This window comes from Apaloderma vittatum, unplaced genomic scaffold, assembly GCF_000703405.1.
Source record: "Apaloderma vittatum isolate BGI_N311 unplaced genomic scaffold, ASM70340v1 scaffold3404, whole genome shotgun sequence".
Classification (NCBI taxonomy): domain Eukaryota; kingdom Metazoa; phylum Chordata; class Aves; order Trogoniformes; family Trogonidae; genus Apaloderma; species Apaloderma vittatum.
Genome location: NW_009710773.1, coordinates 13,835 through 77,445, shown reverse-complemented (window position 1 = coordinate 77,445; position 63,611 = coordinate 13,835). Strand labels below are relative to the sequence as shown.

Sequence of the window (63,611 nt, the reverse complement as noted above, 5' to 3'; positions counted from 1 at the left end):
AGCGCGGCGGGTGCGGGAGGCGGTTCTTCCTCTCGCAGTCTGGAATCGCGTTTTTACGCGGGTTAGCAGCGGGGTTGGTTTCGCTCTTTTCGCCCTCGGATTTGGTTGATGCAGTTTGAAACCACACCAGCCGTGTGCTTCCCGGTCGTCCCGTGCTAAAGGGTGTAGACTCCCTCTGCAGCAGTAGTTAGCATCGAGTTTCTTTTTCAGAATACATTAACTCTGATTTCCAGGGTTTTTTAACTGTGCCAGCCAGGCACAGTTATATAGGTTACTACATATACTACAGGTTATGTAGTTTCTGTGGTTGTGTCTTTGGGACAGCCTCACTGTACACCAGCTTTTCTCTCTTTTAAAAATAACTGCATTTAAAACAGCTGACTGAACGTATGTTACAAGTTAAACAACTTTTGTGACCTAGCTTCAAGAGAAACCTGGGCTTCGGATCAGTTTGTCAGAAGGTGTGTTAAATCTGAAATTGTCTATGGTACCAGTTGAACAAGGGCACAAAGAGTCCATCTGCAATTTCGGTTGTGTTTTAAATGAGTGCCAAGCTCCTACAGTTCTCCTCTAGCCAGTTTGAGGAGAATTAAGAAGTTTTGAAGGAAAGTTTGGAGAAGAAAAACTTGATGGGGTTCTAGTTTTGTAAAGCTGGCAAAACTCATGCTTATAGTTTCTATAAAGAGCACTTAAAAGTTGGACTAGTTCATCCTCACGTAGTAGAGTTATGCTGTCTAGTTAATTTTCACTAAACTGATGTTGTTAAAGAACAAATTATTAAAATGAGGTTCTAACCAGGAGTTGATCGTGGACTGTCACTGTCAGAAACCATTTTGCCACAGGCTCAGAACTTCTGTAGGTCCAGGAGTGGATGCTGACTTAACAATAACTGGCAGACAGAGACGATCATGCCTAGGAAAGGGGCACATATATTTTTTTTTGTCTAATTACGGTTCAGTGATGACTTTTTGAACTTCTGTTCTTCAACTGTTAAGCGTTAACTTCTCTTCAGGGAAGTGGGTGCTGTTACTAATTGTTTCTGGAAGTGAAATCAAACACCTCCAAATCAATATATACCAGCTTCTGGAAGAATTGATATCCTGTCCAAGTAGTTAAGACTTGTATTGACTGTTCAGGCTCTCAGTTGTTCCTTTCTGCAGTAGTTTATAGATCCTGTCGAGCGAGATGGAACAGAGTAGATACTATCAAGAGCAACCTCCTTTGTTTCACGTATCTAAAAAGAATGTAGAAAACAAAGGGGCTACCAGTGACCTTGAAATCAAAGCAGAAGCCTATCACCTTAACTGTTAGTAACAGTGAGTTTCAAATGGTAGCTATACCATTTAGCTAAATTGCTAAATTTAGATTTTATCCCGCCCTCTGGATCTAAGAAGAAGGCTTTCTGCTTTTATTCTGCAGTCTTTATAAGACTTGACTAAAGCCTTCAAATCATTTTGTACATGAAGTTTTTAATGCTCAGTGTTCTTTGGTGTTAGTGGTGATTTATTCAAGCGCTTCTGCTGCCATCATCCTTCTGATTTGTTCACTACTCGTGCAGTCCTCTTTCCTGCAAAATTCCTAGTTCCTGCTGTAAATATCACTGCTTTCTAAAACCTGCCAAGTCAGCCACATCCAAATATGCTTAAGTTTACTGAGTTGTTGATGTCATCTCTGAGTGACCACTGTTGACCTCAAATAACTGCTGTTCCACGGGGCACGCGTCCATGTAATCCTTACGGTTTCTGCTGCCCCCATGTTACTGCCGCACTGTTGTGGGATCCCTCACCCCATGTTTTGTACAGAAACAAAATAGTCAAACTTAGAGGAGCACTTTTTATCAGTGCCAATGGAGCAGCAAGTCCTGTAAATATGACGTGAAGAAATGAACTTGTCTTTAAAGTGAGCCGTAGAAATGTTTATTCTTCAGAGCAGTGCAGGAAGCATGAGAATTTTTAGAGAGTGAAAAAACTTCAGAAAATTTTGGGAAAGGTGACCTTTTTTGTTCTCCATTAGGATCTCATAATTATGAGAAGCAGCCTGATTTCTATGTAGAGCCACTGGTGTATCACAGAGGAAAGCTAGTCCTGGTTTGATACTTAGGACTTCCAGAACTGGCAGCAGGTTGCTTTTCTTCCTTCTAGTGTTTTGCTTCCTTTTACCCTCGTTCCCCTAATGCTAGATATCTTTTTTTTTTCTCTCTGTTTTTTTCTTAGCCTCTTCTAGAAATTAGGCTGGAAAACCAGTGCAACTCATGAATGGGGAGAGGTTGAAACAACAAGCTCTGGCTGTGTTTGAAGTTTTTTGGTAAAGTCTTTCCTTTGACAGAACTAAGGTGTGATAAATACAAAGCACCAAGCAGAACTGTTCTCTATTCATTCTCAATTCTTTCATCTGGAGCTGGGACAAACTGTCAAAGCCAGTCTTCTAGACCAAAAGGACACCTTTTTTTTCAGTTCTGTGCGTATCACTGACTTGGCAAGGAATTGAAAGTGAAATTCTTTCCTGTTAAAAGCACTTAGCTATAAGTATATAGCTGTAATTCTTCCTGTCTCTTAATTAACTTGTGACCTGCTAACTGGGTTAGGCAGGTTCAGAAACAAATAATGTCTATAGAAAAGGTAAGGTGGTGCTATGTTTTAGGCAGCAGATGTTTATCTCTGTTTCAGCTGTAAACCATTATAGTTCTTTAGGGATTTTTTTAAAATGGCAGCTGCAAGTATTCAAACCACTTTCTCTGTGATATACCTTCTAAAACAAGGGACAAAAAAATATGTTGGAGCCTAGAAGTCTCTTAAAATACTCTGCTGTTTTACTGCCAGAGCAAAAGCACCATTAAAACAATACTCCTTCAGTAAGTTGGATTCTAGAGGGCAGAAGATAAGACAATTGCTTGAATTTTCATAGACAAGAAAACTGAATTAAACTATTACATTCTTATATTCACAGAGATTTGAACACTTATGTTTCAGGGCAGGAGAAACTTGACATGGGGAAAAACACCATGAGGCTTCTCTGTACTTCGCTTTCTCTTACCATGATTTGCTGGTTAGCTGAAGGTACCCTGTCAAAAACAGATGCTAAGAAAGGTGCTACAAAAAAACTGGAAGAAAAGGTAAGAGAAATAACAGAAATGCTCATCTCATCTAATGTGTGCAGTGAGTTAATTGAACTTGGGTAAATGGACTCTCGTTCTGTCAAAAACAGTGTTAAAAGCAACCGTGTATTTCTGTGGAAGCTTATGTTCACAGATAAGACTGCGTGAAATTGTCCTTCCTGTCAGCTTTTATGAGTGCCAGAAATGCTTCACCTCCTGAACCAATATGGTGTAGACTTCTGGAGCTTTATCTCCCATGAGGTGGCACAAGCAGAAAGTTTTCGTCCCCGCTTGCATAGCTAAAGGAGACATACTTTTTGGAAATGGGGGGCAGGAAGCAGTACTTTAGGCCAAGAGCGTTTGGTCATTTCCCGGTGGAAGGGGAGGTGTTCTCAGCCTTGCCGGTGGGAAGGCTGTATCCTGAGAGAAGAGTTTGAAGGGCCTCCTAACCAGCAGTTCCTCTACAGGCAGAAATGATCCAGAGTACCTTTGCAATCTGAGCAAACCAAGCCAACAGGCCAAATTCTCTCTTGACTTGCTAAGTATGTTCTTATTTCCTGCCTGTTTTCTTTCAAAACTGCAAGAAGGCACAGCGGTGCAGGAGAGGAAGTATATTTACCAGTCCATATGCCAACTGTGCACACTTAGTGCTGCTAAGCACGTAAGGTGAAGAAGTAGACATGTTCAAAACCCTCTCTTTTAATTACAGTTAATCCTCTATTACGCAGATACATCTCTCACTGTTTGTATTGCTTGCTCAACGTCCGCCAGGAAGAAAATCTAGTCTGGAGGTGGTGAGGATAGTACGAAGTGTTATGACAGGCCTTATCCCTAAAGTCCTTACTCTGTGTCCACAGGTCGTTTCTGTCTACTTGCTGTGCACACTTAACTAGGCCTCCTCACTCTGTTTCTGTCTGCTAAAACTATTTGTGCTGTTTTAGTTGAAGCAGATCTTCCTTAAATAAAGGTCTTCAGAACCTTGGCCTTCAGTAACCACAGTGCAGTGAACTCAGTCGAAAATATACCCAGTTCAAAAGTCGTCTTCAAGTTCTTGGTTAAGAAGTCCTAACCCCTTTTTGTTATTTTGGGGATACCGTGCCAGATAGCACTGACGAGAGAGCAGAGCACCATCAGCTGTGGTGAATGATGTTTTTGAGCCTTATCACCTTTTTTTTTAAATGCTTCTTACCTTGCAAACAGGAAGTTTCCTAATGATGACAAATCATTTCTGAGCACTTTCCTCTTTCAGCTTTAAATCAAACTGCTCTGCATCATTTAAAAGGAGTGCTCAGAGTTTAAACTTTTTCTTTGTTTTTGAAGCGGTTGCTTTGCATCACTGGTTCTAAAAACTGTCTTTTCCCCCCAGACACTGCGTTCTGATAAAAATGTGCATGACCGGGGACTGGTAGTTGTGGATCCAAAGGCAAAGGATATTATACTGGAACACAGAAGTTACTGCTCCAAAAAGATGAAGGAAAGACATTTTTCAGGAGATGTTCTGGGATATATTACTCCTGTAAGTTAATACAATTAATAAAATGGGTGCTTTGAATGAATATGCAGTAAACTGTGCTGATATGCAGTCTTGCATCCCTGCGTTAAAAACATTTTTATAATAATGGAACTTCTGGTCAAATGGGCAGAGGATTTCTTGAGAGCTGGCTTGGGATTCAGGTAGTCTCAAACCTTTGTTCTCCCATCCGTCTCTTGGAGAATGTGTAGGCCATATTGTTTTTCTTTTCGCTGATAAGACAGAGATGGTAGGATTTTCTTGTTCTTGATGAGCCATGTGGAGTTGCTCTGAAGTCGGAACAGGAGAGCTACTAAGTGTCCTCGTACCATGCAGCTACCAACTTGAACCTTCTAAATATACAATGAAAATTTTATGCTGCTGTCAAACTGATCTTTTTTGCTATCCAGTCGTACTATTATTCAAAGCATCCTTTCTTCAATAATAAATGTTTCTTCCTTTTGTTCAGAGGGTGCTTTTCACTTGTTTCAGTCTTACACTGCTCAAAAGAGAAATAGGTGCCCTAGGAATTCTCACCTTGTCACGTTGACAAGCCTCTAGTTGTCTGGGACCTCCCCTCTTAACCGGGAAGGTTTCCTCCAGCTAGTAAATGGGGATCTAGCAAAGGATTACATTTGTATTGAGGAACTTGTATGGATCAAAAGTAATATGAACACTCTTGCTTTTGAGGCTCTCACGTTGGTTTTTCTCCTTTCTTTTGCAAGTGGAACAGCCATGGCTATGACATTGCTAAAATATTTGGAAACAAATTTACACTAATCTCACCGGTCTGGTTACAAGTGAGAAGGAGAGGGAAGGAGATGTTCCAGTTCACTGGGCTCCATGATGCTGATCAAGGTGTTAATTTCTTTTTATTTGAATATGCATTTCAACATTGCAAGTAAGATTACAGTCTTGTGGACTAGATAGCTTTGGCAATGCATGCATGTGGCGTTGTTGTTTTTTTTTGCTTTTCCTCATGGTGAAGTACTTTAATCCGTTCCATTTTGGGGGGAGTTTTCTTCAGAGTGAACTTTTTTCCCACCCCGCCTACTTCCACATGTGTACATAGTATATCTGTCCAGAGAAGAAGTAGAAAGATTGGATCTTCCACTGGGCTGAAAGAAGGAAAGGGGTAAGGAATCTGTACAGGCAGAAATAGTCTTTGATGTTCACACTGTGCAGTTTTTTTACCTGTTTGTGCTTTTGTTTCCCATTGCAAAAATCTTTGGGTAAATTTGTTTTAGGAATGGAAGATAAATTTAATCTGAAAAGAATTATTTACCTCACTGCTGACAAACTGCCAGGAAGTGCAAATTTTGGCTAGTGTGTTCTTAAATAATACCAGGCAATTTAGCGTTTTGAACTTAACTGAGTGTGGAATCTCATTTGAAACAGCTTTAACTCCTTCCATGTTGATGCCTACAAACAAATTCATTCTAGTGCAATGACTGCCCAGAGGAGTGGATGGGAAGTACCATCTTGAAAAATAATAAAAAATTCCTCTCTATGGTCTTAGAAAAGTAATAAAAATTCCTCCCAGGTGATACTTGGTGACAACAGTTGTTCGGAGTAGACAGTAAGGTAGTTTGTATGATGAGGCAGAGCTCAGGGGAAGAGTTAAGTAGAGACTGTTGTAAGATTGTGGTAAATGCTAGTTACACTGTGGCGGAGTTGAATACTTCAGATTCTATGAGGATGTTTTGTGCATGTTAGTTGTGCCTCTAGTCTGTGGCAGGAACATAGATATAATGAAACTGTGCTATATTACTTGAAGAATTCTTGAAACTATGTTGTCATTGTCAACATCATTTATATTTTAACAGTTGTTCTCTTACTTGTTACTCTTTGACAGGCTGGATGAAAGATGTCAGAAAAAACTCCAAAAACATCAAAATAGGTGAGTCTCAGTTTTATGTTGGTTCATTTATCTGCTAGCAGAGTGAAAGAAGACTTTGTTCCATGTGTCTGTGGGAGAGAGGAAAGTTATCTTAGCATAGTTGTGTGAAAGAAGTCTGAGAAAAAATATAAAAGCAGTCGACTATGAACAGTAAAGTAACTGAAGTGTTAATCTTGGTGTCTTAATGTTTTGCCTCAACTTCTTGTCTCTGGGTAAAGCCTGGCTCAGAGGGCCCTATCTGCAGGGTTACTTTGCCTCTAGCACTACATGCTTACCCTGGGGACCAGTCTTCAAACTTGTTGCTCAGGGCTTCTGCTTCGTTAAAAGAAAAAAAAAAAATCCAAATCCAAGGCAGTCAAACTTTCCTGCATGATAGTAGAAAAGTTGTCGTTTGGTTCTCCAACCCTTGAAGTTGGGAGCTCAAGGGATGTGCCACGAGGCGTGCCTTTAGGGAAAATGGCAAGCATTGCCACAGAGTGAATACTGGGGTAGGGTTCTTACATTTGTCTGTAGCAAGAATTCTGTGGAACTAAATGCTTTATGAAAATTGAATACTTGGTCAAATATTTTAAATTACTTCAGCTGCCAGTTGATACAGCCTTTGAAATGTCTCTAGACTCTTCTCAAATACTTTTCTACATCCTTGATAGTTAGGGCTAAGACATAGCTCAGTATGAGTTGTTGGCTTTTCCAGCGTGCATGATTGTTGACTGTTCCAACAGCGGTTATAATTCTTGTCTACATATTTAATATTTTATGTTGTTAGAAGAAGTGGTGTGAACTCAAGTGCCTACGTTTTCTAAAATAAAAATTTGTCATAGGGCCTTGAGATAAATAGAATAGTGAAATAATATAGGGCAGTGTATGAAAGAGTGAATTAGAGTTTGCGGTGAACTTTTCTATCTTAGTCTTATAGTAGCAGAGATTCACGACTTACAGAAAGATTGCTGTTTCATGTTGGTGATCATTTCAGAATGTACTTGGGCCCCTAAGTGACATTTCAATTAAGATAGTTCAATCAAGTGAAGCTATCCTTTCTTAAAAGTTGCATCAGTTCTGACCTTTGAATGTAAAATGAAGAAAAATGTTCTATAGTGTCAATTTGTCTGTGCTGCTAAGGTTGGTGAGAGTAAAAGGGCAGTATTTTAGTCATGGTATATATGCTTTAGTGGCATCTCTGCTTGTATCTGCTCTTTTGTTTCTGCAGAAATACTTGAGTCTGGATAATAAATTTATTAATTTTCACTACTGATTGATGACTTTGCTTGATAGTGCCAAGAATTTTGTTTGATGGCTGGACTTACCAGGATTTCGAGAGTGTCTTTGGCAGTGAGGATGAGATAGAGGAGCTTTCTAAGAACATGGTCCTCCTAGCCAAGGTAAAAAAACCCCAACTTTCTGCTAACGCTTGTGAAATGGTGTGAGATGATGTTTGATTCCTTCTGTAATGGGTATTTTCTCATTTCTGGTAGTTACTGTTTACTAAGGTTTTCTGGGCAGCCCCTTAGCTGCTGGCTTCAGAGCTGTGCATCTGTAGGACTAGACAAGTTACACCCAAAGGTCCTACAAGTTTAGTGGTTGATTTGTGACAGCCTGCTAAAATACTGCCAGAAGAAGTTTTCTCACATTTTAAGGTGCTCTAGAGGACGATGGCTGTAAACTGAATGTATTGTTTTGTCAAATCTGCAACTAATACATCGATTTCAGGTCCTCGGTAGCAGTTAACCATTAGGGAGAAGGGACTTGTGCCAAGCAAATTATCACAAGTGAGATTAATTGTGGGAGATTTTGCCTTTGAATTTGGAATCATGCCTATGACAAATCAACATTTGCATCTTTAGACTGGAGTTTTTTCCCAATATACCTGTAACTGTGTGTCAAATGATTTGCTTAAAAGCCATCTTTCATTAATGGCTGGATTTTCCAATCCGGTACTGGTTTATCCTGTAAGAACAGAGGTTGTAGATAACTAATGGAGATTTTCAACCTTTGCATGTTTGTTAAATAATTTGTGGTTCTCTTTGACTTCTTCATGAAATGCTGCATTAAAGGTGAAGCAGATACAAGAATATAAAGCATGTTCAGTCTGTAATAGTACAAGAAAAACTACAATAATTGTGTGCTTGGATACGTATTATCATCTCTGATACAAGCATAATGAATATGCATGGTGATTAACTGTATATTATTATGAATTCCTTCCTTTAGAATGAAAATTTTGATGGTTTTGTAGTCGAAGTTTGGAGTCAGCTGGGAAATCAAAAGCAAACGTGAGTATAAAGCTCTAGGATGCAATTCCTAGAAATCAGCTCTTTTAAGGCTTCTTAATTTGTCCACGTTGATTTGAATTTCTTGTTTTAAATAAAACCACTTCAGTCTAGGACAACTGAAGATCGTTCCACTTATCTTAGAATGAAGTAAAAGAGTCTACTCCACTATACATGAGCCCAAACATTACATAATGGTCTTCATAGTGGAACTAGCAGTGAAGTTCTGCAAAATGTTCCTGTTGTACAAGGGCGAAGATGATGCCTCAGCTGCGTGTTTACTCAGATGTTGGCACTGACTAATTATAACGTTGGTTCGTTTGGGTTCCTGGATGAAGCTCGGAAGTGTGGGATGCTTTCAAGGCCACCAAATTGGAGTTGATTAGGAAACCTTCCAAACCTTTATATAGAGATCTTTTAGAGATACTGAAACCAAAATCCGCAACCTGTAGCAAATCTAGGGAGAAGCTGTCTTCCAGTTCCTGCAAGCACGGTATACTTTAAACTTTGGAGTAGTTGATCTACCTTTTTGGGAGCTCCGCTATGAAGTTTCAGTGAATCTGTATTTACTGCAGCTGCTGAAACTAGAGGCCTTGTCCATTTAAGCTGTTTTCCCGGAGCGAAAGCTCCTTGGCTGTCTTACTGCTTTGGACAGAGTCGAGGTAAGGTGAGCTCCGAACTGCTGCTTTAGCAGGGAAAAGGCAAAATGTGTGGTGAAATGAATCATTCAGTGCAGCAGTCTGAAGATTTTCTGCCAGTTCCCTCAGGAAATTCAGGCATCCATTCCCTAAATCACAGTATTCCTATAAACTCTCTATTGCCTAAAATGTCTGGGGGAAAATAGCTTAAAAGAAAGAATGAAGCCTTCATTATGGAAGACTTTCACTTTTCAGAGATGGTTACTTCAGGTTATTCCGTTGAGGGCAAATGTTACTGACTGAGACCATATAATGGTTACTTCTAGACCCAAGTGTGCTCTTAATAGAGTCCTACCTTTTCCCTATAAAATCGCCACTTGGGAACAAAGATGGAAACTACAGAATCTTTTTAGCCTTGTCAGGGGCTCCACCATTTCCACTGGTATGAATAATCCTTAAACTAGATGCACTTGCTCATTTTCAAGTGATTTGCCAGGTTGTTGATCTCTATACCGAGCTCTGAACTTATTGCGGTGTCTTAATAAGACAGCCAACAAGGTGATTTAAGCAATTAGTAACCGCCAGCCAGGAGCCTGGTGTAGTGGCCAGTTTTTCTGCTGTGCCTACTGTATTTTGGTGAAATTGATGCTCTTCCTATTTGTTACCTTAACAGGAGCATGAGACAGACTACTACTGTAATTTTAAGACTCACTTAAGACGAATTTAAGCACACTAGCATCTAAGTACTGTATGGCAAATGACACGTGTGAACAAAGCATACTTTTTTATTAGCTCCAGGATGAGTTTACTTGTGGCACAGTAAAAACATGACTCTTTGCCAGGAGTAATGCAATGTTTTGTCATGTGTGGCCACCTGTGAGCAAGACTTCAGGATTATCCTAATGAAAAATGTGAAGGCTGCTTAGACAGAAAAACTCTAGTAGAAGCTGAAGTCGTAAACTGTGAATTTTCTTCTTCAAGACTGGTTTTAAATGCTTCGTTGTAAACTCATCTGTGGCTTGTTTGGTTTTTTTCCCTCCTTTTGTTGCCACTGCCCTAGAAACGATTAAGGTGTTTAACTTGCAAAATACCTTGTGTTGGGCTTGACTCCTCAAAGAGGAGCTTTTGAATAAGGCTCATCTAGGCGGCAAGCTGAAGCCCGGCTTGTGTGTGGAATAACGGTCGTTTTGTGAAAGCAAAAGTGCACCGGTATGTTAAAATTTTATCTCATTGATGCTTGCGAATTATGAGACCAGCGTCTTCGTTTTGAGTTTAAGTCAGTTTGTCTGTTAATTTCCTTTTGAATAGCAGAGCAGGGTTCTTCTCGATACAAGAAAGGACGGGCTTTTACTTTGCTTGGCCCTGCCAGAAAAGCACTGGAGCAGCCCATGACGGCTTCACCCCACAGCGTGGCAGCAGTGTAACGTGATTCAGACCTGATCTTCCTTTGCAAGAGAGGAACACCAGTAGTAAAGCTATTCTTAACCCTGGAAGCGTGGGGAATTAGTTGATGTGGAGGTGCCAACACAGAACTGACCCCAAATCCTCTGGAGATACGAAGGGTTCATAGTGCAGCAGTTGTGTGTGCTCTGTGTAAAGCATCTGTGTTAACTGGTAGGTACACAGTGTAGGCTGTCCTCATCCAGATCCTTCAAGGTCAAACACCTGAAAGTAGCTTAACCTACTTTTAGCCCCGGGAGTAAAAGGATCATCGTGATGCTTTTAGGAGCAGATAGCATGCCTTCCAATTACTTGGAGCTATCTGACAGTACAGGGAGACCTGCCCAGCTAATATGATTTATTCCTATTTTTTAGTGTGAATGTGTTTTAGTTGTAAAGGAAAATTAAAAAGTGGTTGGTTTCATTTTTGAAATACGAGAAATAGTCTCACATAAGCAGTTAGCAACAGGTAATTGAGACTCAAGGCATGTAAAAATAGCGGGGGGATGCGGTGCCACTGCCAGCTTGCCTTATGAAATGACAGAGTGGTGATATGGGTCTGAGTTAAAATATTTCACTTAGAGTCATTATGGTTTTCATGTTTCAAACCTCAAGTAGGTGGATACTTGGATATTAAATTAATAAGTTATAAAATGACACTCGTTTGGTGCATCCTTTTGTGTAGCTGTGTTGAGGGGAAAGCTGTAGAAGTTATTCCTGATGATTTTTTAAAAGCATTAGGGACAAGATCCACGATCCCACCCAGTGCAATACCTTTGAATGCTTAATATAGCACAGCTTTCTTTATCAGACTTAAAACTACCCGAGGCTGGGATTTGCTTGTATAATGTATGTGCTTGATAAGGTGTTTCAGCTATGAAATCAGCACTCTCTGTAGACAATGTCTGATGATACTTTTTTAGCAGGGTCCAGCAGTGTTTCTTGAGGCAGGTGAGTCTGCCAAACAATCTGAGAACCTACAAACTAGTGTTGTGAGCCTCTAATAAATTGGATTATGAGTTAAGCAGTTCTTGATCTATCAGAAAGCTGGATTAATTGCAGCTGAAGCTCTCTTCTCAGTAGCTCTCAGCAAGTGTCCCCATGGGAGCCCCTTTTTCCTATAGCTGAACATGAATTTCGCTTGCATTGAAGAGGCATGATGACGTCTTCGTAACATGTGCACTTGAAACACTGAATTGCCTAAAGAGCTCATGACAATTAAACTTTGTAAGTACGTCCACATAGCAGGAGAGCAGCGTTAGCTCTGTGCAGTGCTTCTGTAACCAGTAAATCCCCTGACCAGCCTCTTTAAGAACGTGTGGTCACTGTGGCCAGTTTAGACACTTCTCTGTCAGCCATTTGCATGTTTCTAGAAAGTCTTTATTTTTGGGGTACTCATTTCAACACAAGAGGCAAATGAAAATTCTTCCTACAAAGAGCTTTTGGTTTCCTGTTCATCCTAGCTGGCATTGCAGATTAGGTGAAGTGTTACTAAGAAGTTATGTTGCTGGCATCCACTAAGACATGAAATTCTGTGGTTTCAGGCTCACCACATATCTTCTCTTTTACATCATCTTAAGCAGAACTAACTTATTCGGATTTTGTTTGTTTTCAGGAACAAAAAAAAGTTCTAATCCTTCTGGTTTGGGGTTAGAATTACTCTGTAATGCTCGGCAGGCTAAAGTCTTAAGTTATATCAATCCTTTGTGCTGCTTTCTTTTGCATATTCATTTAAATGTTGATTTTACCAACAGTATAATTTATATAAGACAATTATGTGCCTAAATATAGCTGCCTGGTTTCACGTTAGATATCCTAAACAGCCTGTTCTCTGGCTGTTCATGTAGGGTACTAAATATATTGAGTCTTACAAAACCGTCCTATATGCATGCTTTGTATAGCTTTTGCTGTATAAAGTGGTGTTGGGTTCTTATATTTAGAGGCCAAAATACCACCTGTTCTCCCCAAAGAACTTGAATTATCTTACAATGTGTGTGGACCTAAGTTTTAGCGGGTTTATACTGACCAGTTCAAACTCTTGTAGATGTCTACTAGAGATACTTGGAGGTATCCTCTGCAGGACTGGTACCTACTGCTTTCCTGGGGTTTCTGGGGATAGAATTACTGACATACAAATCATAGGGAGGTCGTGTTTATTGTGAGATGAAAGACTGCGTCTAACTGATGCTGCCTCCTATCATGCTGACAGTCTTTGTGCAGTGAACAAGTATTTATCTTCTTATCTTGTATTTTATCACATAAGAAATTAGTTCCCTAAGAAAAACTTAAATCAACTGAGATATCCTATGCAGATGAAACCTGAATTTTTGTGTCTCACTGCTTTTACAGTTTAAGCCTGCTTCTTACCTAAATTACTGTCCTTTATCTAAAGCTTTCTTGACTGATTTTGCAATAAAATACTCCATGTTATTCATCCTGTGACACCTAAGTACAGAAATAGAGATGGCATAGGTATTTATATAACTGAGTAAGCAAAGGTTCTCCTACTTATTTAGTTAACAGTGAGACAGGACAATTTCTGTCGTACTAATCTTACTTGTGGGTTTGCTGGGTGGGTTTTTTTTTCTTCAGAGACCTGGGTTATGTTGTGAAAAAGGCAGGAATGTACCTATCAGAATCCCACAGCGTACATAAAAGCGTGCACATTATTCTGATCAGTCTGGTATTAGCTGACAGATGGCACTGTTATCACACAAAATCAATCTGAAGAATAGATTTTTTTTTTTTGTCACCATGTGCCGCAGGCACTTGGTATCATGCAGAAGATGACCTTCAGACATCTTGTTTAATGTTGGTAGGAGTATAGGAGCAAAAAGTCCTTCTGGCAGTTCTATCCTTCATGTTAGTCCCTGAAAAATTAATCTATTAATCAAAGATTTGTCATAATTTACTCCAGTTTCTTGGTATTAACTAGGCAATGAAATGGCACAAAAGGGCAATTTCTTCTTGAAGCAGACAGCTTTACTCTGTCCAATTTTCTTGACAAGGCATAAATTTTCAGGAGTACTGACTACCAACTTGTGCAAAAAAAGTGGCTGAAATTGTAAAGTTGCAGAGTTCTAAAGGGTTGTGTACCTGAAGCAAAGGATGTAACAGCCTTGCAGGCCTTCTGCAAGGCCTTTCAAATACACCTACAGGCCACTATTGTGCGCTGAGGTAAACTGTGCCACAAGGTGTCCCGAACATAGCAGACCAGCAATGCCAGAAAAAGGGAGTTCTGAAAAAATAAGCCTCCCTCAAACTTGGGGTGATGAAAATTTGGAGGCTTCCATACTTTATAGGGGACAGGATACTCTGAAATTATGAACACTTGGAAAATTGACCAACCGAATGGTGGTGATAATAGAAGGCATGAAATGGTAGGAATGAAGTAGATGTTAATTAGCTGGAGATAGTCTTAAAGCTGCCAGTGTTTTAGTAGCTACTCTGAAGTTAAATTTGACAATGGTGGAGTCTCTGGTAAATATTTGATGAAGCCTTTTCAGGAAGACTAATTCCACTCCTACTTTCCTGCACCTCATTAGAGTATTTAAAATGTCAGTAGCTTTTCTTTCCAAATTGCAAGTGGTAATATAGGAGAATATTTTCTTTAAAACACCGGAAAGCACTGTTGGGACACAGTAGAGTTTTAATTTCTAGCGCACAGTAAGTGAGCGTTCTGCTATTGCTATTTGGGGGAGAGACGTAATCTGTCTTGGCTGGCAAATGGAAGTGAGCCTACAGTAAATCTTTAACTATTCATTGTATCTGATTTGCTAGGAAGTGTTTTAGGGCTCAGAGACCTGGCTTGACAGGTTGGTGAGTAGATGTTAAGCTGGGTTTCTTCAGCAAGAATCTGCAGCTGTCTAGCTACCCCTTCTCTTCCTGACCTCCTAAGTTGGAGTTAATTATTTTTTTGGCTCGAGCTATGCTTTGTGGATTTGGCGGCAGGAGGAGAGGAAGTGGCTGTTTTGAAGGAGCCATTTTTAGAGTCCTGCCTAGTAGCTACAAAACTAGCAATCCGAACTTCACTCCTCCTGTATCAGGCCACAGATCTCCATCCTTCACTTCCAGTTGTAAGTTGTGGTTCTACACTGTTTGCCTTTCTAGTTTTAAAATATGATGGGCTTTGTGCAGTTGCTGTTTTTGTGGGTGCATCACTGCTTTTGTGGATACATTTTTACCTCTCCTGGTGAACCACCAGTGTCTGACATTGTGGAGGAAAGGGGAGACCTTGAATTTAATATTCACTTTTTTTTTTTCCTCTACATCTGGCTCGGAATAATCGTAACTGCTTTTCTTCTTACACTTCAAAGCATTCCTATCAGGACAGCCAAATTTTAGGAGCTGAGGCAGATATGTAAAGATGCAAAGTTGAAGCAAGGGGTTTAGGCACATTTCTAAACGAAAAAGATGTTACCTTGCTCAGCACGTTAGGTTCTTTTGTCCTGTTCTGCCCATCTTTGTGTCCTCTTACCTTCTAAATAATTAACTTTCAAGGCAGCAAATATGATGGAGAGGTCTCAAAGTTCCCACAGCTAACAAAGGCAGCCAGGCAGAGAAGAGAGATCCCTGCGATGAACAGTATGGAATAATCTCAATGCTAGAGGAGTTGTTTCTTTGGCCAGATTTATCTTACATGTAGTGTTTCTGACAGCTAATAAAGTGTGCACTCATACTGCAGTTTGGGCATAGTTGGTTAAAAAGGTCACTGTAGCCAGGAGACACAAATCGGAGAGAAAGAAGGCAGAGCTAGTCGTGGTACCGATTATGGTTTTTGATGAGATTGTCCTGTGGGATCTGTGATGTCTGTGTTGTAGTCAATATATGTCTGGTTGGTTCACTGTTGTAATTTTTTAATGCGTCCTATGGAACAGGAGGATTCTTTGCTATAACTGATTTGTCAGAAAAGCGACACTCTTAATGTGGAGGCTATAGGGTAAGGAAACCGGCGGGAAAGCTGTTACTTTCCCAGAGCAAGAGTGGTGGAAGTACGTGCTGCAGACAGACCAAAAGCTGATTCCTGTAATCTCATGTCTCCCCCCCTGGAAAAGAAATACAGGTGTCAAGAGCTGTTCAGCGCAACCAGCTCTCAAGATTGTAAACTCTGAATACTGATGGTGTTGGGAAAGTGATAAAACTCACTTTGTTTGCCAAGATTTGAAGAGCTTTTGTAGCATCCTTAGGAAGTTTTCATCAGGCATCATGATCTAGTCGAGAGGTAGCGTCTGTGGCGACAGGGAGGCTGGATTAAATGATCTCTAAGGTCCCTTCCAGCCTAGACCAGTCTATGATTCTATGATCCAAACATTTTGGGGAAAATCAAAATACTTGGTTGCCTTTGGATAGTGTCTACATTGGGCAAGTCAAGCATCATTACTGTGATTGATAATTTTGTTGGAAGATCAGTTATTTCAGAAAAGTATTTCTAGGATGATACTGCCTTGAAAGGTGTGTCAGTGTCAAAAGTTGTTTCTGAGAATTCAGATCTAATCTAGTTTTAGTGGGGCAACTTAGATGGTTGTGTATATATATACTGAAGGTGATACCTCCAGATATGACACTGTCAAACATTTATGTTGTGGCTGTACAGTGATGTGTAGAAATGACAGGGTTATTTATACATAAAAAAAATTAGCAGCTGAAATGTTTCTTAATACAAGTCTCAAATATCACTTGGAGATGGCATGTCTGGTTGTGAAAGCATCTTTGTAAATTCTCAGACCTCATGGGTAGTAGTGCAGTGGCAGCTTGAATCTATTCAACAGTTGCTTGTCTCAGAGCAGTGTTTGGTTCTTCTATTGATCTAATTTTTTTCCCTGAATGTGGCCTCAAGAGGTGACCTGCTCTAGTAAGATACGCTGGATTTACAATGCTAACAATGCATAGTTAGATTAAAATAAAACTAGGAAACATTTTAGCCCCAAGATGGTCATCAGTTCCAATAGTGTCTTAAGCAGTTGAGTGTTCTTAGTCCTGGAAGAGGGTAAGCCTCTGATCATTCTTTTTCATTTTTTTTTTTTCTGTGGGCATTCACTACAACCTGTGTTGGGCTCTCTTGCCAGCTACACCTTTTCAATTATTTCTGCTGTTCTGTGTTAACTTGCTCTTGCCAATATAGAGCACCAGCTTTACTGCCTTTCCCTCTAACAATGTATTTCTGTTTCAGGGAGTTGATTCACTTGCTCATTCACCTTTCTGAAGCTCTGCGTGAAGCACAACTTAAGCTCATACTGGTCATCCCTCCTGCAGTTGCAGCAGGGTGAGTATTTCTGTATAGCTGGCAGGCACCAGATGAGAAATACTTTCCTGGCTCACATACAGTACATTCAAAGCTCTCTTTCTAGCTATGCAGCTTAAATGAATAAGAAATTATTTGAGTTTGATTGGTAGTCCTGTCTTCACGCCTATTGCAATGAATAGTCTTAATAATTATGTGCATTCACATATACCTCATAACTTTTGGTGTCAAAACAACTTGCAGCAGGACCTCCTACTGTGACGTTAACCCAAAACGTCTGGTAAGAACTTTCAGGAGAAGAGTGGGAAGAGTTGTGGAGCTTTGTGTCTTGTTGCCAAGGAGTGAAAAGGTTGTCGTAACAGTAGCATATGAAAGAACTTTATGAGCTTCTGGGCACAATTTCAGTTATGGTAGATGATTGTTATTCTTTAAGTAAGAAAAACAGAGCTACAGGAGAGAATTTTATCTGTAATCAGGCCGTGGGTTTTTAAAATGTATTTTGAGTGCATAGTTCATATGTGCAGAAATCACGTTTAGTGAGAAGATAATATTTAGAATTGTTCATGACTCTGTTTGATGCAATGATGTGAATCTGTCAGATGTACCAGTTTATATGCTGCAGTAAGCAGTTTTATCTTTCAGAGTTCATGGCAGAGATAAATTTACTTCCTAAGATTGTTGAAAAACCCAAACCTATTTGGAAAAGAGCAATGTCATTTCATTACATGTGGAGGGATTTTGAATCCTCTTCAAGTTTTTACATGTGCTCTGACTAAGTCAAAAATAATGAGAAATTAGCAGTAAAAGTCTTCTGTCTGTCATTTATTCCAATCTTTCATGCTTCCCTCTTATGATCTACATTTCATCCCTATTGACAGTTCCTTTTTAGAGCAATTTTCTCTTACTATTAATTGTAGTCCTTTACAGTTAAAGCAAAGGAGAACACTTTAAAACATTTTCCTAAAATACTTTTTCAGTCACTTTACCACACAGATGCTTTTAAAAATGCTAATGCATGTTCTGGTAGAATTTAAGTAATTGCTGTAAACAGCCTTCACATTAAAATGCATTTGCTCCTTTTGGTGGTGAGAGAAAGTGGAGACTAGTACAAACCTTAATAATCCTCTTTGTCGTGGTGCTTCCTGGCATTACCAGATTGAGCCCCCTAGGCAGAGGGACCTAAATCCGTTTTGTTTGTATACAATTGCGTTGGCTCTGCAGTGTGTTTGTTCTAAATCCCAAACGAAGAGCCAAGCTGCTATACATGCTCTGGATACATCTCGCCTTGGCCACAGTTTGCTTTGCTGTGGTAACTATCTCTCAGGACTGTTTTGCTGTCTAATACCACGCTGAGGTTTGGACCTTGTGTTCTCATTGCCCCTCCTGCTACTTGTCCTGCATGTTGGCGGGGTAGTGGGTTCACCGTTCCGAAACCTTTCTGAACTGGGTTTTAGAGGCGCCCTGTTAGAGCTGGGATGAGCTGTCTCTCTAAAAAAGCAGTTTTTAACCCCAAATATGTATTGCATGCCTGTGCCTAAATGGTCTTGTAGAGGAGCAGTGAAGTATTCCTGTTTTCTAGCTGTGGGAAATAACACCTGTGCTTTATATGAAAGAATCTGGAAGTCTTATGCCTAGAAAACAATTATTGTATTTATGCATTCCTAAAGTTTCTGGGATTTATTCATAAACCTTTATTGCACAGGAGAATGCATTAGTCGTTCTTTCCTATTAATACTGTTGTGTAAGCTACCTCTCTGTGCCTTCCATGTATGTCTTCCTGATGTATTAACTACAAAAAATGCTTTTACTTCTTGAGTAAATAGGTAGATGAAAGTATGTTCATCGGTTATGGAAGCATCTGAAAACGGTCACAATGTCTGTTCACGCTTTAAAGCTTAGAAGTATGTTGGATTTAATGATATCAGTAAGCAAAATCCTGAAATTTTGTTTCTGCCTTACTTGACTTTTTCAGTAGTATCTGCACTTGAAAATTTTTGTTTTGCAGGATACCAAGGCTTCAAGTGAAAAGTGCTTCCCATTGTGTCTTAAAATCACTTTTGGGGTTTTAACGCTGGCACATGGTTGTAGGTATGCTTTAATGCGTGTTATACTTTTTTGTTGTAATCACTGTGGACTGTTAATCAAAAATACAGCAAAAGGCATGGAAATAAGTACCACCACGAATCAAATAACATTTTAGAGTTCGGCAGCTGGCAGAAGACTGATAAAGGAGGCATGAGCTGTATGTGGAATACTCTAACTAGCTGGGATGGTAGGAGCTGAAACATTGTTCCCTTTGTGTTCTACCCTGATTAAAATTTAAAGAGAGAGCATGGTTAAATGTAAGCAATTTATTTAGGAATTTGTAATTTAAACTCCTTTGATATGCCTTAAGATCAAAGCAGTCTGGAAGCAAATACTATGAAAGGAGACACTTTTAAGAGCTAAAAATACTGGTTTGCATAGGGAAAAACAGTCTGGAAACTGCGGCATTGCACATGAGATCAAGTCTATGATGCAGGAAGGAAATGTGTTGGGTCATCTGTTTAACTTCGTGAATTTAGCTTTTGCAAACAAAAACTCAGTGAGACCAGTCCTGTAGCTGGAGCTCAAGCATCCAGTGAAGCCTTTGTTTTGTGGTTTGCTTGTGGAATGGTCTGGGTTAAAAGAAAACTTAAAGCAAAAACCAATTTTTAGATTTTTGTTGTGGTTTTGGTTTTTTGTTGTTTCTTTTTTTCTTTAAGTCCAGTCATTTTCTACATTCCTTGACAGCAATTTTTATATATCTGTTCATAGCATTGTCCAGAGACATGTCCTCTGGCATAATCAAGAAGTGGGCGTGCGTGTGCAGGCTGATTGGGAGGCAGGAACCCCTCTGGCAAGCTTTGCTGTCATGGAGAGGGCGTGTAGAGCTACCAGTGTGGCAAACACAGACTGAGATAGTTCGTATTTCCATCCACCTGATGTCCAGGAATCACGTGGTTTTCCTGCAAATGTGACTTCCAAGAGGCACGGCAGGAGCTAAAGCTACACTCTGAAAACTCTGTATGTGCATATGTGTGTGACAGGGTGATTCTCCTTTGAGCTGGGAGACTGGTGGGTGCGTGTGTCTGCAGCAAGGTGCTGGGTTTGCTGTGTTATGCCAGTGGTTGCTAGAGCAGATGGTTTGCTGAAGACTTTCAGACTGTCTTTTGATAGATTGTCTCAAACATTCGGTGTGCTACTGCTTTTAATGTGCGTGGTTAGGGCTGCGTGTGTAAACTCTGAGCACCATTTCTAAGACAGCCATGGGTAGCTGGGTGTATTCTCCACGCTGGTGATGGTGGGTAACTCCATTTGTACTGGCTAAGCCTGGGCTTGATTAAATTCTTGGCTTGAATATGTGCACGTCAGTCATTATGGTACTGCAGAAATTATACCGGTGAAAGCTGCGTGGATGTTTTTGTGCTGATAAAACCAAGCCTCTTTCCAAATAGAATAGCTGTGAACTAATATTATGCCTAAATATGTGTTTAAAAAAAAAAACCCAAAACCCCAGACTTGGAAGTGGAGTTTAAAAAAATCAGTCTTTGCTGGGCCTCTGCAAAATCTGGGCTGAGGAAGTGGCAGGGCAATATATCTCATGTGAAAGTGGCCTAAAGCATTTCCCTAAAACAGTAAGGCTGGTGGATTGTTTTTAACTTTGAGGAAGACACCAGACTGATAAGTAAACATTTACAAGCAAGTGATCAGATCTTGAAGTTATTCCCAAAACATGAGAAATTGGCTGGCATTAATGCCATGAGAGTAAAGACGGATAAAAAGGACTATTTTAAGGAGGCAGAAGTAAAACATGGAAATGTATGGCAGGTTTCTGGGCAGACCCTTGTTGGAAGAGAGTCAGACAATTTCCAAGTGCTGAGGCAACAGTGCTGTGAGATGTAGGGGAGGGGGACACTTTTCATTTGGAGGCAATTGGCAGGGCGCTCGCAGGGTGACCAAAGGTGATTATTTGCTAGGCAGGTCTCATGGAAGACTCAGTGTGGTGTGCTGTTTTTATAAGAGGATGTGGAAAATTGAGAGTGTCTGGAGAAAAGCAAGAAAAATGGCTCGAAGTGTAGATAATGTCTCCTTTGAGGCAAGTTTGAAGAACTGCATTTAGTATATTAAAAAGACGAAAAAAGTGTCAGGAGACATAATAAGTCTTCAAATGTGTCAGCAGGGGCTGTATAAGTGACAGTGATATATTAGTCTTTACATCAGCTTAGAAACAAAGGATAAAAATACTCCTAGTTGACTGTAAAGAATTTTCAATTTGATCACTAGAAAAAGAGTAATGTCAGATGGTAAAACACTGTAGAAACACCTAGGAAAATTTTGGACTCTTCATACACATTTTGGGCTGGATGTTACACATCTAGGTAGCAGGTGGTGGTCCAACTGCACGTGGAGAAAAAAAAGAGCAACACCTTTCTTAATTTCTTTGGGTTGTAGAATTAACGCTCCATAAATGTCCGGTTGGTGGAAGAGTGCGAGGAAGCAGAGGTGAGCCAGAAGGAAGAAGAAAAAGAATACTCTGTTGTGAAACTTTCTTCCTCGGTCCCAGGAGCAAAGCAGACATTCACAAATACCCGTTTGTCTTGAAGGCAGCTCCTTGTGCAGGGAATACACCTGGGACTCAAGCTAGTTCTTTTACGAACGGATTTTTTTGAAGGCATTCTTTGTTAAGCCTTCCTTAGGCTTACCTTTTAGGCGAGCTAGATATCTGGGGAAGTTTTTCTTCTGGTTGTGATTAAAAACAGAGCATGTGGGGCAGACACAGAAAAGAAGAGCCAAGAGCTGAAGTTACCTAAGATAGGCTTTGGCATTCTGTTATTAAACTGAGACTTTATTGGCTTGCTTTTAGCCTCAGTGAATTAAAATGTCAGGTGAACATTTCCAAAATGTTGTCTAAAACACTGAAAGAGGCTCATGCTTTTGAATTTATAACTTTAGGTGAATTTTTATGAGTTGTGAAAAATTTGCCTATGACAAAATGTTTTCTGTCAGGTACTGTGCTGGCTGCTTTCTCCTTGCTCTGAGAAGTTTGCCACGTGATACACGTCATCTCAGAGTGGGCTTCTTTCCCATCCCTTCCCCAACTACCATGTTTAACTGCTGCTTCTGGTTGGGAAAAAAAAGTTGAAAAGCATAGCACTGCTTACATTTCAAACAGTCTGAAGCCTTAAGGTTTGCGAACTGATTTGGGTTACGCTGAGGTTAAGTGCTCTCGTCACTACATTTTGATTTATTTTTTTTCAGAAAAAAACAAAAAAGCAATGAGAAGATCTATTTTTGGTTTATGTATGCATTGTGAGACAAAGGATATTGAGGAAAAACTGAAAATATCTCGAGCCATTCTGTGTCTTCAGAGTAGGAAGATCGTAAAGCCTTGACAGTTTTACTGTGATTCAGCAGTTTTCCTCTTTTCAGCCTGAAAATGGTTTTGATTTGAGCCATTAAAGAGGGTGCATTTTATGTTGAAATGGTGCTTAGTACTATCTAGAAAAGTGCTGTGCTGGTTTTGCTTTTTGTTCTAGGAGCTGGATCTGTTGCCGTTGCTGTACAAGATCAGGAGGAATGTGCTGTGCTGGTTTTGTTTCAGCTTTGTAGTAGTAGGGGCAGAGACTAGACAAGACCAGTTCTAAATTCCTGTATTTTTGTCATGAAAAGACTGTCTTGTTTGATAGCTTTGGAGCGGCATTTTTCATTCATTGAACGGTGGGATTTGCTATGATGAGTTGTGAACGTACAGAGTTAATTTAGCTTCCTGCAGGAAAATAAGAGGCAGTTACAGAGATCCCTATTTAGTTTAATGCTGCTTAGGCAGAATTATTCTAAGATTGATAGTAATTTGGACAAATATTTTGACTTTTCTGAAAAAACATAGCTGAAATCCTTTCAGGACTGTATGGGGGCTGTATATTAATCCGTTCTTTGAGGAGGAAGAGATTTTATTTCCAGGAAGACAAGATGTTATCTTGTTAAAAGCCGTTCTCTTGGTGGAGTAGAAAGCGAAGAAAAAAATTTCTGGAGAAATTGGGAAGTTTTTCCCAGTGTCTCTGCTGTTGATGAAGGGATATTTATTTAGCAGTCTTTTTTTTTTTCCCCGTTGCGCCACTAGTTGACTCTTCAGAATGAGCGGATGTTCCTTTGTGGTTTTAATTGGTTGTGAGACCTCACTTTAAGAATACTCCACTATAATGCCTGTTTGATCTTTAAAGAGTTTGCAAAATATTTGAGCGATGTATCAGTCTTGCTTACAACTTGTTACTTGCTCATGAAACACATGCAATTAAGTCTGTAGTTGAGCATGTCTTTCGTTTTTCACATTTTTTTTTAGATTCTAGACTTTGAAAAGAGTGTATTAAAGCTACTGCAATCTTGGCAAATAATCCATATCAAATTTGTCTGTCTTTATTGCCTTTGTGAGAGGCACAGCAGTAGTGCAGCTCCTTTCATTTGAAAGCCGCAGGAGCCCAAGCTACTTTTCTCTCTTCAAATATTTGAACATAATGTATGCTCCTTGTTCAAAATACGGCAAGCATCCCTGACTTCACATGTTTGTATCTGCATATGTAAAAGTAAAAATAAAAAAATATACAGCCTTTCTCGCAGTTAGGTGAAGCTTCTTTAGGTCCATACTGACAGTATTTTCCAGCTCTAAACTTCCACTCCTCCAAATTTATGATTTGAGTTACTCAGTTTATTCTTTATTCTTGCCGCAAAAACAAGTTGCTGCAGATCCAGTTGCTCTGAGTATACAGAATTACTTGTTTGTGGGTTCACTATTCCAGTATACAGCCAATGTTTTCCTTAGAAACTTTTCTAGCAAGTACTAATTCTGATGCAGAACGTGCAAGTAAAAAACAGGGTAATTTTTATGATAACGTATGGTAAACAAATTCAATAAAATTATAAACAGCTTCTAAGATGTCTCAGTTTTGGAGTGAAATGGGAAGTGCTACTTACTTTTAGCAATGTTCTCAGGTAAGGCTTGTGGGCCAGAATGTCAAGCCTTGAAATCTTGGTAAGTAAATAATGCCAGGGATCAAAATAGCAGGAAACCTACTGCATGCTTCACAGGGAATTTTAAATTATCAGATTATGCCAAATAACATACTAGAAAAACAACTTTGTAAAGCAGTGTTTAAGTGGGATTCTGTTCTGCCGTTTCACGTTATGAAAGGTTAAAATGTTTGTGAGAAACCTGGCTGTAATAATCTTGTTGGAATCAGTAATACTCTTGCTGCACTTTTCTGATCTTTCTGCATGTGTGTTTATCGTTCTCACTTTTTGTTGGACACATGAGGTCACATGAAAGCAATACATTCTGAAAACGATCAGTGGGTATTCATTGGGGAGGTAGCTAGCGTATGCACCAGGGGTGTTCTCCCATGTGTGATTTTGCTAATTATCTGGTGCTGGAAGACAATCTCTTTGGACAAGCGATGTACAGAGAATGGGACTTGAGAAGGAAAATCTGACAACTCTAACTATACACAATTTCCTGTTCGTTGGTGCCTAGCTGGTAATAACACATTGCCTTCCATTGTTCCCGTAGTCATCAGTCTTCCTGTGAGTATCCAAAAAAAGAGAAAAAAAGACACTGTCAGGCAAATGGAGAGTACAGTTACATGTCAAGAGATGTTGTACTTAAAGTAGTCCTTCAAGATGAAGAGGTTTTTGAAGTCTGGCACTCTGCATAAAATTCAGCGCTCAGCAAGGCATAGAAATGACTCTTAAGTGGGCTGTCTAGGTTAGCTGGCTGGCATAATAGTTTTTATTGCGTATTAGAGAACCTGTCAAATGTGTGACTTGGATCACGAGATACAGCTTGAGACGTGAGTTTATCTTGAGGGGAGCAGAAAACTGGAAAGGAAATGACTACTGGCTGCTTCTGAGTAACAGCTACTGGAGAAAGTTTAATCAACTTTTCAAGTTACTATAATACTACTGAACCATGCTCAGAGCCATGCTGTTGGGCTCATTTGGTCTCTTCCCTGTATCAAGGCTTTTAAGTATAGGTCTGTCAGTCACATCTCTTTTTAAATGGAATTCTGTTAGCTGCAGTAAATCTGGATGCTTGTTAATGCCTCTGAACTACATCTGTTGCCCTCGTCGATGCCTTGCCTGGTTTTGCTGTTGGCTGTTGTGCTGCCAGCTCAGTACAGCATGTCTGGCTGCAGCCGGGAAAGGTTCGATGCATTTCCTATGGGTTCAGAAAGGACTTGAGAGTAACAAAAACATTCTTAGAAGAGGCTTTTTTAAGATCTACCTTTACTATACAAAATTAATGTGGCCAAGACCTGGCTGCACTGACAGGTCCTGAAGCAGGTGTACACATCAGTTTTTGAATTCCTGCTAGGGACAGTCATTAAAATAACCTGTAGGGCCACTAACGACAGTCAAAGAGAAGAAAGAGTGGAACATATTCCTTACTCATGCCTGGTGTTTGTGACTCTAACAGTTCTGGGCCAGCTGCTGTGGAGGAAGTACTGCATAAGTTTCAGCTGAGGAAAACTGTCACACAAAAAAAGAAAAGGAAGAAGAAAAATGGTGGGCATTTTAATCTTTGAAAGGAGGAATTAATCCTGCATTTGGTGTATTAGAGCTTTTAAATTAGGCTCGTGTGCTCTAGGCTACAAGCTTGTTTTGCATGATGTTCTGCTATTGGAGCATGGCTTGCCTGGGCATTATGCCCTGGCATGAAAGACGCTAGAACAGTTTGGAAATTAGGAGAAACAAATGGTGACATCATAGATGTTCTTTTATGCATAGTCTTGCTTAAAATGACTCCTCTGAAGAGGCCAGAGCAACATAACAGCTTTAAAGCAGTTATCAGTGACAAGTATTGAAAGAAACTTGTACTTCTTTGGTGTTCAATTTGTCTGGTTTTGTCAAACAGGTGATTTTTATTTTTTTCTTTTGTCTGCTTAAGAGTTTCAGCTACAAATTCTGAAGTTACTTGAAAAAAATAGAGTGGAAATGATGCAGGCTGCTCTCTGCCAGCATGCCTCAGCTCTGAGGACTGCAGTTTTCAGGCTCATTTGTCCCTTAGCTGTCTGCTGGGATTTCATGCTTTCTTTTCAGGACATATAATTGTTGGCATGTTTCTCCTTCTTGACTTCTGTTACTGGTTGAAACCAGATGGGCCACAGGTAATTAGTCTGGCTCCATGAAAACTGTTAGTCTACTCCGTGACAAGAACAGATCCCGTATTTCTCCCTGTTTGGAGAACAAGTACTGCAAAGGCAACAGCTGGGATGGGATATTTATATTAAGGATGAGTGCCAGCCCTCGGCGTTCTGCAAAAATTTCATTTGGTGCATAAATACCATTTTGTTTACTGATGAAAATACAGCAAGTTTCTCCTTGTCAGTCTGTTATCATTTACAGTCCCCTAGTGACACGAAGCACTCATATTGTATGAAATAACCACTCCCGGAGCTTTCGTATTGTGAATTTTAGCACTCAGTTAAAATTTTCTTGCTTGTCAAACTGGCTGGGTTTTGTTGTTGTTATTTAAATGTCCTAATGTTGTTGTTATTTAAATGTCCTAATCTAATGTGAGAATTTGGTTAGGAGATTCTTGCCATTAAGAAAACTTGAACGTGATCAGTGGTGCTACTAAAATCAGACTTGTGTTTGTAGGATGTACTTTGTAGAATGTTTGTGGGTTGTTTTTTTGTTAAATTGTGATCTCTTCTGAGGACAACTGACACATAGCCCTTAAGCTCTTTGAAGACATCTGAATTTTACGGTCCCTATCATGAAATTAGTGCAGCAGCCAAAGGCAGCGTGCGCGTAGGGTTCCAGGCTTTATTTCTGAATTTGTGCTACTATTTTGAATAGTATTGGAAGGTCCATTATTATAAGGCAGATAAACTAGAACTCTGTGACTTGTGATAAAAATTAACAAGCTCTTAAAATCTAGCAATCTAGCTCCAGACTACCTGCACCATTAGAAGGCTCTCCCTAACGTCTGGCCCGGATGTGCTAAAGTAGTTATCCTGGAATATTCAGGCTATTACAACTCATAAGAAATGAACTGCAAAGTTGTCATGTTTCCATTAAAATTCCTCTTTTTTCATTTGCATATTCTTTCATAATTCTTACCTCTTGGGATGTTGTTTCTCTGACTTTATTAATAATAAAGGCAGTCTTGCCTGTTACATAAGCAAAACATGATTTGGGGATGTTCAGGAGATGGGGGTTAGCTGCTTTCGACTGTCCCAATCCTTTTAGCGTGTGAAATTGTAAGAGTGTTCTAAGAGTAGAACCAGGTGAAAAGCCACTTTTGAGCGTATGTGAGCAGTGGTGATTGCGCTGGTTTTATGGAGGAAGAAGAAATTTATACTAACTTGGGATTTGTGTTACTTGTTTCTCCTGCAATGGACTGACCTTAACATTATGGTTCAGCGGACTAACTCTTTTGGTTCTGCAACGTGCAGTCCCTGATTTGCCATATTGATCTGGGTTTCTAGGCCACAAAATCAGATTCTGTGTTTAAGCTCTGATTTAACTGAGATTTGGATCGTCTCATTGCGTGCAGTTCTTCAGCTCTTGCGACTTTTTGTCCTTAGAAAGGAAATAGAGCAAAAGAATGCTGTATTGCAAGTGCTTGTGAACGTATTTGAATACTAAACACGTGTTTTCTGCAAAGCTTAATGAGTAACACGCGTCTCTAAAAGCCTTGATATGTTGTCTGCAAGGATATGCTCACTGAGGAGGAGAGGTCCGACATGGAGATCATGCTGTGCTTGTTAAAATTTCCTATGAGCTTCTTGGAATTCAGCCCCAACTATGTATTAAATCTGATTTCATCTGGGAGAATCTCTTTTTTTGGTTAATCACTGAGTATGGTCACATTCTTTTTTTTGACAGCAAGGATTAGATCTGTAATTATTTTTCATAGCTTTGAGCAGCTGTATCGTGTCAGGATCCTGTTGTTAACTTGCCTGCCTCATCCTGTACTATTGCAGACAGGCCTTAATTCTTTTCTTAGAGTGATTTCTGAGGAAACAAGGTGTTTGTAAGCTTTATCTCTTCCATTCTTCATCTTTCCACAAAAGCTTTTTTAGCATTTGACCAGTTTCAGACGTACAATTTTAATAATCAGGTCCCTGCCACTTCATGAAAATAGAGGGCTGGACCGATGAAGATGACTCACTTTTGTTCCCCCAAGCCCCAGCAATGAGAAGACATTGTAAATGGAACATCTATACGTCACCAGAGAATTGGTTTGCAAAACATCCACAGAAACCAGGATCTGTGTGGAACTGTTTACTAAGTACCTTTGTGGAGAATTACTTCAGTGAGCTGTCATCCTTATGGAGTTTTGGAGAACCTAAAAAGAAATGGGGTAGTTACAAAACTGCCAAGAGGATTTTTTCTGAAGAGAAAATGGTTTCAGATTTATCTTGTTTATACATTTGGCTGCTTCATTATAGTTGTGTGATGCACAGGGTAGAGATTTTAGCTCTTTCACCTATTTGCTGTAGAACAGACTGGATGCAGGAAGAAACTGAATTTTTATTCAGTGATTGTGCATTGACTGAATTCAGTGGTCTGTGTTCTTAAAAAGCAGTAGCATTATACTTTAGTGCAGCTAACTGGAAGGAGCTGTGAAAACCAATAATATCTGGTGATGAAGAAAGGTGGGAAAAGGGAAGATTTGCAAACAGTTGCTTTACAATTACACACAACAAGAGAATTAAGTCATTACTGAGAAGATGACTTCTGAAGTAGATATATACAGGAAACAGAAAATCAATCAGCTTTCCATTATGAAGGACTATTCAAAGACCTGAGGCTACAGAAGACTTCTCTTGTATAAAGGAAGGAGAAGGTGAGGTAACCAAACAGGAAACCAGTTCAGACTTGCAGGGAATAGCAGTCAGTTACAAGACCTTTTTTTTTCCCTTATCTTATTTCATTTGGAGAGTAATCATAGTGAGACAAGAAGTAATTGAGAATGTAGTTTCATTTGAAAGTAAATGAAAGTGGCTTGCATGCTTGAAGTATTTTTTCCAGTCTTTCCTTATGAAAGACTACAAAGTCGAAACCTTATAGAAATACCTATCAGGAGCACTAATGAGGATTTTGGTACATGTGACCATACGCTATTTGGGAGAATCAGGTAATAGACATTCTAGGCTATGAAACAAACTCCTCTGCTTTTATTTTACATGTGAAAGGACCTGTCGAGGTGATCAGCTTTGGTGCAGGCATGTTGTGCAGTGGAGCAAGAGATCATGGTGAACAGAGAGAGGGTTCCTGAGCCAGGGAAACCCCAGGGGAGCACAGAGATCTGCCAGGAGCCCGCAGCTCTCCTGACAGTGGCTGGCAAGGCATGGCATGGGAGGGCACCCGGGGAGGCCTATTTGAAGGAGGGCTGTGATGCTGGCTCAGGGGAGAGAATTGAAGTATGAGTAGCCCAGCAACTGGGCTACTCCGTTCTCTGACCATCTGTGCAGGTCCAGGGCACTCACCCGGCCTTCAGGGCAGAATGCTGGGCACCCATCTGAGAGCCAAGGCTGCAGCTCGGACTGGGAGGGCTGCACCACGTACCCCAGCAGTGCCCAGCGCCTCCACCCAGAAGGGCTGCAGTGCCTACACCTTCCTCCTGGGGCAGGGACTGCACAAGGTGTACCCTGGTGGAGGACCTCCTGCAGCAGGGGGCTGAGCTACAGGAGCTGCTGAGAACGCTGTGTAACATCAGGGAGGCTGAGAAGGAGTTTGGCTGGTGCTAAGCCCAGTCTGCAGTAGACTCACAGCCAAAAACTCCCCCACCGGCACACACAGAAGAGAGGGGGACCAATAACGTGGAAGGAAGCAAGCTTGCAATGGCAGTGTCATAGAATCCTAGAACCCTAGACTGGCCTAGGCTGGAAGGGACCTTAGAGATCATCTGGTCCAAACTCCCTGTCACGGCCAGGGACGCCTCTCAACTAGATCAGGCTACTCAAGGCTCCGTCCAACCTGGCCTTGAACACCTCCAGGGAGGGGGCAGCCACAACGTCTCTGGGCAATTTATTCCAAAGTCTTGCCGCCCTCGTACTGAAGAATTTCTTCCTAAGGTCCAGTCTAAATCTATTCTCCTTCAACTTAAACCCATTTCCCCTTGTCCTATCGCTGGACACTCTTGTAAAAAGTCCCTCCCCAGCCTTCCTGTAGGTTCCCTTCAGGTGCTGGAAGGCAGCTCCTAGGCTCCCCCAGAGTCTTCTCTTTTCCAGACTGAACAATCCCAGCTCCCGCAGCCTGTCCTCGTAGCAGAGCTGCTCCAGCCCCTGGATCATCCTTGTGGCCTCCTCTGAACACGCTCCAACAGCTCCACGTCCCTCTTATGGTGGGGACACCAGAACTGGACGCAGGATTCGAGATGGGGTCTCACCAAAGCAAAGGGGAAGTCTTGCAGAAGGAGGATTTCCCCCGAGCCTGGATGCTCTTGCAGAACCGCTTCACCTCTCTGCAGACTGAAGAGGAAAGACACGTCACATCAGGAGAGACACTGGAGCTGAGCAAGGCAGCCTCATCTGCTGGTGTAACAACCAGCGTGACTAAGAGCAGGCAATGGGAAGCCTCTCCCCATAGGCCGTACCTTCCAGCCCTCTGACCAGCTTTGCCCTCCTCTGGACACATTTAAGGACCTTCACATCCTTCTTAAACTGAGGGAACTGCACTCAGTGCTCGAGGTGAGGCTGCACCACTGCTGACCACAGCGGGACAATCCCCTCTCTTGGCTGGGAGGTATTTGATGCCCCCTACCATGGGTTTACCCTCTTGGCTGCCAGGGCACGCTGCTGGCTCGTACTGAGCTGCTATCAACCAGCACAAGCACCTGGGATAATATCCTGTACACACCATGATGGATGTTTATCCAGACCTCAGCTGAAACGAATAATTTGTTGTATATATAATATCCAGAGTGGTTTTTACTGCAGTTCAAGTGCCATCGATTTCCTCTCTGCGATGAATTTCTCCTCATGGAGCAACTTTTACAGTCCATATAGATGCAAATCTTGCCAAGATGAGATGGCTTTTTCCAAAGCTGAATAGTTGGGGTTTTTGCTAGCATTTAATAAGTTTCAGAGTTGACCATGTTGAACAGTGATAGAAGAATCGTGGAAGAACACTACTGCATTTGAGATGAATGTTAAGGAAAGTGAATGACATTTGCTTAAGGTATTGAGTTAGAAAAAACCAAATGCAAATATCATATGAGGTGTCTGGTTCTTAGAACAGCAATAAAAAGGATTTAGTGTAAGCTATCATAAAAAGAACACCATTTTCTGCTTAAATTTACTTCTTGAACCGAAATTGTTCCATATTTATAGTGCATGTTGCGTACTTTCAGTATTTTTTTAGGCCACTGGAAGCTGGTTTCTTTAAACAGCAGATTTCTCTTGTATTTAGTGTTCCACTTCACTCTTTTAACATGTACATTTGTTAGACTCCAAATGAGATGTAATTTTTGAACTGCGACTTACGGTGAACTCGAAGATAAAACAAATGAAGCAGTTCAAATGTCAGGGTTAATTCTCTGCAAAGAGCCTTTTCAGATATATTAAATCATTTGCTTTTCCTATTACTCATGGTCACACACCTGACTTCTGCTCCTTCACGTTTGTGCTGTTGATAGTGAACAGATAAAACCACCAGCTTATCAGTCATCTGACAATAACAAGCTGGTTTTAGCATGTATATTGTACAGTGCTGATAAGTGGTGATGAAGTTTCTGCCACTTCACTGAATATTTTGGAAAACTGCATTCAAGGCTTAGAAATGACGGGCTTTTTGGCGAAGGCTTTGCAAGTTTTATTCTCCTGGACTTTGTGTATTCTGTGCCAAGTCTCGACTCTCTGGGCTGGTTTTCTCAACAGTGTAGTCGGTAGAACATACCTGCCCTTGAGTTACCTTTGCAATTAAATATCAGGATGATTAGAAAACCTCAAATGAGAAGCGTAATGGCTGTTGAAAAATATTTATTTTTTTAGCCCTGAGTGCTGATTTTCATGACTGCGAACAGTTCTCAGGGCATGAATCAAATAGTGTTGGTTTTGCTCCAGTGGACAGTTTCCCAAAGTGCATGGCTAGAGCCGAGCTGGCTGGTGGTGCCCAACGAGCTGGGGCGCAGGGCGTGTTTTTTGTGAAAAGTGGTGGTGTTTTAACACTGCCCATGAAGGGACGAAACATATTCATTGCCGCTGGGTTTGTTCCAAGTTGGAAATTTATGACCTTGCTCCTCAGATGGCACTCATTTTTAGTAGAAGTAGTTCAGTTAGAAGCTGCTTTTTTTTTCCTCCCTTCATATTTCTTGACAGAATATATGAAAAATGAATGTAGAGGGCAAGTTACATATAGAAATTTCATTAAAGTACTACCCAGCTTAATCTGTAAAGCAATTCAACTTGCCCTAATATCTAATACACATTATAATTACTTTTTATACTTTTCCCTTCATGAGTAATCACAATCAATTTACTGAAAATGTGTTTTGCTGGAGCTTGCGTTGGGGAATTGCTTTGCCTACAGACATCCAAGTTGCTATGACATTGTTTCAAAGATGTCTTTCGCTTGCTTTATTCTTGTAAAACAGCGGTAGTTTGCAGTTGCGGTGGGTGACAAGAAGGTAACTATCCAAAAAACTGAGGTCGACCGGTAAGTTCAAGAAGCAAAATTTGGGACTTGCAGACCACCACTGTGCTTCATGCATTGCAGCTGCATAACCCGGTGGATGTTTGGTCGAGTTCGATGACCTGACTTGCAAATAGCATTTGTGCTTTGCTCCCTGATAATGTGATACAGGAGACCTCATCTCCCTGACAGGAGGTTGTAGCGAGGTGCGGTCGGTCTCTTCTCTCAGGTGATAAGCATTAGGACAGGAGGAAATGGCCTTGAGTTGCATCAGGGAAGGTTTAGATTGGGTATAAGGTAGAATTTCTTCACTGAAAGGACTGTCAAGGCCTGGCACGGGCTGCCCGGGGCGGTGGTGGAGTCCCCAGCCCTGGAGGGATTTCAAAGCTGTGTAGATGTGGTGCTCAGGGACAGGGTTCGGGGGTGGAACTGGCAGCACTGGGTTAACAGCTGGACTTCATGATCTTAAAGATCTTTTCCAACTTAAATGATTCTGTGGTGTTATCACAGACATGTTAAATGACTTAATATGCCTCACGTTGTAACCTGGACTTTGTAACCCACTTGGTAACCTCTTTCCTAATGGGAGAGAACAGGAACTGTCCCTGTAAACGAGTGCTCTTGTGCTCTGGTGATCCACACGGTGCGTTTTGTTGGATGGATCCAAAAGTGTTAAGGGCCAAAATAAGCAATTTTTCGGTTTATTGCTCGCATCAGTCACTGGGATATCTTTCTTGGTTTTACATTTAAGATAGATAGTGAGTGTGTTTAATGCGTACCATGTCTGGACAGGGGTTGCCTACTAATTTCTAGATCGAGTAGCAGTTTCTGATATTACTGGGAAGGTCTAAGTTCTTTACTCTCTCTCCCCTACTCTCTGGAGCAATCTTGTACAGTCCTCTGCCTCTCAAACGGCAGTCACACTGCAGATTTTTTAGCTGTTAAACCATCTTTTATTTTTTTTCTTATTTTCTTTTACGATGTTCCCCTGTGAACCCTGCTCTCCCAGGCTATTTAGGACAATATGCTCCTTCTCTCACTGTCTGTCTCCTCTGGCTGAGGACACGGTTCTCCTGGCAGCAGCTTTTCCTTTTTAGTTCGGTCCCACCTTTGCAGTGTTCAAGGCTGCTTCACGTTCCCTGCTGGGCTACGTGTGCTGCTAGTTCAGTGTTACACATTCTCTTTGAAACAAACGCAGTGTTTTCAGGCAACTTATGTGCATTAATTATTTCTGGGTTGAATGGTTGGGGGAAGTCAGTAGTCAATAGGAGTCCAAAACTGTCAAAAATCCCCTGCCTCAGCCATGAACCTAAGGTAGATATTAACCCAGTGCTAGATTTTGTTAATCAAGAATAAGCAAAAAGAAAAAAAGATGGAAGAGCTGTGTTTGATATTTCGTACAAAGATATGCGAAAGGCCTAACTAGACTTCTGTCTAGAGAAGGTCACAGAACGGATTTCTTCTTGCCCCCTAAAAGAAGAAATGGATATGGTTTTGTCTGAAGAAAAGAGGTTTGTATAGCCTTTTGCTAAAAGCAAGCAGTTGTATTAGCCTTCTGCTTCCTAGGAGGTTTTTTAAAAAGAAATTAAAAGAAACTAAAGTGTCTTTCACCACTGAGAGAAAATTTCTTCAGTACAGTATAAGCTGAAATAATCATTCTTTTTGAGATTAATAAAAAAATACATTTGGTTTATGGGTTTTTATATCGACGGCTGTAACCATCCATTTGTATAAGTATGGCTCAGGTATCTTAGTTCTAGAAGTATCAAAACCAGTTTGACAGGCCAAGCAATTAAAGGTTCAATAAAAGCTTGTCCGAGTTCAGTTGATTGCTATCTAACGCAATTTGATTAGTCCGCAGCCCTTAAGATCACTGTTGTAGCCATCCTGGAAATGCTTATTTGGTAAGTATGCTGTGAAAGTCTAATTCTTCCCACTGGCAACATAAGTAGCACTGAATTTTTATTTTTTCCGAGGTGTTTGTTATAAGAATGGCACTGATTTTTTAAAATTTATTTATTTATTTTTTTCCCCCACTTCAGAATGAGGTATCAGATGGTCTGAAATCTGAAGGAGAGAGTTATTGTAGTAATGTATGTCTTCCTGGTGTGTTTGTTTTGCTTTGTTTTAAAAGGACTGACCTGCCTGGACTGTTCACAAAGAAAGAATTTGATCAGTTGGCCTCAGCAATAGACGGCTTCAGTCTCATGACATACGACTATTCAACACCCCAGCGGTAAGACTCCATCTAACAGGAGAAGCAGCTTGCTGAGGGAACTGACTCCCAGTTAAAGCACTATTAAATCTGCAGTATGAGTTCCTTCTTTTTAGTAGTGTGCAGCTGTATCAGCTGCTGAAGTTTTGGGTTAATAATTAGAAGAGGTGATTTTTGAACAAGCCAGTGACTCAGGACTTTAACAACAGTGTATATTTGGCACCCAGCTATTGTGAAAGGTTCTGTACTCAAAAATCATCCTTTTACTGGTCCTGTGACATTTATTCTTTTCTAGCCTAGGTTCTTTTGGTTTTAGTTACCTAGCACAAGATAGGTACACAAATAAAATAGTACATGTCATTGTCTAAAAATTTAATTTTAAAGCACAGTTGACAATTCAGTTGCTTCATCCTGTGGCAGCAGAGGGCACTTTGGCCGCACTGCTGATGCAGACATACTTGAATATGTGTTTCTGTTCTTCCACTAGTCCCTCCCTTGTACTGATGCAGCTGCTTGTGCAGCAGTTCATGAAAGCAGATCAAGGAGCTGATCTAACTGGAAAATAGCACAAATCTCCAGTTTGTACATGAATGTTAATTTTCAGGAATTTAATATTTCTATCTGTGTGAAAGTGGACCAGCAATGGAGTTCAGAAATCCTTAAACTCTACAGAGACTCTTTATGTTGCTGTTCTCCAAAATCATGGTTTGTTTTGCCTCCAGAGTGCAGGTGAGGATAGACTTTTGGAAGTCCTGGGAGATTGTGTATATCCTTGCTTCAAGGCCATTGTCTGGAGTTGTTGTTTGTGATAAACTGACAGACTTGGAAATGCCATCATTTTTGTGTTCATTACATCACTAAAACCTTTGTCACCTGCCGTATATTAGCATTTTGATAATGTCTAGACAGATGTAACAGGTTGTCTCTCCTGAACAGAATTTATATGCCTCCTTCCTATCTCTTCTTGAGCCTAGAGCCCTAGTGGAGAACAGCCTGGCAGTGATGTGTGCTCAGGTTCAAACAGGTTTGTGTTTCTCTCCTGCTGGGATGTGCAGCACGGATGTATCTGGTTTCGCTTTCCTCTAGGTCGATCTGACCTCTCGGAGGGTGAGGTGCCGAGGGCTTTTGTGCAGGCTCCACAAATCCATCTGGAACCCTGAAGGCATTTTTGAAACACTGTGACGGAGGCTGCACCTTTCCTGTGAGGCAAAGCTGTGCCACGCTTTATGCCCTGTTAAAATCACAGGTTGTGTTGTGGTACAGACGTCTTCAGTCTCTCACTGGTACTTTAAGTTACTTAGCCCTGACTTGGAGCTGCTAATCTTTTTTCGCTTGGGGAGTGAGGCATTCTTCAGTTGACACCCATTGTGTTTGAAATAAATGTAGGTTCTGAGATGTCGTGCTTTTTGTCTGAGAAAGGATATGATTAAGAAGAATTTAAATCGTTTTCGCTTGAGTTTGCTTTGATTGGTCTCAGTATATGAAATGCAGTATAATAGATATTTTCTCACCTTTTTTTTTGCCTTTAAATATTCCAGCAGCGTTCTTGTACTGTAGTATGACATTGAGTTTTAATGGCACAGATAACCCAAAATCTTTGAGGCAGGTAATTAGTAGGGAGTAGAAGATGTGGATATTTGTAAGACTAGAATATACTTTTCCTTTTATCATGGTAGTGAGTGCCTTTTGTTATGTGTTTGAGATAAAGCCTGCTCTCCTCTCTGATGAGACAAGGATGGAATGAGCATGATATCCTGATACTCTGTGTATGTCAAGTCAGTTACCCTGGGTATTAAGGCTCTTCTCTTTTTCTTAATGTAGCTTGTTGTTAGGTAATTGCCTATTTAGGGTTATATCCATAAATAAGTGTTTAAGCAATCATTGAAACCTTGTCTTGCTTACCAGTCACTGATTTTATAGTTCTTTCTGTAAGTAAATGGCGAATTTTGTCCCAGTATGTTGTGCCAGTTTAGAGTAAATCACAGAGCGTGATATTGGAAAACAACTGAAGTCATAGAGAGTTTTGAATTATGATGCGAGTGTTGTTCCAGGCCCAGTAACAGAGAAAGTGGGCTAGATGGAAACGTTTTCCTACCCGCTGTAACAAGTTTTGTGTCCTTTCACCTGGGAAATGAATCACAAAGTCAGGAGCAGGGTGAGCTTGGTTTGTGCATCAGTACTTGAAGGCACCAAAGAACGTGCATTTAACCTTCATAGGATTGTAGATTAACGTGCACTGGTTGTTGTGTGCCGTGGTTTGCTCTTTACAATTACTCTGGTCAAAAAGAGAAGGCTGACAACGAACATGTACTTTTTCTGGCAACCTGGTTGATTTTTTTTTTTTCTCCCAACTTAACAGACCTGGCCCAAATTCCCCTCTTCCGTGGGTACGAGCCTGTGTTCAAGTGCTGGATCCTGATTCAAAATGGAGGAATAAAATACTTCTAGGGCTGAATTTCTATGGTATGGACTATTCTGCTTTGGGAGCCTCTGGGGAGCCAATCCTTGGTAGCAGGTAAGACTTCTCTGCATAGTAAGTACTTATGGATGGTATCTTCTCACAAAACGCAGAAATTCGCCAGTATTCTTGCTTAGAAATGTGAATGTGCGAACTGGCAAAAGTGAGAAGTCTGCACACGGAATAGTAGCTCACCACTTAGAGCAAGCTGTGTACCTTCCCTGCACAGAGGTGCAGACAGATGGCGCCGTTGTCTTGTTAGAAATCCTGTGGAAAAACGATTTATATAGTTTTCCCTTTTTCCTTTATCCCTGTTTGTACGTGCCGTTTGCCCTCTTTGTGCTAATGTTCTGCAGTGTTCTCTTTCCTACTCTCTGTCATTTGGGGGGTTCGTGCTGTTGACCTAAAAGATTGTTTCTCTCTGCTCCCAAAGCTGTTAACTGTTACTTGGAAATTTGATACTGGTTTCAAACAGCAATATGCCACCAAGTTTCTTTTGAGTAAAATGCTGCAATAAGCTCACCTGGAGACAAAAATCTATAACAAGATAAAGGGAAGCGTTCCAAAGACAGCCTGAAATTTTATATTGATTCTCGAAGGAAAAAGGTTGTTTTAGTTTTTGGGTAATAACCACCTATAATAACAGTGAGAGTTGTAGAAATACAGTCAGGGTATAAGTGCATCAAGCCAGAAGAAAATAACACAGGAAAGTGAAGTTTGTTGAGAAATTTCTTGCTAATTTACGAAATTTATCCAAGCCAACTAGAAGCAAAACTAAAGCACAAGAGGTGGCTGTTCTCATTTTTACGAGTTATGGAGTTCATTACACCAGGATATTTCAATACAGTAACAGATTGCTGGTTAGGCACCGGAGGGCTGTCTGAGGCAAACGGTATGAGGCAAGGGCTTGCATTTTTATATGCACATGACGTCAGATCCACAAACAATTTGTAACATTGCACTTGGCCTCTGCTGTCTTCCTGCTTCACCTTGGCTGTTGGCAGGGGCCTAATACTGTAGACACAGTTTTTCTCCCAGTGCTGAATTGTGTCTACATCTGGCTAAATAATAGAAAATGACTACAGGGTGGGGAAAATCAAGCCATTGTCTGCAGTGAAAGCTCTACAGTGAATATAAGAGAGTGGCTTCCGTAAAGTTAGTTGTAGTGGTTAGGCAGGTAAAATACTCTATAGTCAGAGCATGGTTGATTTACAAGCCTAATTATACAGCTCAGGACAATTAATGTAGCTTTACTGTAATATTTACATTTGCAGTTCGTTTTGCAGGTGGCAGTGTAGCACTATCTAGCAAAATAAAAGGATCTTGCTTTTTTCTAAACTTTTGGAATGGAAGTTCTACTTGAAAACATACTGCAGACTGCGATGACATCTACTTTTACTTTTCCTAGGTTCTTCTGGACCATATAATAGTATTAATTCATGTTCCTTTTTAATTAATAGCAAAAACTTCCGAGCTAAGAGTCATGTGTCGTTAATCTAACTTTTTCTGACAGAGACTGGGTTTACCTGTAGGCAGGGTGCTGGCACACAGTACGGGACAGTGTTTTATACGGAGAATGGTTCTGGTAACATGATCCTTATTGACAGACTGGGATTTCAGATATCTACCAGAAGCAGGGTTCTGGACAAAGTCTTTAGGAGTCTTTGAGTTTTATGTGTTAACACATTAATTTTCACTTTGCTGCCCTACCTGTTAAATACTGGTCAAGGGTTAAATTTATTTTTCCAGAAATATGTTTTGGAATATGCACAGTTCTGTGTTAGTCTTTGCTATCTATGCCATGTGTAGTAATGCCAATAGTAAAATACGCTCAAGGTAAACTAGCTTCAAACTAGGCCAAGCTTCTGGCTTGAAAGAAAACAGAACAAAGGTTATTAGTGTAAAATAAGCTTTCTGGTAACAGGCTGTTTGTAACAAAGGCCTAGTTTCTAGCATCTATGAGTCTTTTGCAAACTATCCCTGTCACATCCAATTAAATCCCAGGATGGGCACAGCTTGTTTAGAAATGCTCTTCCTTCCTCCCGCCAGAAAAGCTTCCTTATTCCATTATTAATACTCTGGCTGCATCAAGTTTTTTCATTCTCTAATCAGACACATGGCTGAGGCTGATCCTGCTCCTTCGCACTTCTTTAGCCGCTCAGAAGCGGAGTCCAGTGTGGAAGTGGAGGCTTGATTATTTGTTTTTCTCACCTTGACTCCTTAGTGGATTTGTGCTTCCAGGTTCTTGGTGACTGGAATATGTTAGTGATGACCTGTAGAAAGTGTTGAAGGAGTGAGTCATGGCTCCGTTAAGTGATGTTAAGCTAAAATACTGGTGTTAAAATTAATTCAACATCTATTCAGTACCGTGCAGTGTATTGGCTATCAACTTCTTTATTGTAGATTTCTCTTGGATTTCTGCATCTGAAGATTTATTGCACATATAAGTCCCCAACATGCCAGTGCTCCTTGACCCAGGGTGAGGTGTATGTGGTCTTGTTAAAGCACGTTCATCGTAATGTGCTTTATTCATCTTTCATATGAGAGATGGAAAATTGTAAACTCTGGTGGCAAACTGCATATTCTTAAATTGCTTGATGTAAATGTAGTATGTGCTTAAATCGATTAATAGTGTATCTTAGACTTAGGATTACCTGCAGAGTGCAGAGACCTTTGCTGGTCTCATGTTTATATTTTTCTTTAGGATAGGAATTACGTGATGGGAGGAGGCTCTGAACATAGGTAGACTTCATTCGCTGAATATTTTTTTCAGCCCAGAAGTTCATAAAGTACCTTTCAGTAGAATTCCTATTTGCATAAAATATCACCTGTTTGTTTTATTGCGGAACGTAAGCTAAAGGTAGAATTACTTGATTACCAGTTTACTGAAAAGATATACAACCTCTCCATGTAATATCCTTTTTCCTTCACACCCGCTGTAAAAAGTAATATGTATATGTGTATGGGCTTGTGTATGTATATATATCAGGATTAAGGGAAATGAAAACAATTTTTCTTTTACGGCACAACGTAGTCTGTCCTTGGGTGGTGTTACAGTAGGAACTACAGCTTATATTTGTGGTAACCATGTGTTCCTGTTGCCGCTCGGTCACAAGTACCACTTGTTAATACAATAAATCGATCCCGGAGATTATAGCGCATTCTGGGGTTTTAATCAACTGAGTACGGTTGTTGTTTAGCTGCTGGGAAGCTGCTTTTTCCTGTGCATATTTAGTTCTGACACAGTTTGTGTGAAATGCTGAGCCTGAAATAAAGGTGGTGTGCCTGTGATTCCGCAAATTGCCTCTAGTGCTTCTGGCAGGGGTTTCTGCCCTCTGGCTGGCAAGCATCGGGCGTCCGAACCGCTACGATGTGGTCATTAAAGCCTACCGCTGGATTAAAATCCTGTCAGAACGTAACCATCTGGCGCTTGCTACTCTAATGATCAGTTTGTTCCAGCAGGTCCTCTCCTGATAACACAACCTGACAGGGTGTCTTCTTCACCTTGAATGTGTTATGTCTTGGGTAAATAATTCTTCAGTAAACCCGGAAGTGTAAGAAGCTGTTTAGCCTTTCTGCAGAATCTTTACCTTGGCGTCCTTTTGAGATGTGTAGTAGGTCAGCAAGCTCCTCAATCTCATAACCTTCTATTTTCCATTGTGTTTTCTTTCCCTTTAGCTATCTGCTCTTCAGAATCTCTCTTAATCATTGGGACATTTTGTCCTTTTTTCTTTTTTTTTTTGTGTAGCACTGAAAGAGGGAAGGTACCTCTCTGATGTTCCACCTGGCAGTATAAAACTTTTGAATATGTTCTGCATCCAAGCTGCTTTCGCTGCAAACGTAGCTGTTGAAAATACGTATGTGACTAACTCCATTCTTGTGAGACAGTGCTGTGTGCGCGTACCTTTTCATTTAGAGAAATCTGAACAGGGATTTTAATGGTTATTTTTAAACACTTAAGAAGATTGAAGTAATAAATTGCCAGTTGAAGCAAGGGGAAAGCTAATTTGACAATGCGGTGTGCTTTTCAGAGATAGAAAATAAGATTACTTACAAGCCAAGTGAGGCTGTAGAGTTCTACTGCAGATTTTGTTGGCTGCCTGCCATTCTGTAAATAGCAGGTAATAGAAAGTGGTACTTAGAAACAGAGGTGAGCTTTTTCCCCGAATTACCATGGCAGTGTCTTTATTAACGGCAATTTAAGAAGATTTGGGCCAACTGTGACTCATGATTTTGTGTTACAGAAGTTAGCAAAAAACTTTTGCAAGAATACTTTTACTTTTCGAGCTTCAAGGTTGTTACAACGTTCCTCTTCATGTTGTAATTCTCTTGGGATTTCCATTACTTCCCTGCATACCAGGATTCCGTCTCCTGATTTAATCCATTTTGCTCATAGTTTCTGTAGCATTGAGGAGATACCAGTAATTCAAACAAGCCGGTGGACCAATTAGCTCTGTAGGATCAAACATCCTCTTGACCTGTTGCCCACGTTTCATCTTCGTTAGGGGAACTATTAAGCTCTTCCCTCTTAAATTGTTATTAAATTCCCTCTGGGATATTCTTTTATGTGTTACTTCCATGGATTATCTGTCCCTCTCTCTGTTCAAGAATGGAAGATGAACATGAGCTGAACGTGAAAGACAAGTTAATTCATATAAAGTAGGTAGAACATCTTAGGAAGGAAAATTATTAGTGGTTTTCAGCTTGTCCAAGTTGTAAGTATGATGTTAAATACAAAAGCTGTTATAATTGGGTTTTATGTGAAACACATTCCTTATTTCTTTTGAAATAAGGGAGCGGTAGTGGGTGCGTATGAGGCGAGTGGTTGGTTCCGAGGCTCAGTTGTACGATGGCACCTTGGCTGTGGGTGAGTGAGGGTATCTCGGTATGTCTGTCTTTAAAAAAGTGTAGTCGGTTGTGTAGATTTTAAATGGTGGGCTTATTGGCTGTCTCGCGGGATCATTTTTAGTGAATTAGCTACAGGCAATATTTAGACAATCAGTCGTTGACAAAGTAATGATGAAATCATTCCTTACTGTTGTACTCTTAACTGTTGGAAGACAGCATGGTGGGATTGCAAAAAATACTTCTGTGGTTTCAAACAAAGAAGGAACCAGAAACCTTTATTGTAAGTGAAATTTATTGACGTTCATAGATCTGCGTATGTGTGTCAGCACCCAGTGTGAAGCGAAAGAAACTCAGTGCTTTTGGGAGCCTCGTTAGGGCTTGTGAGATCACTAGTGGTGGACTTAAAGCCGTGCCTGGCCCTGACTGAATCTCTTCAGATCTGTGGTGATTAGCAAACAAGGCAGAACAGGAATCGCTCCGTGTGTATCCGGATTGCTCCGCTGTCATTCCCTTAGCTTCCGTTACCCCATCCTCACTCACGCTCAGTGCCAAGAGGGATAGTGAGTAACTTTTGCCTGGTGTTGACTGTCCCACACAACATCGGCACTGTTCAGTTCCAGTGCAGATTGATTGGGGACGAGTGTGAGAAGGGCCTCCTGAAAACACTTAATGTCTTTGTAGGAGCTCGCCTGGGGCTGGGTAAGTGCCCTGGGCTGACTTGTGGGGCTGGTGAGCTCTGTCAGTAGAGTGTGGCACTAACAACGCCAAGGTCGCGGGTTCGAATCCCGTTCGGTCCCCATGTGTTGCCTGATCTAGTCGAGAGGTGGCGTCCCTGGCGACAGGGAGGCTGGATTAAAATGATCTCTAAGGTCCCTTCCAGCTTAGGCCGTTCTATGATTTTATGATTGATTCTGTGATTGTGTGCAGTGTCCATCCCTCTGGGAAGCTTCTGATTCAGAAGGCATGAAGTCCTCCTCTTTTTGAGCCCAAACATGGTCACTCTGGGACTTGGTCACCACAGACAGGGCTGCCTGGACTGAAGTGTTGGCTCCAGGCAGTTGGATATTTTTCTTTTATTTCTAACCTGGGAGAGTTTCTTCCTTTTTCTGAGAAAAAAACCACCACAACAAATGAACAGCCAAAACCCCCAAACATGCTGGGGTTTTAGTTTGTTTCTATGAGTTCCTGTTTTGTTTTGATTTTCTTGCCTCCCCACCTCTGACTGTTTTATACCTCCCCCATTGTTTTTTGATGAGGTGGAGCACTGTTTTGTTGATTAGTGTGTCTGATGACTGAAAAATTGGGCTGGCTTGAAGAATAATGGAATACATGTTTCTGAGTACAGATACTGTAAGACAGGGCTTGTTTATCTTGCAACTTAAATAGAGCCAGACTCTGATTGTCTATTCTCTTTACTGTCAGTGTTCTAGTAATGAGATCATTTGTATTTTGTTAAAGGCGGAGCGTTGTTTGATGTGTAGTGTATGTGTGGTTCTTTTAACAGACAGGCTATTCTTTTAAGTCTTAAAAGAAAGCAGCGTAGAGTTTTTTTAATCTAAAACTGGTTTTGCAATCATCTTTACCTAATTTTAATAGTAGTGCATTCAGTGAATAGTATTGCCATGAGTGTTGGGGAAGGGGTCCGAATTAAAACCAAGATAGGACTTCTCTTAGGCTTGTTGAAACTGATCTGAGTATCACCAGTCTAGATTTAAAAGTTGGCATGAAGTTTCTTGGTAACACAAACGCAATTTCAGTTGATTGAATTTATAGGAAGACAATTGCGTACTCGTTCATTTGCTAAAGGGCACTGCTTTCAAAGTTTTATTCAGCGAGCTCTGAGGGTAAATCCTGATAAAGCACAGTTGATTGCTTTTTTTTTTCTTTTTTCTCTAATCTGTTAAAATCACCTCTTCTTCGTTACTCGCAAGCAGGCTGGCCCAGAAGTGGTGCTGGGGACCCAGTGCTTATGCAGTGAGCCTGGGGGCCTCGCTTCCTTGGGTTCGCTCTAGCCGGGTTGTATGGACTGGAGCTCATTAGCAGGTGGTGCTTCTTCTGCTGCTGTTTCATCCAAAAGAAGTCACCCACCCGTTCCACGCACTCTGAGACTGCTCCGTGATGCAGACCAAAGTATGGTGTCAGTTTTTCTTGGAAAAACCTCAATCCTGATGTGAACCAGAAGTTTGCAGTAGGCAGGATCATGCCAACTAAATGCCTCCTTTCATTTGCATTTAAACAGTACAATTTAAAAGGGAAAAAAAAGTTACAAAACATATTGATTACTCTTTGTGTAAGGAAGTTGTAAAATTTCTTAAAGAGTATTTCACATTTCTCAAGGCTGTTTTTTATGCACAGTTGTTTCAGAGGGCAAGAGTAAATGTGTGTGTTTGCTACAGTTCTAGAGAAAAGTAGCAATTGCAACAACAAAGTCTGCCGACTGATCTAATTCTTGACGGAAGGACTTAATAATTGAGTCAGGAGCCAGCAGGGAAATATGTAAGACTCTAGGAATAGGCTGGAAGCCTTGAAGTAATACTTACAGAAAATAGTAATGGAGTCTATAGCCACACAGTCTTTGAAGTAAGAGAAGTGCAAGTATGTTCCGTGACATTAACAGCTTTTGATTTGTGCAAACAGCTTGTTTACACTTGAAATTTTACAGCAGGTGATTGAATGAGGTTTCTCATGATTACATTCTGTAGCAGTATAAGGTCCAATATTTTTTTCTCCACGATTTTGAGATATTTCAGTGTATTATTAACACCAGCAAGTAGAGGGAGGTGGGGTGTTCCTCCCTTAAATTAGTTCCTGCCTATTTTAGGAAAACTGATCTAGAAATGGTGAGTAATAAATTTTAACTAAAATAGTTATTTGCATTTCGTGCCCTAAAATCAGGAGAGCTGCATTTCAAAATGTTGCTGAAACATTGTTCATGACTAAAAGGGAAATCAAGGCAAACTCTGTGTATCAAGTATTAAGAAAATAATGAAAAATGAGGTTTTTGGGAACTCAGTGAAATGGTACCATAAATGTATCTATATATCCCAAGTAGTTACCTTTCTGACAATATTTTGCATGTAATTTCCAGTTTCAATCAAAGGCTGATTTTGTTACCCTATTTTAGAAAGAAACTGTCTTTGAAAACACTCAAAATCTCTCCGTGCGCCACATCTTTGTAAACCTTTTGCAGATACCTTCGGCCTTTCGTTATTTACCTGCCCTTAAAGCTGGGAAGGGAAAAGAAACTTCCTCTAGAACGGTATTTTGTGTGAGGTTCAAGGTGGCTGCATCATCAGGCTTGGAGCAGGGACGTGGCCTTCCCTGTTTGGGAGTGAAGATATTGATCAGGCGAGAGGGTTAAAGTGGAGCCTGCAAGTTCTGGAACCCAATTTCTGTCAGGTCAGGGTTAGTCCTGCTGCCAACCTCCAGTCTGGGCTGCGGGGCTGGATGGAGGGTGCTGCTTGCAGTCCTGAATGGAAATTTATTGGCTGCAGTCATTAAAACCTGGAGGAGGTCATCTTATTGTTAGCTCAGTGGGTTAGAGCGTGGTGCTGATAACACCAAGGTCGCAGGTTCGATCCCCGTTTGGTCCCCACGTGTTGCCTGATCTAGTTGAGAGGCGTCCCTGCCCATGACAGGGAGGTTGGATTAAATGATCGCTGAGGTCCCTTCCAGCCTAGGCCAGTCTAGCATTCTATGACCAGTGTTTTACAAGATTTTTATCTTGTGTGAATGAAGGCAAAGTTTCCCTCAGACCTGGGCTGTGAGTCCCAGTAACTTCTTTTCTCAAGGTGTTTCTAGCTGAGGAGTTGCAGTGGGTTAGAGTTCAGCACTTAATAGGCTGATCACTTGGAGCCATCAGCCTGGAAAGGGAAAAGTCAATGAAGCTGTCACTTTCCATATTCTTGCACTGCTTTGAAGGAGCTTTAATGGATTGAGATAGAGTTACATTTCACTGGATTCTACATTTTATAGTAATGAGGCACTAGACAGCTCGAGAAAACTCAATATAGAAGTGGAATGTATTTTAGTATTGACAGTGCAGGGGAAGTTATGATTGCTTTGGGGAATAATAATCTGTGGAATTGGCCCTTGATTTTAGAGAGAAATCAGTGAGACATGCGTCCGTAGGGAGACCTTTATGTACCAAACCCGGGAAAGTAATACGATCTTTTCAAACTGGCCTTGCTGAGCCCGCCGTTACCAGTAAGTACACGATGAAAACCTCCTGGGGAGCGGGGTGTCTCGGCAGTTAGCACTGAAATCTTGAGTAATAAATATGTGAGTGCCTTGTATCACCTTGATTGCTGCTTACTCGACAGAATAAAAATTAAATTTCTTCTCTATTGGGATTACTCTGGTTTTAACTTTCTTTTTTTTTATTTGTTGACATTGGGTCTTGCTTGGGTCCAGACATTCTGAAGTGTGTGGCTTATCCTGGTTTTGCTTCTGTACTTGAGTTTGCCTATTGAAGGCTTCCTGAACCATTCTCCTTTTGCTGGTGTGAATGAATTAGAAGACAACGGGTACAATAGTTGAAGGTGAATGGTAAATTGTTTGTCATTTGTAAATGCTCTTTTGTTAGAAACAATTATACTCTAGAATATTTTAGCTGTTCTTTCTATTCTTCCACGCAAATCTAATAATGAAAGAGAACTGATCAGTCTGGTGGTGGAAACTGTCAGCGTTGTCTTAAGAAAATCAATTAAAATTTAAGTTGAGAGCAACTAAGCTGCTTGGTAAGTGTAAAGTAAATTTAATCTATCCCCAGAGGAACAAAAAACCACCACAAACCCCACCATACCACTGGTGATAATATGGCAAGCTTACAAAGCACCCTACTACGAAATTTTATTCAGCTCTGAAAACTTTTCCAGAAATGAAGAGTTCTCTTCCTGCTCTTCACCTCTGGAGTCTTCCTTGAGAAAATCCATAAACTGAATATGAAGTGTAAGATATGCCTGGAGCCTTACAGCTGACAGTGTTTATTTAACAGCTGTGCTAGGAATAATTGAAAATACGTGGGAGTTTAGATCTGCTGTTGAATCATGAGCTTGCCTGAAGTTGAACACTGATGATTTGCAAAGAAACCGTTTGCCCGTTAGTCTTTTGTGACGTGGCCATTACGAAGCTGCGTGCTAAAGGAGTGAGGGCCTTCCTACGTACGGTAGGATCATCCAGGATAAATAGTGTTTTGTTTGAATCTGCTTTTTGTTAGCGTGGGGGAGAGATGTATAACTAGGATTGCTTTGGGAACATAAACTCTTCAAGTGCATTAGCAGATAGATTTGAGCAGCAGGGAGTCTGTGGCAGCAGGTAAAACAATTTGTTCGGAAGGACTCCTCAGTAATTGTGAAAGAAGTGATCTTTTAGCCGCAGCAAGGAAAAGCACATGTCTTCAGAAATAGTAGGAGTTTTGGATCGTGGGAAAAAAAATAAATGTTTTCTAGCCTGACACTGAGCCATTTGTTTCAAATGGCATTAACGTGCGTATTTGGACATTCGCTGTTTGGAATTACATTCCAAGTAATTTCTTTTCCATTCACCTTCTCCGAGATCGCTGCAGTTACTAGAATTCCCTTCTTAGCAATGGACACAATTTGGGATCACCCTCTCTGCTCTGCTTCTCACCCGAAATAAGAGTGTTTCTGGTTCAGGTGGACCTCATGGGAGGTTTTCTTTGGAGTTTAACCAGTTACTTCTGTACGGTCTGTGTGGAAAAACCATTGAAGCAGCGTAGTGTAATTCACTCTGATACCTATAGAGGGTTTAAAATTGGAAGAACGGGTTCTTTCCAGAATGGTTTTTCTTTTCTACCTCCTTAGTATCGAAATTCCAAAATGTGTGCACAGACCTCTAGAGTAATATTAGCTAATTTAGGTCGTATTTCATGCTTGGCTGCTTGTATTTCAACCACCATTCTGAATCTTTCTTGGATTCTGACATTTATCTGCTGTTTAAATGTCTCTGTTCTTCCTTGCATGACTTTCAAAATTTATGGAATTAAAGTATTTTGACATCTTTAATTTCTTTGCTATCTAAATTTTAGGAATAGGATGTTTCTTGAACTGGTAATATCTAAAATGCTGCTGCTGTTTTATACAAGAAAAACTTTTTGTTCACAAAATAATAAATTCATTTTCAGAGTTTGTCTTCACATTACAATTTCAGCTTCAAACCTTTGGTTTGATATTAGTAACAAGAAACACATTTTAACATGTATTCTAGCATATTGTGTACATGAAGTCTGCAGCTCAGATAATCCACATCCAGTGAAAAACTACCGGTTCATGAAGATGACTCCTCAGCTGGTGCAAAATCAGACATAAAGGCAAGAAGAGGGATGGGAGAGAGAAGGCTTTTGAAAGTAACCTTCTCCCATTTATATAAATGCATAATGTGAGAAATGCTGGTATATGTATTTATTCAGTGCTATTCTTTCGGTTGTTTTTAAAGCTGTTTTCACTTTTCAGTCTAGTTGTATTTTCTGGTAGACCCTAGTAGGTAAGTTGAACCAGCAATATCTCCTAGAACCGTGGAGTGGTTTGGGATGGAAAGGACCTCAAAGTTCATCTCGTTCCACCCCCTGCCCTGGGCAGGGACACCTCCCTCCCACCAGCCCAGGTCGCTCCAAGCCCCGTCCAGCCTGGCCTTGGGCACTGCCAGGGAGGGGCTGACACAGCTGCTCTGGGCAACCTGTGCCCACCACCCTCACAATGGAGAATTTCTTCCTAATATCTCATGTAAGTGTACCCTGTTTCAGTTTCAAACCTTTACCCCTTGTCCTATCACTCCACTCCCTGATGAGAGGTCCCTCCCCAGCTTTCCCGTAGCCCCCTTTAAGCACTGGGAGGCTGCTCTTAATGTCTCCACTTCAGGAGCCTTCTCTTCTCCAGGCTGAACAGCCCCAACTGTCTCAGCCTGTTCTCTGGACCTCCTTGAGCTGAGCCTTGAGGAAAGAAATAAAAGCCATAAAATGGGGGCATAAGTAATAGTATTATATACTTCAAAATTCATTAAATTCTGAATTTAACTTCTTTATAAAGCTGCTTGTTTTGGTATATGAGGCAATGATTGTCTGTATGTAATCTTTTGTAGCTTTTAAAGGCTGAGGCATCTTGCCAATTAATATGATTGTGGTTTTAAGGATGCATAAAAGCCAAGTAGTTTTGGTACTAGGATATTAGATGTAATGTACATTGTGGATGACCATGTTATACTGCTCTAGTGCAATGGCACAGAACGTCGGTTTCCCTTTTTCCTGGAGTGTTTTGCCATTTTGATCCTGTGGTGACTACTTTCCTGTAGCCGTGTTTTTCTAAGTTTTACAGAATAATAAAGCAATCATTGATCAGTGGCATCTTTATCTGGAATCAGAGTTCCACTGTTCTGACAAACATGAATGGCTTCAAAGAGCCGGTGTGTCCTGAAGTAGCCGTCTAATTTAAGGAGTATGTTTGTGAACTCTCAAATCCGTTGCCCACAGCTCTGCTTTTAACTGGGTGACCTGCCTTGCTTCCTGCTCCTTCAGTGGACAGTTCCTATCTATGTTTAAATACAGTTTTTATTATTCTACATTGAAGCTGTCCTTGGAACAACCTGACTTTGTGACATAGGACTTCCCACCTTCAGAATGTTTTTGAGGCTTTTTGCTGGCGCTGAGGCCCACGTGTTTCACTACTGGCTACTGCCAACATGGTATCTGAGGAGACCAGCACGGCGTAAATATCCTTCTTTTCTATTTTTGCTAAATCTATAGTTCCAGTCAATATTCCTGATAACTAGCAGTGCTGGGCTGAGGGGGAATGAAGCTTCTCCATCGCCTCCAAAGCAAACTATAAGACTGGAACTGTTCTGGAATTTGGAAAGCAAATAATAGGAAGCGTTCTTGAAAACAGTCCGGCATCTATGGAGAGAGACCCTTGTTCTTTTGACTAGTGAGATAAAAATTTAAGGTTATGTTTCTGAAGGGAAAAGTAAGGAATATGATGGTGAAGTGCAGGTTTTTTTTAATAGAACTGGAACTGCTTCTGGTTGGTTTTTTTCCCCCTCAGTTCTGCTGTTGACTTTGCTGTGAAAGCTTCACGGTTTATTTAACCTCTCCCTCTTCATTTCAGCCATCAGAAAAGCAAACATGTAGGTATTTTAGTTCTAGGAGTAATGCTGCTAAGAGATCTGTGAACTTCAGCAAATATTGAGGTTTTTAGTACAGCTAAAACAGCTTGGAATTAATTTTGATATGCGGTTTGTTCTTTTGTAATGGTTCCGTACCTAAAATCGAAAAGCTGTCACTTAACAGGAGACGACTGGGCACATTGCTCAGAGCAGTGGCGAGTACAGGTGATGCAAAGCTGAAGAACACTGGGCAGCAACAGTATAATAATTAATTGGTGTCAGCTAAAGACCTGAGCTGGGCTATGCTTGTGCTCTGGTTTGGGGGTTTTTGAGGCGTTAGAAGGAACATCTGATCCTCTCCCTGAAAGCAAAAGTAACAATGTGTTTTGCTCTACCAATTAACAGCTTTCAGATTTTCATTTCTTGAATTCCTTTAATCATGCACATTTAATTGTGTTATTTTAACGAGTTATTTCTTGCTGTTCCTGACTCTGATTTCTCTTAAAGGCTCTTCCTGTTACCCTCACTTACTGCCCTGTATCCTGCACCTTCAGGCCCTTCCTAGTTGTTTCAGTTCATTGCTGAATAATAATCCTCATGAATGGAGTCGCTTCGCCTTCTCTCTGTAGACGTTTTGTCCCCCTGTGTCCTCCAGGCGATTTGTCTGGAGACTAGATTTTTGAAAGGAGGGGGGGGAAGCAAATGTGGAGTCTATTAAACAAGCACAAAAGGGAAGAAAATAATTTACTCCCATGGGAAATAAACTGAACTTTTGCTTCCTAAACGTGCTGCATCCTAACAGTGATTCAGGTAAATAATTTTTATCATGCAAGTGGCAGTGCAAGAATCCAGAGAACTTGGCCTTTCTCCAGCCCTCTCCTCCTGTTGGTTGCCTGAGCTACTGGGACAGAATAAAGACAAGGAAGTCATAGAATATTCTGCTTGATTTAGTAGCCTGCTGAAGGGGAGCTTTTTTGACCCTTTTTTGCAGCCTTTGTGAGAACAAAATAAGCTTAGAGTTTGGCGAGTGAGTTATTTTATTGTGTGTTGGGGTTTTTTTAGCCTTTATAAGATTAATCTGGGAATCTTGGTCTGGATTTTGAAAATCTGATTTTGGAAATGTCGACTTTTGATACTTTCTGTTCCTTCGTGATATTGACTGGCAGCATTTTCCTCCTAAACAGGGAACATCATTTTATAATGTCCTCTCTATAGTAGAAGTTCGTCTCAAAACTATGTTCAAGGGTAGTCTGGAGATGTTATAATATTTCCAATGACTTTGAAGTGACTTTGAGGAGGTTCCAAGTTATTTATCGGGGTTTTCTTTAATGTTTTTGTGCAGGTTAAAAGTTTTGAATGTTGTTCATTCAAGAGAGAATAACCTTTATTCGGGATGGATATATAATACTGTCTTGTGGCAGTACCAGAGGCCCATTTTAATGGGGTTTGGTCCTGTACAGATGCTTCGTTAGCCCTAAGTAATCTTTCAAATTTTTTTCATGGCTTTTCCCACAAGGTCTCTACCTCACGTGACAGCAAACTGTTATTTGATTTTACATTCCCCGAGGAAAGAATTTGGAAAAAGGTGAGGTTTTTTGAGAAACAAAAAAAACAGGAGAAGGAAGATTCTTGTTACGTTCAAATGCCGATGAAAGGAGTTGTCAGTGAAGAATGGACTTAGCTACGTTACAGCATTTCTGTTTATCAGAGAATACTGTTCTCTGAGAACTAAGACTGGTGATGTAGTAGGTAGTTTTCTGGGAAACAGGTGAAAAGTGGTCATTCTGTTTGTCTCAGGCTACTGTCTTCACCCTTTTTTTTTTTTCCTTTCAAAACTCTTTGACAGATGCTGAGGTTAATGAATTTTAATTTTAATTTAGCCTTTTCCCTAGGTTGCTGACAGTTCCTTCTGCACCATGGGGACCTTTCTTTTCCAACTCACTTCGTGTTTCAGTAGAAGGGGGAGCATCTGATGGAAACTTCTTCATGAATAAGTGAACTCAACTGGAACATGGCCAAACACTGTCAGAACTGGCTCCCTGAATCCCAGCCCTGTGTTTTACCATGCTATGAGAGATTAGATTCATTAACCTCTCATTAGAAACATGTCAATGCTAAAATCCCACAGTGTGCTAGATTCAGCCTATTAGAAATCCCCAAAGGCCAGTTAACGTAAAAGAATTAACATTTCTTATTCCAGAAGTTAATAGTAGATTCCTCATTTGGCTCCGTTCCATTTAATTGATATGGTAACTTGTTAGGTGCTTTTTCCTGTAGAATTAGCAGAAATCTTATTAATTCAGACAGAACTGTTTGATAAAAAAGGCTTTTATGATAGTGGAATTACTAGCACTTGCAGTATAAAAATGTTTATTTCATTATTACGTTTTCTACATGTGTGCATAGAGAGTATTGCATGTTTAGAATATGGCACATTTTTAGCTATAAATAAAATAACACTTGCAAGAGTTATCTCTGTACCAGTGATAACGTAGACAGAACTTGCTGTGTATAGAAGGATATTAAATCCTGTTTGAGCAGATTCAAATGCATCCAGCTATTAAAGCACTGTGTTTAATTCCAGGTTTCTTTTAGAGTCTGAGGTAGAATGAAACATCTCTCTTGTTGCCTTTTGACCTAAGGAGCTTTCTCCTCTAATGAGAATAAGCACTGCAAAATAATTTGAGTAAGGTGGAATTCATTCTGCGTCAGTCATATTACATAGCTTCTGCTCAAGCTTGATGCGAACGCCAGTTAAAATCCATAAAGCAAGCAGCAAATGACCCTTCAGGAGCAATCCGTCTTTGTGTGCAGGCGGCTGCTACTGTGAGCAGAAAAAGAAATTTCCGTTTTGTGCGGTTATTAGAAGCAGCGTGAAATACTGCTTTGGAAACACTTCATGTCATTGTTTGAAATGGAAACTACTATTTTCGGAGAGGCTGCACTTTGTTATGCAGAGCTGTGCTTATCAGCCACCATTATTGGGACATCGGGCTGCTATTTCCCAGAGTTGAACACGGGGTCGTTAGCAGGGAAATGAGAGAGACTGGCGGAACTGTACTCTGCCCTCCCCGAGAGGAAAACAGGAACAGCCACCAGAAAAAACAGGAGGTCAAGGGGATCCCGTGTCTTCTTCCCCCTGCCGGGCAGAAGGCAGTAACTTAAAGGAAAAGAGGGAATGAACGCAAGTTCATGCTTAGGGTGGCAGCTGAGCCCCCTCCTTGCTCACCTCACCTTCCTGGTGCTTCTGTACAACAAGTGTGAGGCTCTGGGTGGGGAAGATCAGTCAGTGGGTGATGTGGGTGATGGTCCACCTACAGCAGAGGTGTTGCCAAGGTCAGGAAAGTCGACCTCTTGTACCACAGTCACCTCCACGGCAGAAGAAAACTTCTTCTGTAGGTGGCTCCGTTCTGAGAGGAGCAGAGGGACCAATGTGCCGGACAGACCCTTCTCTTGGGGCAGTCTGCTGCTTGCTGGAACCTGGGTTAAGGACATCACTGGGAAGCTTCCTAGCTCCCTGTGCCTCCTGGTGGGTGGCGATGAAGCCGCAACACGTAGCCCAAGGGCAGTCAAACAAGACCAGGACCGTGGGACGGCTGGTAAGGGAACCCAGAGCACACGTAGTTTATTTCCTCTCTCTTTGCTGTTATGGGCAGCAATATTGGAAGGAACAGATGGACCCGGTCTCTTAATATTGGCTCTGTGGCTTGTATCACTGCCATAATTTGGGTTTTTTTGATAATGAGAGAGTCAGAGAAAGAGCTCTCCGTGACTCTTGGAGTGCTTTGTATTCATCAGAGCTGTGAATACTGCAAGGAGAATCAGCTATGATTGGCATTGGCACGTCTTGTGTGCTGTTACCATGCCTGTGACGGTCAGTTCTGAGAGAGCTGAGGCTCTTGGCTTGTCTTCTTCAGGTTGTGGAGGGGCTGGGAGCAAACCAACAGGCACTGGGTGGGGAAGAGGGTGAAGTAAGAACGATGACAAAAGGGAACATTGTGGGATTTTATCAGCAGAGTTTATGGAGTGCAATTTATCAAGCATTGGTACAACTGATGGCACACTTGGCGCTTCCTAGTGAGTTGTATCATTGTATTTCAAGAAATCTTTTGGCTGCTGGTCCCAGAAGTTGCCCTGATCTCCATCTGGACGTCAGGCTTGCAGTTGTGTGTGCTTTTGTGATGGCAGAGCAAGACCGCTGCAGTCTGCTCCAAGGAAGTTGTACCTTCTGTCACTGGAACCCAAGTAGAGTGTGTATTTGAGTGAGGTTACTGAGCAGGGTGTGTCTTTGGAAGGGCAAGGCTGAATCAACCATCGGAATGGAAAACTTCAAGTAGTGCTTTTATGGAAGTGTTTTCCATGGGAACTAAATGTATCAGCATCACTGGGAAAAGAGGTTTTTAACACAAAAGAATTGCCACCATGGTTCCTCTGAGAGTAAACTGTGACCTTTCATTTGCTGGACTTGCTTGAATAAGGTATGTTGTAAGTAATAATTTCATTTGTGTTTGTATTCTTTGTTTCTCTCCTTTTAGAAAGCATCTGATAAATTGCTTCAGAAGATCAATAATGAAACATAGTGGTAGAGAAGTTAAACTGTCCTCATTGCATATAATGGCAGTCGTTAGGGTAGGGAGAACAAAATGATCAGTGTATGCAATAAGAAGCTATCAGCAGCGTGATTTCTTTAAAATACTTTTTAGAAAAATGCTTGAGTGATTCCAGAATCATACTCAGTAGAGAAGAAATATTTTAAATATAGCTGCACACTGTTGTCAGTATGATTTTATGTTTTTGTTCTCAAGTTAATGTTTCATTTTGAAGAGGTTGGTGTTAGAATATCAAGCTTGGGCTGCGTTTAGAGTTAAGATAATAGAGAAGCTTGCTTCAAAGAAAATGCAAGGCAGGAACTGAGTTTCTTTTACAGATTTCATCAAGCAACACAGGGTCGATTTGTGCAACAGAAAGTTGCACCTCTCTCAACAAAGCAAAGTACGAAAATACAGCTCAGTTGCCTTGGTTGTTGAGACATGTTTGGGCTCTGTTGTGCAAATCCTAGAGATTTTTTTTGTGGTTTATTTAAGCGCAATTTTACTATTATGTCTTAAAGTCCTCAAGATAATTGCCCACGTGCTAATAATACTTGTCTACTTCTATGTACAAATAAAAACTTTGGGTTGCTTGATAACTTGCTAGAAACAGGAGCTTCCATCAGATCTGAAAAGCAGAGCTGTTTTCTGCTCACACGGGATATCCCGTGTTGTGACATGGGCAGGGGTTTTGTCCCAGGGCTGACATGATGACGTGTGTTATTCTGAGCGTGTTTGCTCGCAGATGTGCTGCATTTCAGAGCGCATTTCGCATTGTACAGCTCCTTGGGGTTTGCCGTTGCGTGGCTTTATCGCCAATATGGTTTTAAGTCTCGGAAGTCTTTAAGTGTAAACAGCTGCTGATGCTCTACTTCTGTATTTTTGGCAGTGAGGAAATACTTTTGAAGTTGATGGACTTCTCTGTTGGGTTTTAGAGGTTCGGGGTTTTTTCCTTTTTCATACAGAGCCAGTGTACCACTGATTAATACATAACTTACTGCTTACATCGCAGTGTGTATTCTCACAAGGAGCAGTGTCTACTAGTGATACATTTAAAAAGATGCCGTAAATGGCTGTGTGTTCCTTACAGCATTTTGTACAAAAAAAAAATTTAAAAAGTGCCACTTTTCTACTGCATCGCTTCAGGGGCTAAGGTCTCCGTTAGATACAGTATATTTTGTGAAGAGGCCAGTTGAAAATGAAAGGAGGTTGTTCCTGACCTCTCTGCTCAGTCAAAGCTCAGCTTTAATTTTATATTCTTTCACTTCCAGGCAGCTTGAACTCCTGGACAGAGCACTGATGGTGACACATGCTGATTAAATTTCCATGACCTCTGAGTATAACGGGACCACATAATTTTCTTTCTCCTTCGGGCACTTCATTCTTTTAGTGGTGCTTTGTTGCGGCGGGGAATGTTCTTTAACTGATGATAGTGAAACAATAAGCCGTGTCGTTTGGTGCAGGTAGAGGTTGCTGAACGTACATTCTATCTGCTGTTATTCATTCCTGTTAAAGCAGTTTTACATACATGTGAGTATGTAAAAAAATATAAAAAAATATTTTGAAAACTTTGAGAAGAGTTGTCCTCTGGAAATATTTTTCTGGTTTAAACAATTGTCAGATCAATGTTCTCTTCACACACATTCTCTCATAAGTACTAGGCAAGCCTAGAACTTACTGATGGTCGTACTGAGAGATTCTACTAAACTAAATCTTGTTTCGTTCCCCTGCAGGGGAATTTGCTTTTACTGCGAGAGCTGGGGAATCTACTCGTGTAGAAACTGCGATTGCTCAGGAGGCCCCTGCAATGTCTTCTGCCTAGTTGAAAGTTCAAAACTACTTGCTAGTTGTTTACCATCCTTTACACCTTTGCTTTCCAACTTTTGGCAAAATAATTCCTGCAACTTTGGAGCTTTAAGATGTAGAGCATTTCCATCAGTGATAACCTGGCAATTGTTACTAATCCAGTGGTCCTGGTGGCTTTTGAACAGCTTTTTCTGCTAAATCAAATTCCTGTATGCCTGCAGTTACTACCTAATTAACCCGGTCTCACACAGTGTTTGTGACCAGGTGTGGCTCAGCTGTGTGGCCTTTACAGCCACTAACCAGCAAATACGTTATTGTGTATTTTGAGAGCTGAGGCACGTGGGGCCTTCCAGTGGCTGCCCACAAGCTCATTTTCAATCACTTTTACATTCTTTTTTCATAATAGAAGCTTATGTAAGCTTTCTGGTTTTGTCTCGTTGTAGCTGTGGCATATGAATGACTTTTAATACTCTCTAATAGCAGTGAAATTGCCAATTCACGCTCCAGGGCATTTTCTCCTCAAGATTTGCTAATGGCTGCAATTCCTAAAAACCTCAGTGGTCAAACTGTCTGTTCCCCTCCTGTCATTCAGCCCTGTGTGACGAATTGACATTCAGAAGCTTGTGCCTAATTACACTGGATAGTAAGTATACGTCCGTTAAGCGGGGCTGTTAACAGTATTCGTGGCGTTTTCTGTATTCTTTCAAGATGATGCAGTTTTGGAAGTGGTATCTGGGGAAAGGCGGTCAGCATTTCCTGAATGATGTTAAGCAAATAGTCCTTGAGTGGTGCCAAAGAGCCAGTACTAGATGAACGGGCATCGTCCTTGTGTTGGACTAACAGAAGCGTAACCATCTCACACGAAGCGCGTTTCAAGATCCGAGAGCTACTATTAAGGCGTATTATATTGAATTCTGTAAAATGAGAATTAGCTTGCCTTCATGTGGTTTACAGGAGGCAGAAAATTCTTGTACCTGAATCACCATCTTGAATATCACTGGCCACAAAATTTTATGTGAACTTTGGATTTGTTAGGACATTTTGACTTTCATTGTTCATATGTCTGAGATTTAGGTAATCAAAGTGTTTTATGTGGTCACAGTGTTTTTTGTAAGTCAACCTTTGTAACTTCATGTGTTGTTAAAAGACTCAGGAGCAATTAGCCCTTGCTTTGTGATCTAAGGGTGTTGCTTACCACCTACAAAGAATTCCTGTGTCCTGCATCGCTGTGGTCCATCAGTATTCTCAGTGCCCTCTTGGCTGCCTTGGCAACGACTGCACAACGCACTCATGCTTGACTGTTTCTCACCAGCATCCTCGTAGCTTCTGCTCCCGGGTGGTTTCTTTTTCAATCGCAGGATTTTTTATTTTTATTTCCTTTTCTTTCAAATGTCATTGATACAGCGGAAGACGTAGCAGTCATCTTGGGGTTGAGGACAAGTGACAGAATGCATATGCCTAGGATTTAAAGTAGGTTCCTGAGCAGCCTTCCACACTGAGGAAATGTCAGCTGGCTGCAGCGGGGATGCTGGAATGACACGTGCTCGGTTCGCCCTGCGTGGCTGTGCCGTGCTGCTGATGCCGAAGCAGCGTGTTTGAAGGGTTGAGGAACGAGACAGAGGTACGCACCATCGTCTACAGCCATTCTTACAGGTGGGCTGCTCTACACCTAATTTGAAACATTCCAGTGTTCAGCTGCAGAATCAGTGCACGACAGTGCACGCAGCCTGTGCCTTTTTTCCGGACTCCTATTGGAGTGCGGTGGCGTTGCAGTATTTCAGCTGCATGCAGAGGTTTTGTCAATCTCGGGTCAAGCTAGCGTTCCTGTCGTGTGAAAGGTGTGTGGCTGTGAGAGGCACGTACCTCAGCTGAGCACTTGCTTGTTTCAGAGCCCCGTGAAGGACTTTCACTGAGACAATTTGCAAGGTAACCAACAACAGGTAATTTATTGAAGCGACAGATACAAGAGTCGGAGCTGCCGTTGAAAAATTCACTCTCTGCAATAGCGCTAATATATGATAATAATGCTAGCAAACTACTGTCCTGGGTATAACTCAGCAAAAGGTGGAAGTGCAGTTCTTGCCAAGAAGGCGTCCCTGTCTTGGGTGAAGGAGAAGGAGCACAGCCTGTCGACTGCCTCTTCCTCTTTTGGGTTCTTTTCCCTCCAACGACACATACCCTCTATGCTCCTTATACACTACTCTTCCCCCCCTCCCCGGGGTGGCATTCAGCATGATTTGAGTGAAGAGTGAGTGACTATAGTCCTATAGGGATGTTAAGGTAAATATTTCCACTCTGGGCCCTGTGGCCTTCAGGATTCTGTTTTGAAGCAGCTCATCTATTTGCAGGATGATGTTTGCACCATTAGTCTCCGTGCGGCCTTGCTCCTTAGCCAGAACAGGGCTGTCCTGGCGTCACGAGACTCCCTCCTTTGGCTGGTTCTCACTGTGTAGGCCGTGTTTTTCTCCATTCTCAGGGTCTGCACAACAGGTAAGTGAACACCTGCGTTCAGCAAGTCTGAAACCCTCAGGCTAAAATACCACAGTTCCCCTGTCCCTAGTTCCGTGAGCTATGGCAAGAGACGGATTGTAAGAGTCCCTCTTACTAAGAGAAGATGATAGGTCTTCAGCAAATTGGACTTTTTCCATCATAGAGGTTTCCTCTGCAACAACTCTCTTGTCCGTCTTTCTTTGTACCGAAGGCTGTCATCATCAGTGAGTCTGCCACGAATGTGGGAAAGGAGAGCAGATCTGGTCATGGCAGAAAACACAAGGTTGGGGAGGAAGTGCTCCATGAGCGACAATCCGCTCTTACATTATTAACCCAGGCTGGCTGCTGTGAACACTTACCGATTTACCTGTTGTTTTTGTTGGGTTCTGCTTATTTATTTATTTAAATTTAAACAGATGGTCCTTAATTGCCTTATGTCTTGTTTTACCCTGTAAAGGAGTGTGTTTGCTGGTGGCAACATTGGGGTTTTTCCTTTTTAGTGGAAAGTCTCTTCATAAAATGACTGATTTCTTTGGCAAAAGCTATTCTTGTTTATTATGTATGTATGAGAGGTTTGTGTGTATTCTGTACCTGAACTTCTGCAGCCTTCAGCACAAAGATAGTGTTTGCAGAAGAAGTGAGGTGAATGCTGCAGTGACAAGTGTCTGTTTGAGGTGTGACTGGGATGTTGCAGGGGCTGAACACATTTTGATGTTAATACGTGTAAATTCGCCAGGTTGCGCAGTAGGCTTTCTTCAGCTGGATGCTATTTCAGTGGGCTTATTTTAGAATTCATGAGAGTGCCCCCATTCTTGTGTCACTTTAATAATATTTAATGAAATGTACCCAATGGATACTATTGTATGGAAAATATGCTTGTGTAGCAGTCTTCATAGATTATAAAAATGTAAGCCATTAACTTGCAAATTTATGGAGGGAAGCACCTTCTAGATTTCAGTGTAACACATCAACTTTTTGATTTTAAGCCATAGAAATAGCTATTTGCTGTCTCATTCACCATGCAGAGACAGAAAATAAGGGGATGGGCAGGAATAACTTCATTGCTCTTCTCCATAGTTGCTATTGAAATAGACTGTATGAAGTTATGGATAAAATATACTTAATTACATAAGATTAATTCAGCCTTCATTTTGAAGAATCATAGAATGTTGGGGGTTGGAAGGGATCTCTAGAGCTAATCATCCAGTGCCACCCCCTGCCAGAGCAGGGTCACCCAGGGCAGCCCCACAGGAACGCGTCCAGGCGGGTTGGAAAGTCTCCAGAGCAGGAGACCACTGAGAAGAGATGTTCAAGTCCCTTCACCATCCTCGTAGCTCTCCATTGGACTCATAGAGTCCAATGGAGAGCTACAAGGATGATGAAGTGAGTAGGTCCCTTCCCCTTGACCCCCACCCCTCAGATATTTCTCTACGACAATAAATCCCCTCTCAGTCGTCTCCTTTCCAGGCTGAACAGCCCCAGGTCTCTCCGTCTCTTCCCAGCAGAGATGTTCAGTCCCTTGATCCCCCTCGTAGCTCTCCCTTGGACTCTCTCCAGTAGGTCCCTGTCTCTCTTGAACTGGGGAGCCCCAAACTGGACCCAGGATTCCAGGGCTGGTCTCCCCAGGGCAGAGCAGAGGGGGAGCAGAACCTCCCCAGCCCTGCTGGACACACTGTTCTTGGTGCCCCCCAGGCTCCCACTGGCCTCTTGGCCACAAGGGCACGGGGCTGTCCCAGGGACACTCACTGCCCACTGGGCTCCAAGGTCCAAGATGTTCATTATTCTGAACTGGGTTAATAAAACTGGTCGGGGTGGACCTTCTGATGTTTGACTTCACGTTTGGGAGTCTGTCCTACTGCTTTGCTGTACTCATGTGCCCAAACAATCGTATTTGTAGGGAGATGTTTCCATTTCACTGGGTGCACATGTGCTGAGCTGGGACAGCCCACTGGCCTCGCAGAGCCCCTGCCGTCCTTTCGACTCTTCTGTGACAGCTGTAAGATCTTCCCTGAAGCATGTATCCAGCTGGAGATGTTTTCATTATTTGTGTGAAAAGGAATGGTCAAGAAAAAGGAAGGTTAGCTGGCAAGTAAAATAAATCCAAGGGGGTAATGCTTAAGGGACAAGGGGAAAAGGACATCCATTAAGAACACACGCCCCAGCTTCATCGGCTTTCTGGGATTTAGAAGATAAATCCTATGGAACAATGCGTAAAGGGGGTGAACTTGAGCACTTCCTTAAGTGAAACAGGCAGCTGTGCAGTATCTTTGAGTAGAAAATGAGATAAAGACGACTCGACTTTTATAAGTTTTGATGTCTGCTTTTTCAAGACGCTTAAGAGGCTGCAGTAATGTCGCACTGAGTGTGTGCACCTATTTATATGCGTTCTGTCAACATCATTTCTGTGCTTGTGTTAGAAATGAGTTGCTTGCCTTGCCTTTAAGAACTTTACTGATTAGCAGTTTAATGAATTCAGCGAGGAACTGGACTCTGCTCATGTTTCTCTTATTGACTGACTTAGCCTTTGGCAAATTGCCAAATATTTGCATTTCTATTATTTGAAAAATGTTGGTACTTATTCTTGTATAGTGCTTCAGGGGGGAGCTAGCTTTAAAGTGAAAAATTGCTGGATAAATTCATGTTTATTTCTAAATATTAAACCCATCGGTCTAAGTTTTCTCCTGTATTTAGTTCCTCGGGCAGCTGCTCTATTCAGTAATATCTTCTTTCTGGTTCAGTTCCCAAAATTATTGTCAGGAGACCCATTGTGGTATTGAAAGTAGAGAGGAGGTAGAAGACAGAGAATCACATACTTATTTATTTTTTCCACATATTCCTACTTTACCCCCTCAGCAGAGCAGGATTTAGCTCCAAGTACAGTGGCACTTCTGTTTTATAGCTGAATGTCCAGGCAGGCCTGTGGCAGTGGAAGGAAAAGGTGATGACCCCAGAAGCACACTGGGAAATAGATTGCCTTGAAAGTAAGAGAATGCCATATTTTGAGGATGATTTAAAAATCAAATATTAAATTAATGGCCTATGATTTTTATTCAGAGTAAAATTTGGTCCTCATGCCTAATCAGCACTCATGGAAAGCAACTCACTTCTTGGCTAGAAAAGATTCGAATCATTTTATCTAAGTGAGGAATGGAGGGAATATCTCTGAGACACTCAGGTTTCCCTGTTTTCTGAGCACTAAATACCTGGTTAAAGGCATTCTGGGTAATGGAAGTAATTCAGCATTTTCACTGTGGTGTTTTGAATTTGGTTTCACTAGTGATATGCAGAGCAGTAAAAAACTAGAGAACATTTTCCTTGGCTATTTCCTTAAAAAAGTACTGATCCAAAACTCTGTAATATACATAAATAAGATGAGAATGTAAAGGAGAGATCAGAGAAGTTTCCAGATTATAGACTACTAATGGGTGCAGAAGTGTGATATATATACATATATATATGCATATATATACGTATACATATATATTTGCATACAATTTATTAAATTTTCAAATTTTCTGATGCTTGTCTGTTTAAAATCTATTTGAAATCTCACCCCTGTTGAAAATCTACGACACCAGCTCAATTTCCTTTCCACAAATAAACCTAATGCTAATTTTTTGTGTGTTTGTGGTCTTGTATTAGAAAAACTGCAACGTTCAGTCCAATATATGATGAAAGGAGTGGACAGACTTAAGGAGCCCCTTGGAGTTTTGATGCTGTCTCCTTTGAGGTTGCGTTTCTGCACATCGGTTGTGCCTACTGGTGACTGTCCCTCCAGGGGTTTTTGGAAGGATCTTGTCTAAAGCAATATGAACGAGTTTACCTAGATTAAGTAATTCTTCTGTCTGTATTTCATTCAGGTTTTTGTTACTGCGCATTTTGATGCCCTTTGACAAAAGTTTTGATCTCTCTTTCTGCAAAAAATGAAGCTGTACATGGCAGGTACAGATGGGAAGGGTCACCTCAACCAGCAGCAAAATAGTCAAATTTCTCTCCGTCAGCTGTTCCCATTGAAACCAGCAACTGGTCCAAAAAAAAAATGACATTCTCTCTGCTTGTTTTTATTTTTTAGTATACAAATCGCATTGCATTCAGATAATTAAAATGCTGTAACAGTTTTCACATTTCATTGCCTAATTAACAGCAATAAAGGCCACACTAAATCAGGATGACTCTCTAATTTCAGCACTAATCACACAAGTGTGAGTGTCAGCATCATAATGAGATGCACAAATGTGGAGGTAATGATGCTGTGGCTGTCTGGGAAATTAGAGCAAGTGCTGGCACAAGTTGTACAGCAAGGTTTATTCCCATTTTATTAATTAGATGCTTGCACAGGGAAT

At 41.0% G+C, this 63,611-nt stretch overlaps 1 protein-coding gene across 1 annotated transcript; it reads left to right on the top strand.

Annotated features, from left to right (window-relative positions):
- Positions 1-2,952: 2,952 nt before the first annotated feature.
- CHID1 (chitinase domain containing 1) lies at positions 2,953-42,967 on the top strand (the record flags this gene model as incomplete). The annotated part of the gene is made up of 13 exons (XM_009867379.1): positions 2,953-3,112; positions 4,461-4,610; positions 5,330-5,462; positions 6,460-6,504; positions 7,777-7,883; positions 8,713-8,774; positions 17,019-17,111; positions 34,882-34,983; positions 37,322-37,477; positions 38,953-39,005; positions 40,731-40,868; positions 41,169-41,299; positions 42,784-42,967. Coding segments are annotated over exons 1-13 (1,480 nt in total), but the record flags the coding sequence as incomplete, so codon positions are not given.
- Positions 42,968-63,611: the final 20,644 nt, after the last annotated feature.